The 68,663-nt window shown below is 37.6% G+C and overlaps 2 protein-coding genes across 2 annotated transcripts; both read right to left on the bottom strand.

Annotated features, from left to right (window-relative positions):
- Window positions 1–31,600: 31,600 nt before the first annotated feature.
- On the bottom strand, window positions 31,601–35,607 carry LOC109209617. Its single transcript, XM_019372925.1, has 4 exons — window positions 35,553–35,607; window positions 35,394–35,455; window positions 34,808–34,902; window positions 31,601–32,977 (listed from the first exon to the last, which is right to left on the bottom strand). The coding sequence occupies exon 4, from the start codon at window positions 32,975–32,977 to the stop codon at window positions 31,985–31,987; it is 993 nt and encodes a 330-aa protein (XP_019228470.1). The 5' UTR covers window positions 34,808–34,902; window positions 35,394–35,455; window positions 35,553–35,607; the 3' UTR covers window positions 31,601–31,984.
- Window positions 35,608–36,916: 1,309 nt separating this feature from the next.
- Window positions 36,917–45,960, bottom strand: LOC109209618. Its single transcript, XM_019372926.1, has 2 exons — window positions 45,636–45,960; window positions 36,917–37,410 (listed from the first exon to the last, which is right to left on the bottom strand). The coding sequence occupies exons 1-2, from the start codon at window positions 45,958–45,960 to the stop codon at window positions 36,917–36,919; spliced, it is 819 nt and encodes a 272-aa protein (XP_019228471.1).
- Between the last annotated feature and the right edge of the window lie 22,703 nt (window positions 45,961–68,663).

Raw genomic sequence — 68,663 nt, 5'->3', positions numbered from 1 at the left:
AGTGACGGGGGTCTCTTGTCTGCCCCTATGACACCCCCCCTGTGGCAGACCATCTCGATCCTCCGGGCCACATTGGCCGCCTCCTAAAAAGTAATGTCACTACCCGCCTCTCTGGCCATCTGAAGACCGAATAGGCTCGGATCAAACCATCAATAAATCTCCTCACCCTCTCCCTCTCAGTGGGAAGTATGACGAGGGCATGGCGAGCTAGATCGATAAACCGGGTCTCATACTGAGTGACCGTCATAGACCCCTACTGGAGACGCTCAAACTGCCTCCGATAAGCATCCCTCTGAGTAACGGGAAGAAACTTTTCTAGAAACAACTCTGAAAACTGATCCCAAGTCAAAGGCGGCGACCCTGCTGGTCTGGCTAAACAGTAATCCCTCCACCAAGTCTTGGCGGATCCAGATAGACGAAAAGCCGCAAAATCAACTCCATTGGACTCCACAATGCCCATGTTCCGAAGAACCTCGTGGCAGCTATATAAGAAATCTTGGGGGTCCTCAGAAGAAGCTCCGTTGAATGTAGCAGTGAAGAGCTTGGTGAACCTGTCCAGCCTCCACAAAGCATCTGCGGACATAGCCGCTCCATCACCGGCCCGTGCAACTACCCCCGACTGAACTGTCGCAGCTGGCTGACCCGGTGGAATCTGAGTCTGGGGAGCTACCTGCTCCGGAGTACGTGCAGCAGGAGTCTGGGCTCCTCCTCCAGCCTGGGAAGTGGCTGGTGCTACAGGAAGCAATCCTGCTCGGGTGACACTCTCCATGAGGTCAACCAACCGGACCAAGGCATCCTGAAGAACTGGGGTAGCAATAAACCCCTCTGGGACCTGAGCTGGGCTCGCCGGAACTGTCTGGGCTGGAGCCGGAACCTCCTCGCCAAGGTCAACCTGATGCTCCGCCACTGGTGTTGCTACTGGTAGCTGGGCTCTGCCCCTACCTCGGCCCCTAGCATGGCCACGTCCTCTGCCCCTAGCGGGAGCTGCCTGGGGCTCGGACTGCTGATCGGTGGATGAGGAAGCGCGTGTTCTCGCCATCTGCGAAAGAACAGAGTAGAAATTCAATCAGCATTGAGAAACCAAATCGCACGACAAGAAAGAACAAATGAGAGATTTTTCCTAACTCAGTAGCCCCTGGGGAGCGAGTACAGACGTCTCCGTACCGACCCCTCAGACTCTACTAAGTTTGTCCGTGAGTTGTGAGACCTATGTAACCTAGTGTTCTGATACCAACTTGTCACGACCCGGATTTCCCACCATCGGGATCGTGATGGCGCCTACTCGTGGTAGCTAGGCAAGCCAACTTATTTACCTTTTCATCACTAAACAATTATTTTAACAATTTATAGCATCAATATAGAACATGAAATTTAATAAGAATAATAGCTGAAGTCTGATTTATAAATCTGAATCAAAACGCAGAACAATCAATAATAGCCTCTAACCAAGATTTGGTGTCACATTACTCACGAACCACTAAGAATATACTAAATACAAAGTCTGAAAGAAACATAAAAGCTGTCTGTCTCGAGACAAGGAGGCAACAGTCTAAAAGAGAACATAAAGAAGAGACGCCGGGCCTGCGGACGCCTACAAGGCTACCTCGGTCTCGTGATAATGAAAGCCTGCTCCCGTACTAATGTTGCTGCTGCTCCTCAAAACCTGGACCTGTGCAAAAATGCACAGAAGCGTAGCATCAGCACAACCGACCCCATGTGCTGGTAAGTGTCTAGCCTAACCCCGGCGAAGTAGTGACGAGGCTAGACCGAACACTACATAAACCTGTACAGTTATAAATATACAACAGAAATAAAATACCAAACAACTAGCAATATGGGAGGGGGAAACATGCTGTGGGGAGATAACAATAGTAACAGTAATCCCGAGTAACAAACTAAAGCAGCTTAGATTCACAATGAACAAGGAAAACAATACTCAATATAAACACATGGTATCAATAACTGTTGCGGCGTGCAACCCGGTCCACAATTTACCATTGTTGCGGCGTGCAACCCGATCCAAAAATACCACTGTTGCGGCGTGCAACCCGATCCACAAATACTACTGTTGCGGCGTGCAACCCGACCCACATCATTTATCATGTATCATTGTTGCAGCGCGCAACCCGATCCTCACATATTATTGTTGCGGCGTGCAACCCGATCCTCAATATCTTTGTTGCGGCGCGCAACCCGATCCACATCATTTAACAGTCTGAATCCCCAAAAAATAGTCACGATTAAGAGGCATAAAAAAAGAAGCAAATATTTGACAAAAATCCCGGCAAGGGAAAGAAACCAACAAGTTCAACCAAACGTCCTGGCAAGGGAATAATCAACAACGCTTTCTCTTTCTTACTTTTCTTATCTTATAATCTACTCTACCATTTTGAGCCAACGCTCCACAGATTCAAGTCATTTCATATACTTTCAATATTCGTATCACAATTCGAGCCAATGCTCCTAGGATCAAATGATTATATCACCGTTCACATGTTATTCACAACATATAGAAATCCTCCAATAAACACGGAGTTCACAACCAAGTCATGATAATCACATTATAAGGACTCACGGTCATGCTAGACACCAATGTATAGATACTCGTCACCATGCCTATACATCGTACTCGATCACATAGCAATTAGCAACAGGACTCAACTCCTATTCCCTCAAGATAGGGTTAAACCAAACACTTACCTCAAAGCCTTGAAATCCACTTAATCCTCAACTATCGCTTTACCTCGCGGTTCCACCTCCAATTCGCTCGAATCTAATCACAAATTGTTCAATTACTTTAATAAACACTATATGAATCAATTTGAATGCATAAAAATGATTTTCCCAAGTTTTTCCCAAAAATTCCAAAAATGCCCCCGGGCCCACGTGGTCAAAACCCGAGGCTCGAACCAAAACCCGGTTACCCATTCCCCCACGAATTCAAATATGTAATTTGTTTTGAAATCGGACCTCAAATCGAGGTCTAACTCCCCAATTTATAGAAAACCTAGGTTCTACCCAAAAACCCCAATTTCACCCATGAAAATCCTTGATTTTAAGTGAAAAACATGTTTAATGATGTTAAAGATTGAAAGAATTGAGTAAAAATCAACTTACAATTGATTTGGGATGAAGTTTGCTCTTGAAAAATCGCCTATGGTGTTTAGGTTTTGAAAGAATGGTGAAAAGTGATGAAAATTCGACTAAGTATAAAATTTGCTGGGCCTCGGATACGGGAATTGCGAACCAAACAGGGCTGGGAATTGCGAGATTTCAGTTCGCATTTGCGAACACTGGGCCTCAATGCAGACATCGCATTTGTGAAGTATTGATCGCATTTGCGATCCGGGCCCTCTCGCATTTGCGAGCAAGGGCGTCGCATTTGCGACTATAGCCCATTTTCCCACTCTTCGCATTTGCTAAAGATTGATCGCATTTGCGATCTGGCCCAGATTTCCCCTTCTTCGCATTTGCGATGGGAATTCGCATTTGCGAGAATTCCTTCGCAAATGCGATGCCAATAGACCTGACCTGCAACTATTTTTTTCAAAGTTCAAAATGCAACTCGACACCTATTCAAAACTCACCCGAGCCCTCGGGGCTCCAAACCAAATATGTACACAACCTCAAAAACATCCTATGGACTTATCCATGCGATCAAATCGCCAAAATAACATCAAAATCATTGAATCAAGCCCCAAATTCATCATTTTTCATTATAACTTCATAAACTTCAAACTTTAGATATTTAGGTCCGAAACACGTCAAATGACGTCCGATTTCGACCAAACTTTACAGAAAGCGCTTAACACATATTTAAGACTCGTACCGGGCGTCGGAACCAAAATACGAGCCCGATACCACAGTCTTTTAATCAATTTTTATTTTCTTTTTCCTTAATAATTTTAGAGAAATAATTTCACAGAAAAATTCTTTCCTCGGGCTCTAGACCTCGGAATTCGACTCCGGGCACATGCCCGAGTCCCATATTTTTCTACGGACCTTCCGGGACGTCCAATCTCGGGTCTGGGTCCGTTTACCCAAAATATTGACCAAAGTCAACTTTAATCATATTAATATCAAAATTCATCATTTTTCACACATAATTCATATTTAAGCCTTCCGGCTACACGCCCGGACTGCACACGCAAATCGAGGCAAGTAAAAATGAGGTTTTCAAGACCTCGGAAGCACGGAGTGGATGAGGAAATAGGTGATGACCCTTTGGGTTGTCACAAAAAGAAGAGCATAAGTACAAGAATTAAGAGGGATTTAGCTAGAAATCACTGAAACTGAAACTTGTAGCATCATTTTTACAAAAATTGCACCAATTACAGTTAAAGCTCCAATTGGAGATATTTGGACAAATGCACCAAGTACACTAAAATTTTGAATGGTCATGAAAATTTTTGGACAGGTGGCCCAGACCCCACTTGTCCCAGATCATACTGGGTTTGTTGTTTTTCTCACGAACCTAGAAAAATAGAAAAAAATACCGGAATCAAAAGGGATTTAGCTAGAAACTACCAAAAGAGCAGCAAACATTTCTACATAAATGCACCAACTAAAGCTAAATGACTGTAATTCTCCACCGAATTCTGATATTAAGCCTGAATTACTATATGCAGATTAGTTTTGGCCAAGCGGCAAAGCACATATCAGACCATCTCTCGCGGCACATGCCAGTTGGCTTTGAGCAGCAACATATCATCTTCAAGTTCAGCGTGCAATTTCTGAATTAGCTTTCATAATCAGTGCCTCTAATAGATGCCCCGGTTAGGAGGTGCGAGCAGTTGGCTTTGGCAGGTACGAGAAGACGTAGAGCGCGGCCTAAGAAGTATTGGGGCGAGGTGATAAGGCAGGACGTGGCGCGACTCCAAATTTCTGAGGACATGGCTCTTGATAGGAACGTATGGAGGTCGAGCATTATGGTTGTAGGCTCAAGGCCGGCTCTAACCTTATGAGTGGTAAGACCGCCGCCTTAGGCCCCCAAATTTTGGGGGCCCCATTTTTTTAAAAAATAATAGGTTTATAGGTGTTTAAAAAATAATATTTAGTACTTTTAATACTAAAAAATAGAGTTTTTAGTATAAAAGGAAAGAAAACTCTTGATATATATATAAAAAATAAAGTAATAATTTAGCTTGTTTAAAAATGGATAGATGAATAGTTTTCCCGACGTTCCAATTTTTCACTTTTTACTCTTTCATTAGATAACATGTAAAAATTTTACTCTCCCTTTCTCAATTTGTCCAAGTCAATCTTTCTTTTTCCCAATCTTTTCGTAGTTTAAAAACCCTCTACATATTTTTTGTCTTTCTCTTTAATATTTTTATTCACCTTCTTTCTCCAAGATTTCATTAGTTTAAGTGTTCAACAATACTTTTAAGCTTCCAATAATTCTATAGTTCTATTGCTCTATAATATCTTATCTAAAATCAACAATATCTCAAGAAAGACTAAATGAGTTGGCTATAATATTAATTGAGAAGGAATTATTAGAAAAAATCGATTATAAAAAGAATATTAACTTTATATCTCAAAAAGTTAGAAGAATAGACTTCAAATAAAAATATATCTTATAACTTTCTTTTAAAAATTTAGGCCTCATATTAAACTTTGGCTTTAGGCCCCGCTTGTGCTTGAGCCGCCCCTGTGTAGGCTAGTGGGTAGTCGAGAGTTTTTCCCTCTTTGTACGGGTAGTTTGATAGATTTTTGTCTAGGTCTGTTAGCGGTCTATGCTTTGTCCACATTATTTTGTTGTTTTGCATAGTATTGTATTATTGCCCTTTTACTTATTTGTTGTCTCTTACGATGCTGTTATTACCTTTCTGGCTTCTTTTGCTGTGACAGACCTTTTCTTTTGTTTCTTTTCTGACATAATTGCTCTATTGTTGAGCCGAGGATCTCCAGAAAACAGTCTCTCTACCCTTCCGGGGTAGGGGTAAGGTTTGCGTACATTCTACCCTCCCCAGACTCCACTAGTGAGATTTTACTGGGTATGTTGTTGTTGTCGTCGTAATCAGTGCCTCTAATACTTGCAGACAATATTTCTGTTTAAGTATTTTCCTCTATCACGTTTATGACAAATAACTAATTGAAAAAGACAGAGGCATGCATGCAGTTTAGATATATACCTTGAGAGGAATTAGGTCCAGAAAAATATAAGAGCTTAAAAAGTTGTCAGACAAAAGGATAATAAAAGAAGCTAATAGAAGGCATTGGTCAGATATACACTTTAAAAGAGTACTGTTGATCTTCCTTATCTAGAAAAAGACTACTGCTGATTTTAGATATTGGCAATATGACCCAAAAGTAATGTTACAACTCAAAAGCAAATATTAATTTAATAAGTTAATCATGAGTTTTTGCAGAAATATAAGAGCAAGAAAAGGAACAAATTATTTATTTTATTTCTTTAAATATCTTACCTTAACATAGATCATGTTCAGGTATCTGTTAAATGCTGGAAAGTACGTATTTTTGAGTATATTTGCTTATTAATTCTTGTGTGAGTCGCGAGAGATTACGTGGTTTTTCAAGTGAAATATGCTCATTATGTGTGAACGAGTTTGAATGATAAATGATCAAAATATGACAATTTGACACAAAAGGAAGAGATGGAAAGAATTGAGAGCTCGTCCAATCTCGCGCATGGCACGAAAACAGATGCGAAAAAGGAGAAAACTGAAGGCACAAAACAACAAGGTGAAGCGAAGGCACGGAACTGGGAAATTGCAAAACTTGAGTCCGCGTCCATGGGTGCGCGACGCGCGAAGGCAGACGCGATTTCCAGCTCTCCTATCCGAGATTGGATTGTATTGGACGACCCTCCACCCTACCCGGGTCATATAAATACATCCTAAAACGTGAACTTGGGAGGAGGAGACACTACTTTAAGGTTACACAGCATCTTTGGAGGCAAGAATAAACTAGGAGCAAAATTCAACCACGAGTTTTTTCCTTTCTTCTTCATATTTTCTATTATTGGTTATGAATTTTAGTATTGTATTCTCACATACTACTATGAGTAGCTAATTTATTATTTAAGGTTTTGATAGAACTTTTGTAGGATGAATTCTTGTTAAGTTTGAATATAATTTAGCCTTTGAATCTCTTTACTTGTTCAACTACGTACGTAGTTATGTTGATTGAATGACCATCAATTGACCGTGTCTATTTATTATGTATTGCTTGAGAAATGGTACATATTTAGGTAGTTGTTGAACAACGTCACTCCTAACGTATATGAGAAATCAATACGGCAGGTTTAAAGGTGGGTTTAGGAATTACAAAGCCTTGACGTGGTCATAGTGAGCGATAAGATTGTGCCAGTCAGCGTAGTTCGGGAGAATATGTCTAGTAAATTGTTGTAGTTGCTCGGGAGAAAATTACGACACCTGAAGTGTTCATGGTCAGTAGAGATAATTAGTCGAAATTATAGGAAACGTAGCGGGAATGGTTCCGATAATTGGGAAAATCATAACTCTAGACCTCCTTAATCTTGTCTCCAACCCTTAGTATCTTTAGTTGTTAATTCACTCCTTTAATTTGTTAGTTAATTAGTTACATATAAGAATCTTTGTATTATAACTTAGGAATTGTTCGAACTTGTCTTCTCTGTGATAGTGAACACTTGTAGCTAAATTAATTCTCTGTGGGATTCGACTACGGACCTTTAGATCGAATTATATTTGCAGCGACCGCTTATCCTTTCTAGGACTAAAGTTGGGCGTGATCAGCAAGGCCGGCTTTTGGGTAAAGCCACTAAAGCCCAAGCTTTAGGCCCCCAACTCTAGGGGCCCCACTTTTTATCCTATAATATAATATTTTTTTTAAAAATTAAGTATTTTTACTCTTATTACCTATCTTCGTAAAAGCTGCAAAGGAAAAATATCTATGTTCCTTAAATTTGAGCCGCTAATATGTAAATTCAAAATTTATTGAAGAAATCAAGTGATTATATCTTTTTCTCATTAAATATTATATAAAATTTTCCACTTTCTTTCTTGATTTCCACAATATTCAATTTTTTTATTTTATGTTTCTTAGTTCTCACCAAAAGTTACTACTATCCCTCCGGTCCACAATAAGTGACCAATTTATTTTTTTATTTTGGTCCAAAATAAATGTCCATTTATATAATCAAGAAAAAATTCAATTTGTTTTTACAAAATTACCCTTATGTACATATCCATAAAAAGATTGCTTACTCCTCACATTAAATATTTAATTAAGGGTAGTTTAATACTAGGAATTTTTGTATAGAATTTAGTATTTTCTTAATGGGCGTGCCAAAACCAAATTGGTCACTTATTGTGGACCGAAGATAGTACTATTATATTTTTCCTTTGTGCCTCCAAGAGATCCTATTGTTGTGTATTTTTCGTCTATCAAGCTAAAGCCTATGAGAAGTATATTGTGAAAGCAACAAATATTTATTTTCACATCAAGTTAATGAATCAGGCTCTTCTATTCCAACTTTTTAGTATTAATTTTCATCTAACATTTGTTTTTCTTGATATTTCAATACGTATGCATATATTATCCTTTTAGTATTTATCAAAATTTAAATATGTCAAATAAAAAGTATGAATCCAGTTATTCAAAACTTAAGGGGAAAAAAGTTGAATCATTGATACAATCCCAAAAAAGAAGAGATGATAGTACTCTAGTTGATATACTTAATCAGATAAAAAGACTTGATTCTTTTTTAAATTCTTATATTTCTTATAAAATAATAATACCAGTTCCTTTAACAATGCCTCTGCTGCCCTTGATCTCAAACTAGAAACTTGAAAGAAGTTTTTTAAAACTAAAATTGATAAATTACTGATTGAAAGATTGAATGAATTAGCTATATTACTGATTGAAAGAGAATTATTAGAAGAAATTTATAATAAAAATAATTACTCACAATTTTGCATCTCAAAAAGCTAAAAAATTACATTTTAAATAAATTATGTGTAAGAAAGCTTTTTTTTTCTTTTCTGGAAAAAAGGTTAAATGCCTCTTATGCTAGTTTGACTTTAGGTCTGCAATAGTGTTGAGCCGCCCCTGGTGATCAGTATCTGCTGAATTAAAATTGAATTAAAGTTGAATACAGTAAGACATGCACAACCTACATATTCAAATTAAAGAGGCGGTGATCAAACCAAATTAAAGTTGAATACAGTTAGACATGCACATACAACCTGCATATTCAAATAGGTCGTGATCAGCTCCTATCTGTAGATTGCCTTTGGGAATTTGAACCCAGGAATATAGTGAAGAAAAATATCCGAAAGAGCAGCCAACATTATCCCCAAGCCTACTAAGAAAAGGGGCATGTGTTTAGTCTCAAAAATCTTAAGAGGCAGGTTTTTAAAGTGGACCTTGCATTCTTTCGAACTGATCTTATTAGTAGAATTGGGTGGTAATTTAAGATGATAATACCAAAAAATTTTTTTGCAGCAAAAGATCAATCTCTTTGCGTGTTTAATGCAGAAGCTCATAAGAAATAATATATCAACTTCTGACCTCACAAATAGAATTTGTAGGAGTTTGAGGACCCTTTTTCATTGGAATACTCTGCCCTCCAAGTGTAGCGGTAACGTCTGCGTGCACACTATCCTTTCCGTGCACACTATCCTTCCAGACCCCTTTCCTGACCCCACTTGTAATAAGAATTCACTGGGTTTCTTGTTGTTATTGTTGTTGTTGTTATTGTTTTTCACTGGAATACATCTTGATCACTTACATCTTGAACACAATAATTAAGAAAGAGTGTTTGTTGCACCTTGATCACTTACGCTAAATAATCAAAATAGCTTTGAAGGAAAAAGATGATGGTGCATCTTGAAAATACTATAGTGGTATGCTCTTTTTTGCTTTTAGTGTGAGGTCAATAACATATCAAAAGAATCTTAATGTGCAATGTACATCTATCCCGACGCCACATTAGCCAAGAGCATAATCGAAGCACATCTATAATCACATTAACACTTTTCCAACAATTAAATCAAACACTAAGTTCTAGGGCAATTGTAGCTCATAAAGACACGGGAGGCAAGTTTTATAAAGAATATAAATGCACTCGGACATTTTTTTCCCCTTAGGGGTGGAAAAATAGATCATTTGGGTTCAATTTTTGCAAGCTAAATGCTAAGGAAAAAATAGGGAGAAATTTAAAAATAGCCAGATTTACAAGTGGTCATTCAAAAATAGCCAGAGGTTCAAAAGTAATCGAAATTTAAACACTTTTTATGTAAAGATAAATCTGAACGAAAACACTGTTCAAAATCCGGAAAATACTCCAGCATAATATACTGGAGTTCCAGTATAATATACCGGTCCAGCATAATATGCTGGAAGTTCATACACAGGTGCTCCAATCACCAGTATATTATGCTGGAACTTTCCGTGTGTTGGAGTTCCAGCATAATATGCTAGAAGTTCATACACAGATGTACCGATCACCAGTATATTATGCTGGAACTCTCCGTATTGCAACAAAATAGTGACTATTTTTCAATGACTTTACAAATGCTGGCTATTTTTAAATGACCAGTCCGAAAACTAGCTAGCCCGTGCTATTCTTACCAAAGAATATAGGGGAACAGAAGAGCAGTACTTACCGAAACCTAAAGTATGAAAAAATAGATGCAGGAACAGAGAACTGCCGTATCAACAGACCATTACCACATCGCATAGCGAAACTGAAATGAAAAAGATGGAACAAAAGAAAGCTAAGTAAAGCATCATATTAGACATGTGCATCCAAAAGAGTTCGAGAAAAATCAAAATTTCAGCAGGAAAGAATTCAATTATAGACATGCAATTGAGAAACCAAAAAGAGAAGCAAGTAATTTGTGCTATATTGAATTCTAGTTTAAAGGAAATCAATTCATATTTGTTTGGCTCATGCTAGGCACCAAAAAAGCTCTTGCTCGTTAGAAGTATGGGGTGTGCAAAAGAGGTACAAATAGTTCCTGCATGTCAATCAGAATTCCAAGACCAAGAAATATGAAATGGATAAGATTTATTAGATATATAAAAGAATCAACTTTAAAAATGGATTATTCAAAAAATAACAAAAGAGATTTTTGATCAGAAGCAAATCCGAAGCTAATCAATCAATAAGCTGGATGTATTAGTCAAAATCTGACCACCCCGACCGGGGCGATCACGACCCCATCTTTGTCATCTTACGAAAGAAGTCAACGAGGTCAGTTTCACTCCATCATTACGACATTCGACATAAGCGACGAGGGTAAGCCCTCCCCACGACTGGTAAGCTTCTACAACTCGGCCATGCCAAGTTGTGGCAAAGACAAGAAGGTTTTTCGACTATAAATATGAAAGGAAGAGAACCGAAAAGAGGGGATTTTTCCATTACTTCCTCTCCACACTCCAACAAGCCGAAAAGGATGAATAGAACTCTACCCTTAAATAGAAAGGATTCTTCATTGATAGAGGGGGAGCTCCATCTGGGGAGAAAGAGAAAAAGGAACACAACGATTGTAATTCTTTTCCGTCTCAAAGGAACATAACGATTGTAATTCTTTTCCCCCTCTAAGGAGGGGTAAGGAAAAACTCTGTCATGAACGAAATATTTTGACCTTTTATCTATTCCATATACAATTGCTATTTCTTTATCTTGCGATCTGGTATTGATTATGTTTGACTACGATTTACCCCTTCATCTTTATTGATTGATTTGCTTAAAAAGAGTTTAATATCTTTTGAGTCAAACACTGGAATTCTGAGTTGTTGTAAAGAAAACATGAAGAACAGAAGAACCCAGGAATATAGTGAAGGGCGAAGATCAATTAGAACAAAATAGAGAAACTTTGTTAAAGGAAACACTAGTGTCACAGAGGAGAGAGCCAAAAGACACTGGACGGGAAGTGCAAAAAGGGGAAGATGAAGGGGGAGTCGGAAAGAAAAAAGTAACTCTAGTACAATTGAAGGCCTCGTAATGATAGTGGCTAGCGATGTTTAGACACGTACATGCAGCTGCAAAATTAAGCTTTAAAATGAAAGAAATGCCATTAGAATGAATTTTAATGACCAAAAACAGGCACATTGAAACCCAAGCTTTTCTATATAATAGAAATTCTGACAAAGATGATGAAGGGATCAAATGATGATGCCCGTGTCATATCTCCTTTTCCCTTAGGGGATATGGAGTTTTTCCAATTAAAGTGATATTAATCGAAATGGGATTATTCATTTATTTTAGAGTCGCCACTTGAAATATTTATTATGGTGTCCCAAGTCACCGAATTATTTTAAAATACCAAATTGAGGAAATTGACTCTGTTCTAAAATCTGCGAAACCAGAAGACTGGGTAAGGAATTCTGTTAACCCGGGAAAAACTGTTGGGCATTCCCAGAATTCGTGGATTTAGCACGGTCGCTTTAATCATACCTGGCTTAATTAAATTTTTTTAAATACGTATTTTTAGAACCTATGTGCATTTTACCCTCTTTACCGCTTTTAATTAAGGCGTTTATGGATTTATCTTTGAAACTGATCACATGTGTGTGAATCTATTTTATTTGGGGCATTAAAATTATGTCACGTGTACGTGTAAACAATTAATCACGCTTTATTAGTTATCAAGATTATTTTGGCCAAAGTCGCGCGAACGCGTACTTTGATTTTATTTTTGGGAAATTGTAATCATGTCACGCGAACGTGTACACAATCTGATAGTAAATTAAATGCGCACTTTGATTTTATTTTTGGAAATCGTAATCATGTCACGCGAACGTGTACACAATCACGATAGTAAATTAAATATGCGCCTAAAGCATTTCTACGATATTCATAAATTAATTATTTTCTAAAATAGTTTGAGATTCGTTGTGAAAGGCCATTGATTATGGAATCATTATTAGGGAAAATGATCTACACTTGCAATAACTGATTGTAACAATGATTAAGCTCACATTTTAGTCTAAACCTAAGATTCGGTAGTTGTTGTGGATTTGAAGAATGACTAGAACTAACTAAATGCAACATGAGCACTACTATAACGCTATAAAGGATTTCAGATTATTGGGCTCCACTTGAGCCCAGGTGAGGCAGAAAAGGCCAGAGTTATCATCAGGCCCAAATCAACATTCAGCAAGACTTCATGGACGTTAAATTACACATCAGAACAAATAACAGAATGTAATTATATTCATCCAGTCGTGAGCTTGCTATGTCTGAATACTCTTAAGGGATTAACCAACAACAAGTTCCAATAGATCAAAATTAACAATTATACATCCTGACATGAAATGAATTACATAGATATCTATAGATATCGTCTAAGATTAGCCATAGATTTTTCAATTAAAGAAGATCAATTGCAAGACAGTAATGAATCTCCAAAAAAAGGCAGAAGCCGAATTATCACAAATAGGCCGTTGTGTTTCGAATTACTTCGCCATTTTAGAAATTTTTCAGATCGATATGCGACAACACATTCATTGCACACATAGAATAGCAGAAGTTGAAATTTAGGCAGATTCACAAAATTAGACGAAGACTTGATAGAATTTTTGAATCATTCAGTGAAAACAATGCAGGGAGGTATAGAACTTACCTAATTGAGCTGAGACAACAACAGTTGAGAGCCTAATCCAGGCCGAAAACAGCTAATTCCTCTAGAATTAAGTTTGAGGAAGAGAAAATCAAACAGAGGCCAAATCAGCGAGTCAGAAATCAGCAGGGTTTTTTAATTAAAAGAGGGGTCAGGCAGGTCGGCACGGTACCGAATTTGGGCTGGGGCGATTTGAAGGGATTTGGGCCAATTTGGAAGTTGGCCCTATTTGGAGTCTAAGGGAATGACCTCTCTTCTTTATATGATCTTTAAAAAATAGCCACATTACTTCTAATTGAACTTATTTTGTAAAAAGACCTAATTAGCAATTTAACTAATTAATTAAACTAATTGATTAAAATTAATGTATATTTTTGTGATTTTTTTGTTTTAACATGCTTTTAACCTATGATTAATTAACCTATTCTCGTATGTGGCAAAAATTAGGTGTTGACAGCGCCCGACTTGAATTTCCTTCCTCTTCCTTCGGATTTTGTTCGATAGTTATAAACGACGAAGAACATAATAATAGATTCGTGACACATATAGTCAGGGAGATCAAGTGCAAGCAGCTTGGAATTCCTCTCGGATCGTTGAATTGTTCGAGAATTGTTCCTTATTTATTATCATTGATCTTTACATATGTTTATGGGGTAATATATAGTGGTTGTTTATGCTGTCTCTTTAGGTTTGCAGAAATTAGACTTGTCTTAATTTATTATCTCTTTATTTTTAGTGGTACTATAACAACAACAATATGTCATGACCCCAAAATCGACCCGGTCGTGATGGCGCCTATCGTGAAACTAGGCCAGCCGATACATTTTCAAAATAGTTTAACATTTTATTTAAAGCTTAAATAATACCATTTTCAACTGAAATTTCATGAAAGATATAAAGTCAAAACCAAAATAAAAGCGGAAAATAAAAGCCCGGCCTCGGGTGTCACTAAGTCATGAGCAATACTACATTTGTTCCGAAACACAACTAGACCAAAATAGTCTGAAATATCCAAAATATACTAGAAGGAAGATAAAGAAGTGGGAAGGCGGGACTACGAATGTCAGGCAGCTACCTCGCTATCTCCGATGAAATCTACGTCTGGAACCGTCAACAGCCACTACCGTGGCCTGAGATACCTGGATCTGCACACAAGGTGCAGGGGGTAACGTGAGTATACCAGCTCAGTAAGTAACAAGTCCAAACAATGGACTGATAGGTAGTGACGAACTAAACCTCAACAATTATAACACATTTAAATTGTATAGGAAGTAGGCATGCTGGCAATTCAATATTTTTTAACTTGACAATAAAGAAAAGTGCTAATTCGAACAATGTGAAGTATAAAGCTCAGTAAAACTGTATATGTCAATGCCAGAGATGTATGAAAATGCACTGTGTGCTCCCACTCTCAAGTGCTCAACCACTCGGTACCGCATATGGCCATCCGGCCCAGGGAAATTCATCCCGAAATATATACAACACTGACCTCAAGTCAACCGGTACCGAGGAACAAAGGTAATCCAACCCTGAGGAGAAATCCATCTCCAGGTATCAGTACTTCGGACAAATCCATATCCAGGGAAATCTATGCCTCAATAGTATCATCCGCGCTCACTGGGGGTGTATAAACTACGGAGGGGCTCCTTTTAGCCCAAGCGCTATAACAAGCCAATGAAGGCATAATCAATAATCTGCTGCGGCGTGCAGCCCGATCCCATAACTATCACTCAATTCAGGCTCTCGGCCTCACTCAGTCATAACTCTCCAGTCTCATACACACGGCTCACAATACCGAGAAACTAGCCCGAAATAATGATATGATGTGCCAAATAACAATAACCGAGACTGAGACATGATATAATATGCATGAACAAGACTGAGTACAGAATATCAATGAAGCTAATGATATGACAGCAAGAAATGACCTCTCGGGTCTCAACAGCATCGGCGTGAAGCCTTAACATGATAATTAGCATGATTTATAGCTCATTAACTTAATCACATAACCGCTACACAGGTATCAGCAAGAAAGAGTCACTAAGCGATATCCAGGCCGCAATTCTCACGGTGGACGCCCACAAGCCCATCACTTGGCATTTGCATCACCTCAATATTTAATCATAGAACACATAGTTTGGGTTTCGAACCCTCAGAACCAAGTTTGGAAGCGTTACTTACCTCAAACCAAGCTAAAGCTCTAACCCGCGATGCCCTTGCCTCTCGATCCGGCCTCCGAATGCTCCGAATCTAACCAAAATCAGTATATTATCATCAATATACGCTAAATGAATGAATTGCACACGAAAATAATCAAATTAGACCAAAAATCCCGAATTGGACTCAAACCCGGCTCCCGGACCCACGTCTCGGAATCCAACAAAAATCGCAAAACTAGAAACTCCTTTCACTCCCGAGTCTATACATACAAAACCCATCAAAATCGGACCTCAAATGGCCCCTCAAATCCCCAATCAAAGCTCTCCAAAACTCAAGCCCTAACCTTCAACTTCACCCCAAATTTCCCACTAATTTCATGATTAGGTAGTGAAAAAATTATCACAAACACAAAATACAAAGCCCAAGTAGCTTACCTCACTGAAACCCCTCGATTCCCTCTTGAAATCACTGCTTGGAGCTCCAAAATCATCCAAAAATGGTGGAAGATGGACTGAACTTCGCGAAGGAGATCTTATATACTTTCTGCCTAGAGCTTCCGCATCTCCGGTCCATAAGTCGCTTCTGCGACGCCGCACCTGCGAAAAATCCATCGCAGGTACGGTTTTCACTTAACCCTCGAAAACCGCTTCTGCGGTCAAGATCCCGCATCTGCGATCTCGCAGGTGTGGTCCCATGTGCGGACCTGCGGTTCTTGCTTCCTTGGCCTTGGCCGCTTCTGCCGCTGCTCCCTCGCTTCTGCGGACCTCGCACCTGCGGTCCCCACTCCGCAGGTGCGGTTATGACAGCTGAAGGAATTCTTCAGCACTTCCTCCAATCCCATCCTTGATCCGTCAACCTCCTGAAATCAACTCGAGGCCCTCGGGACCTCAACCAAACATACGAACAAGTCACATATCACCATTCAAACCTATTCCAACCTTCGGAACACTCAAAACAACATCAAGACACAAAATCACCCTCGGATTCAAGCCTAACTATTTCCAAACTTCCGAATTTCGCAAACGATGCCAATACCTATCAAACCTCATCGAAATGATCCAAAATTTTGCACACACGTCATAAATGACACAACAGACCTACTCCAATTTCCAGAATTCCATTCCGACCCCGATATCAAGATTTCTACTGCCGACCGGAAAACGCCAAATTTCCAATTTCGCCAATTCAAGCCTAAATTTACCATGGACCTCCAAATTACATTACGAACATGCTCCTAAGTCCAAAATAACCTAACGAAGCTATCCAAACCATCAGAATTCACACCCGAGACCTTCTACACATAAGTCAACATTCGGTTTACTTTTCCAACTTAAGCTTCCGAATAAGAGACTAAGTGTCTCATTCCACTCCAAGACCACTCCGAACACAAACAACCAACACAATACGATGAAAGACAGCTAAACAACACATAAAGAAGTAGAAATGGGGGGAAACGGGGCTGTAACTCATGAAACGACTGGCCGGGTCGTTACACAATATATCTGGTATAATTATAAGTGGGTTTTGTGTACACAGACCTTATACCTATGTAACACCCCGCACATTCGGATTAGGTATGAATGGGTTAAAGGAGTAGTAAGGTTATATTTTGGACATAAGAAGTCCCATCGGGATGATTATGGGTGAAAATAGTTGTTTTGTAATCAAGACGGAGAGTGAGGTGCACAAGATTTGAGAAAATCGACTAAGTTTGCAGAAGGTCGGTCTTCCAGCAGGTTTTAGTGAAAACGTGTAAGGAATTTTGGAAAACTCAAAGCATGAGAATTGTAGGCCTTTGAAATAACTTTTCAACGATAAATTGTGGAGCCCAAACGGAGCTCTGTGCAAAAAGTTATGACCAAATTACTAAAGACATACCACCCAGTTATTTTGGCGGACAGCGAAGCGAGCTCGCTTCGCCAAAGTAGACGCGGATTTTTGTCTTCCCTTGAATGCAATGGACAGCGAAGCGAGGACACTTCGCTAGAGTAGACGCGCCCCAGTCCCAGCTCTTTTAAGCCAATTTTAGGGTTCATTTTTCCCTATTTCTTTTGGACGAATTTTGGGGTCTTCTTCCACTCTCTCAAGACCTCCAACCCCTCCCATCTTCAAGGTAAGCAATCTCCATTAACTTGGTGTGAAATTTCATTATTCTTACACTAGTATTGATGAAATCTACTCATAAAACACATAGATCTTCAACAAATTCCTTCAAGAACTCAAAGGAAGGTTTTGCAAGATTTCTTCAAAAAAGGTAATCCTATACCCTTAGACTTACATGTATGGATTTATTAAGGGAATATGAGTATGAATAAGTATTGGAACTCTTGGTATGGTGATTGGAAACCATAAGTTCCCAATTTAATTACACAACTATTATAGAGATTGAAAGATGTTTATTTAATGAAACTTTATTGGTTAAGGGTGTTGTTTACTTTATGGGTGATGAAGAGTAATATTGATTATAACCATTTGAGACTTTAGAATTTATCCAAGAGCAAGAGAATCAGTTATTGGGTGTAAAAACACCATTAATAGGGATTATGAAGCTTTATACTCACCAAGTGTTTGATAAAATGCCTAAGTGACCAAAACATGAACATTGTTGCTAATTTGGAATCCCTTGAATTATATTGATATAGATTAAAGTTGAAAGGGTTGGCGAATGTTGTATTATGATCAAGAGAAGGAAGTTAAGGTATGTGAGGCTAACTCTCTATGTTTGGGAATGTTAATGATTCTCCCTACATTACGTTTCTTTTATGACGTATCAATTGCCTCAGAAATATAGTTAAGCCTAGTTCCTTGAATAGTTATAGAACTTCTATTCTCTAACTTCATAACCCGCTCATGACTTTCATTCTGAACGTTGTGAGCTTAGTGCGTATTCAATATAGACTTGGGTTTGATGCCCCCGAGTCTTAGTATAGATTACACAGTATGCCATATACAGTTGAAATTTCAATATTCATAATCAGTTCAAGAATACATGTCTCAGTCTAGTCCCATTCAGTATTCCAGTGTTATGTAACCCAGTATGATCCAGTTTTCCAGTATCATGTAACTCAATGTGATTCAGTATTTCACTATCATGTATTGCAGTATGATTCTCAGTTTCTGATTTTAAATTCCTGAATGTTGAACACCTGTATTTGGGCCTGAGGCCGTAGTTTATATGCTTTATGCATACTTGGGCCTGAGGTCGTAGTTTATGCTTTATGCATGTTTGGGCCTGAGGCTGTAGTTTATGCTTTATGCATGTTTGGGCCTGAGGCCGTAGTTATGTATACGTATACTTGGGCCTGAGGCCGTAGCATGTGCACATATATATTGGGTCCGAGGCCGTAGCTTATTCAGATAAACAGGTTGTTCATCATTCAAAAGAGGGAGTATTCATATCCTTACTTCCTTTGATCAGTTCAGTTATCAGTTATCTTTTCAGTTATCAATTTAGTTATCAGTTATCAGTTATCTTTTCAGTTATCATTTCAGTTACCAGTTCTCACTTCAGTTTCAGTTTCAATAGTTATCATTTCAGTTATCAGCTTAGTTTCAGTTTCAACATTTATAATTCATTCTTTAAGTTGCTTTACATACCAGTACAATTCAAATGTACTGACATCCCTTTTGCCCGGGGCCTGCATCAATGATTTACAGGTTGACGATTCAGAGCGCTAGGACTCTCATATCAGCTGATTGGTGATCCCCAGTTCTTTCAGGGCATTATCATTACTTTACAGTCCTTCATTTTCAGACAGTCAGTATTTTTCAGTATTTTATTAGAGGCTTCATAGACTAGAGTAACAGTTACACAGAGTCACACGCAATGGAAAACTGTCACCTATGCTAAGAACAAGATCAACGCCAAGATGAAAGACAACCAATTACCCCAAACCATGTTCAAAAGCCAAAACCACCCAAATTCCCCCAATACCACCATCAAAGACACAATGGACCCACATGAGACCCATGACACTAAAAAACCAACCAATAACCTCAACCTACAAAAACCAGTCCAACCTACCAAAGCAAAACCCCACACCGGACCCACTCCATACAAAAGCCAAATCCGTCCAAATCCACCCAATGCCGCCTATAACAAAATCATGCAACCCTAACCCCAACCCCTACAAACCATCATCATCTCACATATAATTCCCAATACCCACGCCCTTTAATAATCTAGAAGAAACTAATCATTACTTCAAGTCACCCCCCTACACCCCCTTATTCGTAGAGCTATGTCCAAACTCATACCTCCAAAACAAAACAACAACAAGAAACAACCAAAACTAGACAACAATTATGAGTTTACTATCCTAAGTCCGGCTACAAACATGCACATGCATGACAATATACACTAAATGGAAATGAAACAAGTGAAACAATGATGCCCTTGCAAACAAACACAAACTCTACCATTCCTCCCATGTCTCAAAACGCCAAAATTATATCCCACACTCCACCTCACCTGCCAGACTCCACTGCCTCACCATCATCACTACCTAAAGAATCCCCACCCAATACTACTTCCACTGAACTTACATCACCTAAATCACACGATAGTCCACTGCTTGAAACTCACACACGTCCATCAACCAACAACAATGGCCTACCCCCTCAAACAACCACTGAAACTACTTCCATTACTTCCCCAAAGAATTCTTCAAATACCACCCCAACTAACCTTAACACCACCTCAGCTCAAATCTCCAATTTGACTGCCAACCCCCAACCAAGCTCTCCCAATGTATCGAACACAAAGCCACATGAACCACCACCACCAACAAAGACACAGGAGACATATAAACATTGTCCACATCAAGCACTACCACCACCTTCCTCCACCTCACATAATCATCCAACACCAACCTTTCCATGCACAACTGTATACTCCATTCAGTCCAATCCGTCCACTCATGAACCAATCATCACCTCTCCCACCACAACAAACACCACCCTCACACCAGCAGCCACTAATAGACCTACAACTATTGTAACACCACGTCACACTGCTATTGGAAACCTTAGAGGAGATGGCCTTCTCAATACAGGAAGGAGTCCCAAACCAAATGCAACAAGATGTCTTGAACCTAATCCATCAACAAGACATCACTCTTTAGCAAATGCAGAAAATTATTAACCAATAGCAACAATGGCAAGCCCAAGCACCTCACCTCCTCCCTATTGGAATACATCCCCACATAACAGCTTCTGCCATGGTTTGCTCCCCTTCACCAACCAGTGATGCCCCACCAACCCCCAGTATCAGCACCAATGCAACCACTGCAACAACACACAATCATCAACCACAATTCCAACTCTCCTCCTCATTCACCACATCAAGAAAATCATCACCAAGCAGAAGAAGACAACAACCTACCGGAGACCTTCATGGAATCCATGATTCTGAACGACTTTCTGACAATCTCCATGTCAGGAAATATAGAAAAAAGTGCCTAATTTTTATCCCTCCAAACCTCCAGAAAACCTCATTGAGCATACGCTTAAACCCCTCCTCATTAGAAGAGAGATATGTTATGCTTATGATCCCAACCCTACAAGACATCTTACTACCAGCAGCCCTTTGCAATACTCCTCACTTGGTAATGCACTTGGAATTATCACTGGCTCCGGAAGAGAGCATCCCATAACATGAAGGTTTAATGAAGATAATGCTATGGAATTGCCGGGGAGCTCATAATCAAGAATTTCGTCGGAATCTCAGGTTTTTGCTCACATGGAACAACCCCTCTATCCTTTGCCTCACAGAAACAAGAATGGTTGATCACACTGACCTACTCATGGATTTCAACTACACAGACTTAATCTAAGTTGCAACTCAGGGCCAATCAGGAGGAATGTACTCTTTGGCACGCCCATGAATTGGTTGTCAATCCAGTAGCAGTCACAAGTCAAGAGATACACGCCTCTGTCCAGGTAAATAAATCACCTACATGGTTACTATCCTTAGTTTATGCTAGTAATAATTTTACTGATAGGAAAATACTATGGAACAACTTACAAACAGTGCATGAATACTATAACTATGCGTGGCTTCTATGTGGTGGCTTCAACGAGATCTCCACCTCTAAGGAAACATTTGGTGGAGCACCTATTAATTTTAAAAAAACCCTCCACATTCAATAAATGCCTTAGTAATATTAAAATGATTGATCTAGGATTCTCAGGGCCTAGATTCACCTGGACCAATAAACCTAATTTTAATCATTAAAAAAATCATCCAAATACTATTATCATGGAAAGACTGGATAAATTCTATGGTAACACTAAATGGCTAGAATTATTCCAAGACTATATTGTCAAGTACCTAACACGTACACACTCCGACCACTGCCCTCTAATCCTAAATTTAACCAAAACCTTACTCCAAACCTAATCCAACCTTCAAATTTGAAACAATGTGGCTACAACACCCCCAATTCCAACATGTTGTAGCAAACACTTGGCTAGACGAAAATGACTATTCTAAGGGCCTAAACAACTTCATTGACCTAGCAAAACAGTGGAACATACACACTTTTGGGAATATCTTTTACAAAAAAAAAACTACAAAATATGCAACCAGAAAACAAAAACTCTTTCCACTATAATCTTGAAAATCAACTAATTATTAGTTTCAATAACTTACTACGAATAGAGGAAGAATACTGGAAATTAAAATCCCGCGTCCAATGGCTAAATGACGGAGATGCTAATACATCCTACTTCCACCTCTCCACAATAATAAGACGTAGATAAAATAGAATCTTAAGTCTCCGTGATTCACTAGGAAATTGGACCTTTGACACCCAAACTATTCGTGATACAATCCTTAATTACTACCAAAATTTCTTTACTACTCAATTAACACATTGCCAAAATGAATTTATTCATACTTTCTCAAATTCACTCACAAATGATGACATCCAAGCACTACAAAGACCCCTATCCACTTTAGAAATCACAAATTCAGTCAATTCATTCAAACCTCTTAAAGCTCCTGGCCCGGATGGACTGCACCCCATTTTCTTCCAAAATTTTTGGTCGGACACAAAGCAAGCAGTAATACACACCTGCCAACAAGCCTTTCATACATCCACTATCCTCCCGAAATAAATAAAACTAATATCATTCTAATCTCTAAGACTAACTTTCCAGAATCCATATACCAATACATACCAATTGGCCTATGCAATACCATATACAAGATCATTACTAAAATTATTGTTAGTAGAAATAAACCTCTACTTCCCAAATTAATCAATCCAACTCAAAGCAGCTTCCTAAAAGGCCGTAAGGCAGCTGACAATATCATCCTTGTTCAGGAAACCATTCATTCCTTTAAAAAAATAACAAGGCAAAAAAGGGAATATGATGGTAAAAATTAACCTCGAAAAAGCTTTCGACCGATTAGAATGGTCCTTCATTCGTTTTTCCCTACAACATTTACGCTTTCCGCAACCCTTAATTAACCTCATAAAGTCTTATGTTATAACTTCCTCCATATTCATAATTATCAATGGCACACCTACTCCGTTTTTCCAATCCTCTAGAGGTATAAGACAAGGAGACCCGCTATCACCATACCTATTCATCATATGTATGGAATCATTATCCCGCATTATTGAGCATAACGTATACATTTGTTGGTGGAGCCCCATACACCTAAATAAAAATTCTCAATCACTCTCGCACCTCATGTTTGCAGATGACCTCATCCTACTAGCACAAGCAACCACTTCTAATACTGCTACAATAATTGAAATATTCCAACAATTAAGTGCAAATCTGGACAAAGAATCAACTTCCAGAAATCAAAGCTCCTTTTCTCAGCTAATGTAAACCCTACTCATAGCCAAGTAATATCAAATTCCTTAAATATCCCCATTACCACAAACATAGGCAAATACTTAGGGGTACCAATCACACACAACCAACCTAAAGCATCTGACTACCAATACATTATTGATCTGAGTCACCTCAAAACTATCTAGTTGGAGATCAAAATTTCTCACCCATTGGGTATATCTATGGAGTACATGTTGGTAACAAATGAGATTTGAGAGGATGTTGAAAGTGGGATGTAATGGATAGTAGTACAGATTAGAGCATAACCTAATCAGAAAGTACAAAAGCAGTTATCATATTTTATGGTTGCCAGTTTATCTTATTACCAGTTAGCGGCCTTTCAGTTAGCAGGTTTATGGTTATTTAGTATGCCAGTATTCAGTTATATGTTTACCAAATATCCAATTTTCAGTTTATCAAAATTTCTATAGACTTGTGAGTATACAGTGATGCATATGGATGCTCAAAGAGAATGTAAGTAACAGTGATTATAGCAAAATCTTTGCATGTTTTAGGGATTAAGACCCAAGACTCACTGGATGGTGCAAGAAGTGATTTATCAGATGATGGTATACTTTGAAGGATAAGCTTGTGCATGGTAATGTATTCGTATGCGTTTTACCTTAGAGAACAATTTCTTTTAATTCCTGGAAATGGAGCCACAAGTTGGATGATGATAGTTCAGATGTCAGACCTTAACATTGATCACTATAGTTTTGGATAGAAAATAGCCTAAGGGAAATACAGCTAAGAATAATACGATGTATGAAATGAGGACCAAGAGCAGGTGACATTGAATTTTAGGGAATGATTTTAAGTTGGTTAGATTTTTTCAAATCAGAACTAGAAAGTACCATGTTAGTGAATTTGTATACGAAGTGGCTATTATTGTGAGATAAAAGATATGACAGTTCCCCCTTCACATGATGTGACTATGTGTTTAGGCCGGAGGTTTATAGTCTGAAGTGATTTTGAAGTGTATAGAAAGTTTGGGGGTTAGATATTCCAATTTTGTTTAAGACAGATGAAATTTCTTTAAGTGTGATCCATGTGCATAGTTCAAAAAGAATAATAGTGTACGGCGAGAGAATATGGTCAGATGATGAGGGAAGTTAGGATAAACCTTATGCTTCACTTTAGTTATTCAAAGCAGAGCAAGAAAACATGATGCTAGCAGGTGGTTAGTAAAAGAATAAAAAAAAAAGGGTTTTGAGTAAATATAGTGAATTAGCAATTTCAGCAGAGCTAGTAGAGGTAAGATTTGATTCACTTAGTCAGGTTAACTCCAGTGAGTGGATGACAGTTTGAAATATCGAACATGTGTTAGAACCCATGAAGTTGAAGTTAAACCCGAAGTATAGATAGTGGGAAAAAAAATAAAAAATCAGCTAGCAGTAAGAGATCAACTACAAAAGAATAGCCTTTAAGAATTATCGAAAAGAGGTTTCCCCAAGATTGACAGTGTGAGCAGAGTTAGATTATTAAGATTGTGTATGATAGTTGTGAATACATTAGCTTTCCGTCATGTGAATAATTTAGTTTTTCCTAGCTCAGAAGTAAGTTGGAAGATGAGTCGTTATTGGGGTAGAATGGAAAGAATTGCAGAAAATAAGGAAAGTTATTTGGATCCGAACAAAAAGAGAAGGATCCACAAGTATAAGACCTTTGGTCTAAGGGGTGATGTGAAAATTTTCAGTAAGTCCAGTTGGAGATCTGAAACTCGAATAGTAGCATCGGATATGAAAAGGAAAATTAGTTCGGTAATGAGGGAAAATTGTATAATTACCACAAGGAATATGTCTAGCATGTGTAAGAAACACAAAGTGAGTAGAATGATCACTAAGCTTAGCTATTGATGATAAAGTGATCACAGAAAAGCTATAAAATCATGCTCATTTATGTGTTACGAGGGTAGTGCCATTGCACGAGGCGCTAATATTCCGAGTAGTGGTCAGAGACTTAGCTTATAACAATACCATAAGTGTTTTCAGGAAGTGCTTAAGAAGATAATCAAGTGTGGGAAGTATAGCTCATGAATGAGGTAGACAGGAGAACTATGTTGAAAGAAGTTAACTGCTTAGCCAAGGTAGGAGTTCGACTTTCGGACACCAAAGATGGTGGAGTTGATGTCTAGAATAGGACCTATTCCTCCTTAGTAGCCGAAGTGAAGGAGAAACGGTTTGATTATCCCTCCTTGTTGTAGCTGAAAGAGGGGATTCACATGCATAACATGATGGCTTTTGAACAAGGGGGAGATGATGGTACTTTGACGTACAAGGATAGATTGTGTGTTCTAACCATAGATGGACTTAGCAAGGGAGGAAGATGATAGAAGTCCATATGTCCAGGTATTCTATCCACCCAGGTTCCCCAAACATGTATCATAATCTCCAGGAGACTTATTGGTGGGACGACATGAAAAAGAAGGTTGCAGAACTTGTGGCCAAGTGTCTGAATTATGAGCAAGTGAAAGTCGAGCAGCAGAAAACCAAGTGTTTATCTCAGAACACACACATCTTTTAGTGGAGATGGTAAATATGGACCTTATAATAGGATTATCTCCTCTTTTTGAATTGAAAGCATGATTTTTATGGGCGAAGTTGTAGATTGCCAATTAGTTGGTTCGAGGTTGGAGAAGTGGAAATTGTTGGGACCAGATTTGGTCAATCAGTCTATGGAGAAAGTCAAGTTGATGATTAGGTGTTTCTAAAAGTTTCGCCTATGAAAGGTGTTATAAGATTTGGAAAGAAAGGAAAGCTCAATCCCAGATACATCAGCCCATATAGGATCCTATGAAGGATCGGGTAAGTAGCTTATGAGTTAGAATTTCCACCATAATTAGCGGTTGTATACCAATATTTCACGTGTCATGTTATAAAATTCAAGTTTCCAGTATTCAGATCTCATGTCACGACATTTATGTTTCTAGTATTCAGATCTCATGTTAGAACATTCAAGCCAGTTCAGTACTCAGATACTCATGCCAGTTCAGTACTCAGATACTCATGTCAGTTCAGTACTCAGATACTCATGCCAGTTCAATACTCAGATATTCAAGTCAGTTCAATACTTAGCTACTCATGTCAGTCCAATACTTAGATATTTCATGCCAGCTTAGTACTCTGATATTGATGTTAGTTCAATTCTCAAATATTCGTGCGAGTTCAATATTCAGATATCCATGTTAGTTCAGTATTCACGTATTCATGGCAGATCAATATTCAGTCAATGCAGTTCAGTTCAGTATCTCAACAGTTCAGTAATAATGTATTCATTATGTTTAGTATGCAAGTCTTAATGCAAGTTCATGGTTGCACCAGACCCGTTTAAGGTCCGGAGTTAGCAGAAGTTACAGTCAGGACAATCATTCGAGGACGAATGATCCCAAGGGGGAGATAATATAACACCCCGCACATTCGGATTAGGTATGAATTAGTTAAAGGAGTAGTAAGGTTATAATTTGGACATATGAAGTCCCATCGGGATGATTATGGGTGAAAATAGTTGTTTTGGAATCAAGACGGAGAGTGAGGTGCACAAGATTTGACAAAATCGACTAAGTTTGCAGAAGGTCTGTCTTCCATCAGGTTTTAGTGAAAACGTGTAAGCAATTTTGGAAAACTCAAAGCATGAAAGTTGTAGGCCTTTGAAATAGCTTTCCAACGATAAATTGTGGAGCCCAAACGGAGCTCTGTGCAAAAAGTTATGACCAAATTACTAAAGACATACCACCCAGTTATTTTGGCGGACAGCGAAGCGAGCTCGCTTCGCCAAAGTAGACGCGGATTTTTGTCTTCCCTTGAATGCAATGGACAGACGCGCCCCAGTCCCAGCTCTTTTAAGCCAATTTTAGGGTTTATTTTTCCCTATTTCTTTTGGACGAATTTTGGGATCTTCTTCCACCCTCTCAAGACCTCCAACCCCTCCCATCTTCAAGGTAAGCAATCTCCATTAACTTGGTGTGAAATTTCATCATTCTTACACTAGTATTGATGAAATCTACTCATAAAACACATAGATCTTCAAGAAATTCCTTCAAGAACTCAAAGAAGGGTTTTGCAAGATTTCTTTCAAAAAGGTAATCCTACACCCTTAGACTTACATGTATGAATTTATTAAGGGAATATACGTATGAATAAGCATTGGAGCTCTTGGTATGGTGATTGGAAACCATAAGTTCCCAATTTAATTACACAACTATTATAAAGATTGAAAGATGTTTATTTAATGGAACTTTATTGGTTAAGGGTGTTGTTTACCTTATGGGTGATGAAGAATAATATTGATTATAACCATTTGAGACTTTAGAATTTATCCAAGAGCAAGAGAATCGGTTATTGGGTGTAGAAACACCATTAATAGGGATTATGAAGCTTTATACTCACCAAGTGTTTGATAAAATGCCCAAGTGACCAAAACATGAACATTGTTGCTAATTTGGAATCCCTTTGAATTGTATTGATATAGATTAAAGTTGAAAGGGTTGGCGAATGTTGTATTATGCTCAAGAGAAGGAAGTTAAGGTATGTGAGGCTAACTCTCTATGTTTGGGAATGTTAATGATTCTCCCTACATTACGTTTCTTTTATGACGTATTAATTGCCTCAGAAATATAGTTAAGCCTAGTTCCTTGAATATTTGTAGAACTTCTATTCTCTAACTTCATAACTCGCTCATGACTTTCATTCTGAACGTTGTGAGCTCAGTGCGTATTCAATATAGACTTGGGTTTGATGCCCCCGAGTCTTAGTATAGATTACACAGTATGCCATATACAGTTGAAATTTCAGTATTCATAATCAGTTCAAGAATAGATGACTCAGTCTAGTCCCATTCAGTATTCCAGTGTTATGTAACCAGTATGATCTAGTTTTCCAGCATCATGTAACTCAATGTGATTCAGTGTTTCACTATCATGTATTGCAGTATGATTCTCAGTTTCTGATTTTAAATTCCTGAATGTTGAACACCTGTATTTGGGCCTGAGGCCGTAGTTTATATGCTTTATGCATGTTTGGGCCTGAGGCCGTAGTTTATGCTTTATGCATGTTTGGGCCTGAGGCCGTAGTTATGTATACGTATACTTGGGCCTGAGGCCGTAGCATGTGCACATATATATTGGGCCCGAGGCCGTAGCTTATTCAGATAAACAGGTTGTTCATCATTCAGAAGAGGGAGTATTCATATCCTTACTTCCTTTGATCAGTTCAGTTATCAGTTATCAGTTATCTTTTCAGTTATCAGTTCAGTTATCAGTTATCAGTTATCTTTTCAGTTATCAGTTCAGTTACCAGTTCTCACTTCAGTTTCAGTTTCAATAGTTATCATTTCAGTTATCAGCTTAGTTTCAGTTTCAGCATTTATAATTCATTCTTTCAGTTGCTTTACATACCAGTACAATTCAAATGTACTGACGTCCCTTTTGCCCGGGGCTTGCATCTCACAATGCAGGTAATGATTTACAGGTTGACGATTCAGAGCGCTAGGACTCTCGTATTAGCTGTTTGGTGATCCCCAGTTCTTTCGGGGCATTATCATTACTTTACAGTCCTTCATTTTCAGACAGTCAGTGTTTTTCAGTATTTCATTAGAGGCTTCATAGACTAGAGTAACAGTTACACAGAGTCACAGGCTTTTCATATTAAGCTATGTTGGCTACAAATATGTTTCAGAATTGTATTAGTATTTCCGCACTTTGATTTATATCATCCAGACATTCAGTATATCAGCATGTGTTAGTTTATGTTCCGCATTCAGTATGTTATGATACCACATGTTGATTCAGCCAGCCAGTTGGTTCGCTCGGTCACATGTAATCAGGCACCGAGTGCCGTGTTACGTCCAGGCCCAGGTTCGGGGCGTGACAACCTAACTCGTGCAGGTAGATAGGATGTTTCTTAATTTATTATATCTTTATTTTTAGTGTTATTCAGTTCATAATAATAGAATAATCATTATATTGATATATGTATATATGCTCGTTTCTTATTTACTTTCTTTGTTGTATCAGTATGCTGAGTATTGTGGTGTAGACAATCTGCTTCTTGTCCATCTTACGGTGAAATCCTTGGTGTTTAGAAGCACAGAAGAAATTTAACAACAGATCAGCTATAGGTATTTGGCAATTGAACTCTATTATTCTTATTGAACTTCTCGTCTGATACATGGGTGTAGTTATTAGAATACACCTACACACACGTCTAAGAGTCATATTATTTAACGAAGCCCTACTTTTAGACACAGAATATGAACCGTAGTTGATTCACCAAACACCTCAGAATAAATTAAAAAACATCAAAAACTGTGAGTGTTTGGTAAGAAGAAAATCTCCTTAGGAAATTATTTTCAGTGGAAGATGTTTAACCTTGGGAAATCTTTTTATCTGTAGCCATTTTTCATAAGATTAACCGATATATAGCAATTGCTCAAGAAGTAGATTGAGCCCTATTTGGAAGCCTCATTAACAGCTTGTTTGGATGGTTGTTATCCATTGTATCGTATTGTATTGTTATCTCAAAATAATGTTTATTTGATTGTTTAGCTATAATTGGTTGTATTGTATTGTTAAATCTATTGTTCCGGAACAATTTGGTGAAGAAAATTCTTTATTGATTCAACACCACAGCCTGCTACATGATTCCTTTTCTCTCCTTTCTATCTATTTCTCCCCTTTCTATTTTCTATCTACTCTTTCCTCCTATCAAGAAATAACAAAACAATAAAACAATGTATCAAAAGCCAACCACACAAAAAAACATAATCCTATACCTCTCTTATCTAATTACTCTATCTATCCATTCTTTTTCTCTAATACTCAGCTTTTTAGTTACAAAATTTATCTTCCCCATTCTGCATTCATGCTTGATCTGCTGTATCACATACCCTGTAGTTGGTAGTTTGTACTCCCATACTGTATTGTTGCGTGCCTTCCATATCCAGTAGACCAGTGCTGCTACTATAGCCAGCACCACTTCTCTGTATCTCTCCCCTTGGTGATTCTGGCCATTCGTCTCCAAATTCCAGCTATATCAATTTGTTGTATATGTATCCCTAGCCACAGTAGTACCTCCTGTAAGCGTATTTTAGAAAAGGGACATTCAAAGAACAGATGCTGTGTAGTTTCCTCATGCATTTCACATATTGGGCATCTATCATCTTGGCTTATGCCTAGATGTCATAGTCTAGATTTGGTCATCAGCCTTTGGCGAATAGTGAGCCAGCATACAAAGTTGTGCATGGGTATATTCAGTTTGCTCCACACCCATCTTCCCCATGGCCATGCTTCTTTAGCTCCCATTCTCTATTTGTACCCACTTCTCACAGTGTACTGTCCATTTATATTCTGCCATCCATCCTGTATGAAACCTGATTCATATCACTACTAGAAAATGGCTATTTTGCGACTGCAAAAACGGTCAGAAAGTGGTCAGAAAATGCTAATTTCCGACTATATTCAGACCGAAAAGTCGTAGTCGCAAAATAGCTGGTCTGAAATAGTTTGCAACCGAATCCGTCCATAATTTGCGACTACAGCGGTCGCTAAAGCAAAATAGAAAAAACGACTAATAAATGTGCTAAAGTTTCTGACCGACGCGATCGCAAACAGGTTAAATTAAATTTTAATTTTATATTAACTTTCCCACTACTTCGGTCGCAAACGGTATATATAATTATAATAATACTTAATTTTATTTATTTTTCCCACTACTGTGGTCGCAAATCTAATTTTAAATTATTTATTTATTTATTGTTCCGACTACCGTGGTCGCAAATCTAATTTAAAATTATTTATTTATTCGTATTTCCGACTACAGTAGTCGCAGATGTTCCTGAATCTGAAATATTTTGATGCATTTTGCGACTACTATGGTCGGAAATAAGTCGGAAAACTGGAAATTTTTTGCCAAATTCCAGCTCTTTTAAAGCAATACTACCTACCAATTCAAATATACAACAACCAATTAATCTACCATGCTAACCAATCAATCCACCGTTGAAACTAATCAAATCCATAAAATGCAAAACATAAATATTTGTAACTAAAACATCCAAAAAGAGTTAAACATTGTGGCACCATTCAATCTAGTCTAAAATATTACAATTATAGTCAAGTGTAAATATTACCAATTCTAAACATCCAACTACAACAAATAATAATGTCTCAAACATCAATAACCATAACAAACTAAAACTCATTATCCCCGCCATCCTCGCCATTCGAAGGACCAAATGGACGCCCGCTCATAAATTTCTCCACTAGACTCTGCAATTTGTTAAAATTTGCGCGATCTTCTTTCCGTTCCTCCTTCAACTCTTCAACTTCTTTCGTAATGCTTCCACCTCTTCGTGATCTTGCGAATAACTCGCATCACCAGACAACAATGTCGTAGAACGACCTACAGAATATTGTGATCCAAGACCGTAGGTTCACTAGCAAAATCCGGAAACAACCTATCAAAATGCTTCCATGCTTCTCCATCTGACGGATGACACAAAATACCAGGTGGCCTTCTATTTTTATAGTGCCATCTCATATGAGGAGCAGAGCTCATTGATGCATACAACCTCTTTAACCTAGGTATAAGGGGTAAGTAATGCATCGCCTTAACTGGAACCTTCTTCTTTTTTGAATTTATGGCTTTCTTGTAACGAGGTTGGTTACAAAATTTGCAATTCTCTAAGGCTGCATCATCCTTATAGAATAACATGCAACCTTTCTCACAACAGTCAATCCTCTCTGATGAAAGTCCTAACTTAGAAACCAATTTCTTTGCTGTGTAGAAATCTTTGGGTAGGTCAATTTTATTCGGATTAAGTTCATTCATAAGGCCAATGATAGAGTCCATGCCCGCTTGAGAAATACTTGAATCTGATTTAATACTTAATAATCTAACTGCGACAGACAACTTAGAATGCATTGAGCCTTTATACAATGGACGACTTGCTTCCTCTAACTGTTCATAGAAGCGCCTAGCATCATCATTTGGTTCAGACTGAGCCCCCGGGTGCATCACAAAAGCATCCCTAACCATTTCACTGAATCGAGAATTTTCAGCATTATTCTCTGCTAATGGACTACCCTCACTATCAAAAAACTTTTGAAAATCGACGTTACCAACACTAGCAACATCCTCTCCATGAATAGTCCACACGTAATAATTTTCCATAAACCCTTTTTTATAAAGATGAACTTTAACAACATCTGGTTGTAATAACTTTCCGCATTTGCATTTCATACAAGGACACCTAATCACCCCTTCACTGAGAAATTCATGAAGTGTTTTTGTTTTAGCCATGAATTCGGCAACCCCTTCTATAAATTCCTCCCTCAACCCACTACGATTAGGATAAGTTCGATTATACATCCATCTTCGATGTGCAAGCTCCATCTACACAAAATAAATCCAAGATATGTAAAACAATACATATTAATTAGTATTATGATCGTTTAACACGAGCCATCTATACAAATACATTATAATTACAAATACATTCTAATTAAGCAGATTCTAATCACAAATACATTCTAATTAAGCAGATTCAAACAGTAGAAACAACATTCTGTTCACCACAATCAGTTTTCATGATGCAAATCACATTTTCTAAGAGATTCCATTTCGTAACTAGCTACTTACAATACTTTCCATGGAACTTATCTGAAAATCACAACTCCATAGTGCATTTTAGATTTCTTTTGCAAGTATAGTTCATTTTGCTGTCCCGAATGGAAATTTTGTCCTCAGAAAAAATTTAGACAAATCAAGACATGTAAAAGTTGCACATTTAAATCAAGAAAAGGAAAAGACATACTGGCAAAATTGATCTGAAGTCAACTAAGATGAGGATAAAATGCAGTACTGGTGCCTACAAGAACAAGAATAACACCAAAAGAGGAGGCACAACAGAATTTAAATATGCTACGACTACCACTTGAAGTTCTAGAAGTTGACTTCGGATCCTCAATTACATTCTTGGGGCCGCAATGAAGCCATTAAGAACGAGAATACGGCCAAACAAGTGGTAAACATAGTTATATAATATTAAAAAAGTTCAGTCATTTTGATTTAGATGCTCAACAACATTCTGGTCTCTCAATCACTACCCCACTCTCACAGAATCATCACCTGTCCACCCACATACATTTATGTTTGAAAAGAGACAACTTTCATTTGCTCTATGTTCAATAGAAAGGGACATGTTCCTAAGACACTTCTCTCAATTGTTCATTTGTCAAAGGAAAGCTTAAAACTGGTCCTCCTGACAAGGCAGATTTGGTCCATGTTTCTTTACATTTATGGAGTTCAATGAGTCATGCCTGAAGTATCAAGCTTGCTCTATGCTGCTGGTGTAAACAGATCTTTTCTAATGGCAGCAGACAATTGTGGAATGTTGTTCCTAATTGCAACTGGACTACTTGTTCAGTTTGTTGGAGAGAGATAACAGGTTCTTTGACGATACCCCCATATCATCTCTATCCTCAGTACCCCCATATCATCTCACAACACTCATTTTAAACCAAATAAGACCTATAAACGTTTTGCGAGTATCTTCACCTCTAAAACTTAGGAAAACACCGTATTTCCATCGAGGATAGTACTGTGAATTACTCACGAAAGAAGAAGAAGATGCCATGGATTCAACTAATTGGTTGATATGAAAAAAAAAACTGTGGATAAATTGTAGTCGTGGTAGATCAGCTGATGATATTTCAGAAAAAATTATATACAGGAGAGAAGAATAAGCAAATACACTTCAAATATGAAAGATTCTAAGACGATGGGCTCTACTCCAGTTGAATAAAATTATTGCTATTGGATCTAGTCAACTGATATATATATCTATATAATATAGCATTATATGTGGTACATTTTATTGAATATTAGAAGTAAGTAGTAGGAAATTTCGGTAAAGCTTCTTAATCTCTACTCCAGTTGATTAGAACTATTGTTTATTGGGTTTTCTTTGAACTGTATGTAATAGAATGTATTAGGATATCCCCCCCCCCACCCCCCCCCCCCCAAACCCCCCCCAAATTCCCCCTGCACCAAAAGTCCACTGTAAGATGTACACAATGGGCAGCTAAAAGTACAAGCCGATGAAGAAACAAAGAAAATAATATGGCCAGTTGAATAGAATTATTGCTCCAAAGTCCAAATACTATGTCTACTTAATTCTATGGAAAATGGCAATAGAAGAATCAACTAATTAAGCAAAATTACCTTGTAATTCTCTTCCGAAAGAAAATTGTATATCCCTACCACTGTTGGAGCAAATGGATTCTGCTTTCCACTGCTGAAAATCCAAGAAAACTGACCTATATAAGCAACAAACAGTCAGAAAATAAAGGGACTTTCTAATCTGTAACTAGTAACTATCACATTCCTTTTTACAGCCGTACTTTCACATACTCAATCAGGTTTAAGTTCAAATTTGATTTAGAAAGACTTATAGTTGCAGGAGATGAGATGTCTGAAAGTAGAATGGTTCATCTCAGGTTAGAAATTAACGAGAAAAGTAATATGCAAGGGTTATTTTGCCAGACAATAAAACTGAAATTACCTCTGATTATGAACAAGTAAATGCTTATGATTCAACATAGCAAGGCGAGATTTGTACATATTGAATATTATAAAAAGCTCCTCTTATTTGGAAGATAGAAAATCAAAGCAAATAGAAGATACTGAAATATAAGTGAAACAGAAATATAGTACGGAGAAATACACAGCAACTTAACAATTCAAAAACACGGAACAAATCAAGAAAAACCACAAATAAATGAAGCATGAGGGATTTGATCAAACATACCTCGAATTTCAGCAAAGAAATTGGGTTCTGCGATCTCAAAAGAGAAACCCCCAAATTTGCAACTGATGGAAAAATGGATTTGAGAAACCCCCGAATCCAACTGACGGATTTGAGATATAAAAATGGAAATAAAAACTTAGTGAGTGATTAGTGATTTACCTGGGACGAGAGATTGAAGAACGGTCGAGCAGAGAGAGAGGCGGTCGAGCAGAGGGAGAGATAAATGAAATTGGGGAAATAGGGTTTTGTTGTGAAATATTAAATTAATATTACTGACCATCTTAGTAGCAAACTCACTTAATATTCTTTTATCATTTTTATTTTAGTTTTGCGACCGAAACGGTCGCTTAGTGGGTAACCTGATAATTTTAACTTTTTAATGTCCGACTGAATCGGTCGCAAAAGTGAAGGCGGGAAATTGGCGCGCTGTTTTCCCACTACCTTTGTCGGAATAATAGGCAATTGTCCTTTTTCAAAATAAGTAATAAAAATTAAATTTTTTTCCGACCACTGCGGTCGCAAAAGCAGTCCCATTAGCGACTACTTCATTTTCGGTCAGAAAAATCGGTCACAAATTGATATTTTTCTAGTAGTGTATTCATCTCTAATTTTACATATCTTCTTCCAGTACCAACAACAATCGATTCGACATATGTATTGCCACCATGCCTTATCTTTTAAGTATATGTTGCTTATCCATTTTACCCATAAGTTGTCAGCTTTTTGTGCCACATTCCATATATATTTTGCAATTGCTACTTCTTTCCATTTAATGCAATCTGTGATCCTCAATCCACCCTCTTTCTTGTCCCTACAAACAATGTCTCATGCCACTAGGGGAGGTCTATTTGTGACTACTTTTCTATTCCAGAGGAAATTCCTACATATTGTAGTGATGCCTTTATGTACCTGCTTTGGAAGTATGAATATGGAGGACCAATAATTGTGAATGTGTAGCAGTACAGAGTTGACAAGCAGCACTCTCCCAGCATAGGGAAGATTCTTGGTACCTTTTTTAATTCTTGCTGTCATCTTGTCAGGCAGAACTTTACAATCTATTTTGAGATTCTCTTAGCTGAAATGGGCACACCAAGGTATCTAAAGGGTAGGTTCCCTTTTTTGTATCCAGTCATTTCAATCAGGTCATTAGACTTTGAGGGTTCATATTTACACTGAAGAAATTTGATTTGTTGGCATTTGTGCAGAGCCCCTGTTGTGTAGGAGAATGTCTTTTATCCCCTAAGCAACAGATGTACTGATTGGAAATCCCCTTTGCTGAAGAGCAGTACATCATCAACAAAACATAAGTGGTTAAGCTTCAGACTCCTGCATTTGGTATGATATCCAAAGCCCTCCTGTTTAGCTACTACCCCCATTATCCTGGTGAAGTACTCCATGCATATAACAAATAGTAATAGGAATATTAGGTCCTCTTGCCTTAGCCCTCTTTCCCCTTTAATGCTACCATACATTCCTCCATTTATAGCTATAGAGTAGTGCACAGTTGTAATATAGTTCATGACCTATTTGATGTATTTCTGAGGAAACTCCATGGCATGTAGCATCTCCTCTACAAACTCCCATTCCACTGTATCATATGCCTTCTTCAAGTCTATTTTAATCAGGCAACTACTAGTTGTTTGCTTCCTGTTGTAGAGCCTCACCAAGTCTTGGCATATGAGAATGTTTTGTACTATGTTTCTTCCAGCTACATATGCACTTTGGTTGGGTGAGATAATATCTGGTAAGACTAGCTTCAACCGGTTAGAGAGCATTTTGGACACTTTTTTATATATAGTATTGCAGCATGCAATTGACCTGTAGTCACCTACTGTATTTGCATGGTCTGACTTTGGGACCAATGTAAGAACCGTAGTGTTCCAAACTTTCAGTGGTTTCCCTGCTCTGAAGAACTCCATCACCCCTGCTGTTAAGTTTTCTTTGATAGTGTCCCAACAGTCTTTGAAGAACTGACTTCCATATCTATCGGGTCCTGTGTCACACCCCGAACCTGGGCCTGGACGTAACACGACACTAGGTGCCTGACTACATGTGACCAAGTGAACCAACTGGCTGGCTGAATCAACATGTGATATCTTAACATACAAAATGCGGAAGATAAACTAACACATGTTGATATGCTGAAAGTCTGAATGATAAAAATTAAAGTGTGGAAACACTAATACAAGTCTGAAACATGTCTGTAGCCAACATTGCTTAACACAAAAAGCTTGTGACTCTGTCTAACTGTTACTCTAATCTATGAAGCCTCTAATGAAGTACTGAAAATACTAACTGTCTAAAAATACTGAAGACTGTAAGGTAATGATAATGCCCCGAAAGAACTAGGGATCACCAAATAGCTAGTACGAGAATCCCAGCGCTCTGAATCATCAACCTATAATCATTACCTGCATCGTGAGATACAGGCCCCGGGCAAAAAAAGACGTCAATACATTTGAATTGCACTGGTATGTAAAGCAACTGAAAGAAAGAATTATAAATGTTGAAACTGAAACTAAGCTGATAATTGAGAATTGATTATTGATAACTGAAATGATAACTATTGAAACTGAAACTGAAATGATAACTGATAACTGATAACTGATAATTGAACTGAACAAGAAAGTAAGGATATGAATACTCCCTCTTCTGAATGATAAACAACCTGTTTATCTATATATTAAACTGCGGCCTCAGGCCCAATATATCTGTGCACAAACTGCGGCCTCAGGCCCAAGTATACGTATACATAACTGCGGCCTCAGGCCCAAAGACGCATAAAGCATAAATTGCAGCCTCAGGCCTAAAGATGCATAAAGCATTAATTGTGGCCTCAGGCCCAAATACAGGGGTTCAACATTCAAGAATTTAAAATCAGGAACTGAGAATCATATTGCAATACATGATACTGAAATACTAAATCATATTGAGTTACACGATACTTGAATGCTAAATAGAACTAGACTGAGACATGTATTCATGAACTGATGAAAACTGAAACTTCAACTGTTTATGACATGCTGAGTAATCTAGACTAAGACTTAAGCCATTTAGGCATATTATCAAACACCTTGTAGGCATAAATCTCTATATCTCATCACCATATAATTAGTTCATCCAACTACTACCACTCATCAACAATTTATCCCACCATCATGATTAACCAATTTATAACTTTCAACATCACATATATGACCATCCATCCACACCTAACCAACAAAGTTCTATTAAATAATTATCCTTCAATCTCTACAATAGTTATGTAATTAAATTGGGAACTTATGGCTTCCAATCACCATATCAAGAGTTCCAATACTTATTCATACTCATATTCCCTTAATAAATCCATACATGTACGTCTAAGGTATAGGATTACCTTTTTGGAAGAAATCTTGCAAAACCTTCCTTTGAGTTTTTGAAGAAATCTCTTAAAGATCTAAGTATTTTATGTGTAAATTTCATCAATACTAGTGTATAAATGATGAAATTCATACCAAGATAATGGGGATTGCTTACCTTGAAGATGGGAGGAGTTGGAGGTCTTGAGAGAGTTGAGGAAAACCCTAAAATTCGTCCAAAAGAAATGGGGGAAGTGGACCCCCGAATTTGCTTAAAAGGCCTTAGCTGGGGTGCACCCGGTCTGGCAAAGTGAGCCTCACCTCGCTGTCCAGACCTTCTAGGGAAGGCAGGATCCGCGCCCGGTCTGGCGAAGCGAGCCTCACTTTGCTGTCCCCCCAAAATAACTGGGTGGTCTGATTTTGGTAATATGATCATAGCTTCTTGTAGGAATGTCCAAATGACGAAAAGTTTGAAGCGTTAGAAACTAGACTCGAAGATCTTTCATTTGATAGTTTGTGCATCACATAAAACCTTATATAAAGCTAGATATGCTCGTCCAAAGTTTGGTCTTGTGCGTACTCATTTGAATTTTAGTCTATCATGTAATTTTCCAACTTGGCTTAGACTTAGGTCTCTCCTTGGACCCCAAATCACTTATAATATGCCTCGTACACTTATTATCATATCCAATTGATAACCATCACATTAATACTCATTTAATGCATCCATAATTGATTCAAATTTACGGGGTGTTACATTATATCCCCCTTGGGATCATTCGTCTTCGAATGATTGTCCTGGTTGTATCTTCGGCTAACTCTGGACCTTAAATGGGTCTGGTGGGAACATGAACTTTCATTAACACTTGCATACTAAACTGAATGAATACACGATTACTGAACTGATGAGATACTGAACTGAATAGGTACTAGACTGAATGGCTACTAAACTGACTAAACACTAAAAGACATGGAGATTGTAATATAAGGTTTGAATGGGAAGGTTAGACACCTTCGACATTTCTCCAAAATACCTACCAGCTAACAGAGCATAACACTAGCTCCATAGGTCATAATAATACGCATAACATGACACATGTACATGAATACTTATCTGTTATGGATCGTGAATTCTGAACTAACCTGGATATATGAATACTGATCTAGCACGAATAATCGAGTGCTGAACTGACGTGAATATCTGATCACTGAACTAACATCAATATCTGAGTATTAAGCTGGCATGAATATCTGAGTACTGGACTGACATGAGTATCTGATTACTGAACTGACTTGAATGTTCTAACATGAGATCTGAATACTGGAAACGCAAATGTTGTGACATGAGATTTGAATACTGGAAACTTGAATGTTATAACATGACACGTGAAATACTAGTGTACAACTGCTAATTATGGTGGAAATTCTAACTTATAAGCTACTTACCCGATCCTTCATACGATCCTATATGGGCCGATGTATCTGGGATTGTGCTTTCCTTTCTTCCCAAATCTTATAACACCTTTCATAGGCAAAACTTTTAGAAACACCCAATCATCAACTTGAAACTCTAGGTCTCTATATTTCATGTTCGAATACGACTTTGTGCAACTCTGAGTTGTCTTCAAATGCTCTTGAATCAACTTGACTTTCTCCATAGACTGATTGACCAAATCTGGTCCCAACAACTCCGCATCGTCAACTTCAAACCAACTAATTGGCAATCTACGCCTTCGCCCATAAAAATCATGCTTTCAAAATGAGCGAGATAATCCTATTATAAGGTCCATATTTACCATCTCCACTAAATGATGTGTGTGTTCTGAGATAAGTACTTGGTTTTCTGCTGCTCGACTTTCACTTGCTAACAACTCAGACACTTGGCCACAAAATCTGCAACCTTCTTTATCATGTCGTTCCACCAATAAATCTCCTTAAGATTATGATACGTCTTTGGGAAACCTAGGTGGATAGAATACCTGGAATTATGCGCTTCTAACATCTTCCTCCCTCACTAAGTCCATCTATGTTTGGAACATAAAATCTATCCTGGTACCTCAAAGTACCATCATCTCCCCCTTGTTCAAAAGCCATCGTCTTATGCATGTGAATCCCCTCTTTCAGCTACAACAAGTAGGGATCATCAAACCGTTTCTCCTTCACTTCGGCTACTAAGGAGGAACAGGTCCTGTTCTAGATAACAACTCCACTATCGTTAGAGTATGCAAATTGAACTCCTAGCTGGGTTAAGCGGTGAACTTCTTTCACCAGAGTTCTCTTATCTACCTCAATTATGAATTATACTTCCCACACTTGATTATCTTCTTAAGCACTTCCTGAAAACACTTATAGTATTATTATGAACTAAGTATTTGATCTGTACTCCAAATTTTAGAGCCCCGTGCAATGGCACTACCCCCACAACACATAAATGGGCATGATTTTATAGCTTTTCTGTGACCACTTTATCATCAATAACTAAGCTCGGTGATCAGTCTACTCACTTTGTGTTTCTTACACATGCTAGACATATTCCTTGTGTTAATTATATAATTTTCCCTCATTACCGAACTGATTTTCTTTTTCATATCCTATGCTAATTATTCGGGTTTCAAATATCTAACTGAACTTACTGAAAATTTTCACATCACCCCTTAGACCAAGGATCTTATACTTGCGGATCCTTCTCTTTTTGTTGGATCCAAATAACTTTCCTTATTTTTTGAAATTTTTTGTACTCTTTGTCAATGACGACTTATCTCCAACTTACTTCTGAGCTAGGAAAAACTAAATTATTCACATAACAGAAAGCTAATGTATTCACAACTATCATATACAATCTTAATAATTTAACTCTGCTCACACTGTCAGTCTCGGAGAAACCACATTTCTATAATTCCTAAAGGCTATTCTTCTATAGCTTGCTCTCTCACTGCTAGCTGATTTGTTTTTCCCACTGCCACTGTACTTCGGGTTTAACTTAAACTCTTTGGGTTCTAACACATGTTCGATATTTCAAACTGTCATCCACTCACTAGAGTTAACGTGGCTAAGTGAATCAAATCTTACCTCTAGTAACTCTGCTGAAATTGCTAATTCACTGTATTTACTCAAAACTTATTTACTATTCTTTTACTAACCACCTGCTAGCATCATGTTTTCTTGCTCTTCTTTGAATAACTAAAGTGAAGCATAAGGTTTATCCTAACTTCCCTCATCATCTGACCATATTCTTTTGCCGTACACTATCATTCTTTTTGAACTATGCACATGGATCACACTTAGGAAAATTTCATCTGTCTTAAACAAAATTGGAATATCTAACCCCCTAACTTTCTATATACTTCAAAATCATATAAGATTATAACATTCGAGGTAAAAGCTTAGTCACATCACTTAAGGGGAATTGTCATATCCTTTATCTCACAATAATACCTACTTCTTATAGTAACTTGCTAAGGTGGTACTTTCTAGTTCTAGTATGAATAAACATGAACAACTTAAAATCATTCCCTGAAATTCAATATCGGCTGCTGTTGATTCTCATTTCATACATCATGTCTTCTTAGTCATATGCATGAGTCGTATGAAAAATACATGTCTGGTAATATCAAACATTTCTGACTGCTTCTCTTTTTTTTTTGTCCAAAACTATAATGACTAATTCTAGGCCATTTGCGTTTCAATTCTTAACCTGCTACACTGTAGGGTCTGACATCTAAATTATCATCATCCAACTTGTGGCTCAATTGCTAAGAATTAAAAATAAAATTGTTCTGTGAGGTAAAATGCATACGGATACACTACCATACACAAACATGTCCTTTAGAGATACCATCATCTTATAAATCACTTCTTACACAATCCGGCGAGTCTTGGGTCATTAATCCGGACCTAAAACATGTGACGATTTCTCTATAATAACTGTTCTTACATTTTCTTTTAGCACCCGTAGGCATCACCGTATACTCCCAAGTCAGCAGAAGTTAGATACACTGAAAATTGGAGATCTGGTAACTGAATAACAAATAACTGGCATACTGAATAACCATAAACCTGCTAACTGAAAGACTGTGTAACTGGTAACTGAGTTAAACTGATAACCATAAAACATAATGACTGCTTTTGTACTTTCTAATAAGGTTATGCTCTAATCTGTACTACTATCCATTGCATCCCACTTTCAACATCCTCTCAAAACCAAAATAGGCAAATCATCCTTTCTAGAACCTTAGACTTTTCTTGCCTGTCGCTTGGGCATTCGGTACGTATGGAATTCGATAGTAAGAGAAGATTACCTATTGCTCTAAGTTTCATGGCACGATCTGGGGTACAAAGAAATGAGACAATCCTAGATGTCTTGGTAGTTAACCATTTATATGAGTGGCCGGCACACAGATATAAAGGAAACTCCACTGGACACGGTTTCATAGACTCCCTAGGACTCTTGAACCTAGTTCTCTGATACCAAGCTTTGTCACGCACCGAACCTGGGCCTAGACGTAACACGACACTCGGTGCCTGACTACATGTGACCGAGCGAACCAACTAGCTGGCTGAATTAACATGTAATATCATAACATACTAAATGCGGAAGATAAACTAACACATGTTGATATGCTGAAAGTTTGAATGATAAAAATTAAAGTGTGGAAACACTAATACAAGTCTGAAACATGTCTGTAGCCAACATTGCTTAACATAAAAAGCTTATGACTCATTCTAACTGTTACTCTAGTCTATGAAGCCTCTAATGAAGTACTGAAAACACTAACTGTCTGAAAATACTGAAGACTATAAGGTAATGATAATTTCCAAAAAAACTATGGATCACCAAATAGCTGGTACGAGAATCCTAGCGCTCTGAATCATCAACCTGTAATCATTACCTACATCGTGAGATGCAGGCCCCGGGTAAAAAGAGACGTCAATACAATTGAATTGCACTGGTATGTAAAGCAACTGAAAGAAAGAATTATAAATGTTAAAACTGAAACTAAGTTGATAATTGAGAATTGATAATTGATAACTGAAATGATAACTATTGAAACTGAAACTGAAATGAAAACTGATAACGGATAACTGAACTGAACAAAGGAAGCAAGGATATGAATACTCCCTCTTCTGAATGATGAACAACCTGTTTATCTGTATATTAAACTGCGGCCTCAGACCCAATATATCTGTGCACAAACTGCAGCCTCGGGCGCAAGTATACGTATACATAACTGCGGTCACAGGCCCAAAGATGCGTAAAGCATAAACTCCGACCTCAGGACTAAAGATGTATAAAGCATTAACTGCGGCCTCAGGCCCAAATACTGGGGTTCAACATTCAGGGATTTCAAATTAGGAACTGAGAATCATACTGCAATACATGATACTGAAATACTGAATCATATTGAGTTACACGATACTCGAATGCTAAATAGAACTAGACTGAGTCATGTATTCATGAACTGATTATGAAAACTGAAACTTCAACTGTTTATGACATGCTGAGTAATCTAGACTAAGACTCGTGGGCATCAAAACCATGTCTATATTGATTATGCACTGATTTCACAATGTTTAGAATGAAAGTCATGAATGGGTTACGAAGCTAGAGAATAGAAGTCCTACGACTATTCATGGAACTAAGGCATAATTACTTTCTAAGGAAACTAGTAATAGTCATAATGAATGGGACGTAGGGAGAATCATAGACATTCCCAGACGTAAAGAGAGTTAGCCTAACATACCTCAATTTCGCCCCTTAGTGATACTACAACGATCCACAATACTAAGAACCTTCAATCTATAATAAAACATCCAATGGAACCAATATTAGTAAGAAATTCCATAACTTAAGCCATTTAGGCATATTATCAAACACCTTGTAGGCATAAATCTCTACATTTAATCACCATATAATTAGTTCATCCAACTACCACCACTCATCAATAATTGATCTCACAATCATGATTAACCAATTTATAACTTTCAACATCACATATATGACCATCCATCCACACCCGACCAACAAAGTTCTATTAAATAATCATCTTTCAATCTCTACAATAGTTATGTAATTAAATTGGGAACTTATGGCTTCCAATTACCATACCAAGAGTTATAATACTTATTCATACTCATATTCCCTTAATAAATTCATACATGTAAGTCTAAGGGTATAGTATTACCTTTTTGGAAGAAATCTTGCAAAAGCCTCCTTTGAGTTCTTGAAGAAATCTCTTGAATATCTAAGTATTTTATGTGTAAATTTCATCAATACTAGTGTATAAATGATGGAATTCACACCAAGATAATGGGGATTGCTTACCTTGAAGATGGGAGGAGCTGGAGGTCTTGAGAGAGTGGAGAAAAACCCTAAAATTCGTCCAAAAGAAATGGGGGAAGTGGACCCCCAAATTTGCATAAAAGGCCTTAGCTAGGGCGTGCCCGGTCTGGCGAAGTGAGCCTCACCTCGCTGTCCAGCCCTTCAAGGGATGGCAGGATCCGCGCCCGGTCTGGCGAAGCGAGCCTCGCTTCGCTGTCCGCCAAAATAACTGTGTGGTCTAATTTTTATAATTTTATCATAACTTCTTGTAGGAATGTCCAAATGATGAACGGTTTGAAGTGTTAGAAACTAGACTCGAAGATCTTTCATTTGATAGGTTTTTCATCACATAACACCTTATATAATTGTAGATATACTCGTCCAAAGGTTGGTCTTGTGCGTACTCATTTGGAATTTTAGTCTATCATGTAATTTTCCAACTTGGCTTACACATAGGTCTCTCCTTGGATCCCAAATCACTTATGATATGCCTGGTACACTTATTATCATATCCAATTGATAACCATCACATTAATACTCATTTAATGCATCCACAATTGATTCAAGTTTACGGGGTGTTACATCCTGGTGCTTTGTCCCCTGCAATATCCCATAATGCTTCCTTCATTTCCTGAATACTAAATTCTGCTGTCAGCATTCTCCTTTGTTCAGCTGTAACCATAGGACCTTCTTTTACAGTTGCACTACATACTCTTATTCTGCTTGTGCATTTTCTGCCTAGCAGGTTCTTGTAATACTCCACAAATGCCTCCGCTATGTCAGGTGCAATAGTTCTTGTGTTCTCTCTACCATCTCTTATAGTAAAGATTCTGTTGGAATTCCTTCTGGCTTTTATCATGTTGTGAAAGAATTTAGTGTTCTTGTCCCCTGCATTCAACCAGTGCATTTTGCATTTCTGCTGCAGGTACTTATTTCTTGCTCTCTAGCATTGCTTGGAAAGCTAGCCTTCCTTCAAAATCTCTTTATTACCTTTTGACATTCCTCTAATTCCCTTTGTGCCTGTATAGCTTTGCCTTCTACATCACTAAATTGGCATCTGTTTATTGCTTTGAGAACAGACTTGAGCTTGTTGAGTTTCCCCACCAGTCTATACATTTGAGCCTGTTGAGTTTCCCCACCAGCCTATAAATACATGTACTCTCTATGCTCTTTTCCCAGCTTTCCTTCACCTATTGTTGAAAATTTATGGCTTGACTCCATATGTTGTAGTATCTAAATATGTGTTGGTTCTGCTGAGGTCCATTGTCCCAGTTTATCAAGGCAGGACAATGGTCCATGAGGCCCTCATTCCCAAAGTGCACCTTTGATCCTGGCAATGCACTCAGCCACTCCCCATTTACTAATACTTTGTCAATTTTACTATAGACTCTACTAATGTCCTCGTGTTTATTGTTCCATGTATAGAATGATCCAGAAGACCCGAGTTCTTTGAGTGAACATTTCCCCACACATTCTTTGAAGTCTTTTGTTTTTGATACTGATACTGGTCTCCCCACTCTCTCATCTCTATGTAGGACACAGTTAAAGTACCTGATTGATGCCCATGGACCTTGCATAGTTCTGTATATTTGTTAAAGTTCTTGCCATAATTCTTTTCTTAGTCCTTGATCATTAAAGCCATACCATTGTTATTTGAAACTTGTACTGAGTTCCTCTATGTTCTACCATACAATGCATTATCTGAGCAGACACCTTTGTGATATTCACATTGAAGATTTGTGGCTTCCATAGTACCCAAATTCTACCACCCGGATGGTGGTTTAGTTTGTACTGAATGACCATCCATTACAAAGGTTAAGAGCAGCTGATGATGCTTTTTGCCTCTTAACCTTTGTCTCCAAGAACTCAAATAGGACAACTTTAGAGTTGTGCAGAAATAGATTCATCTCTTTCTGCTTGTCTTGCCTATTTAGGCCCCTGGCATTCCAGAATCCTATTTTATCCATTAGGTGGAGGGGATCCTCCTCCCCTCATAGTACTTGGCCCTGTTCCACATTTCATCTGTGCACTTCTGTTGCTAGTAGCCTCCACTGTTGTACAACTTGTGTATTATGTTCCTTGTCCCTTGTTGTACTCCTACTGTTTTTCTTTTGTTCTTCTAGTGGTACAGTCTGATTTCTCTTATTTACCACCCCTACATGAGCTTCAGTCTTCTCATGTTGCTCCTCCAAAGTAGCAAATGAGTTTCTCGAAGGGGTGGTAGTTGGTTGGACTACTGCTTGCCTTGGCTGTCTCATCTCTTCCTGCACTTCCTTCGTGCCTTCCCCTTTTTGCATTTCAATTTGGATTTGCCATTTATAGGTTTCCATGCTTGTGTTGCCTGTTTCATTTGTATGTTTGTCTGTAGTTTCCTACAGTGTTCCTTTATGTGTCCATAGTTTCTGCAATGGTCACACAGTTTTGGCTTTCATTCATGCTCCACTGTCTATTCTATTATTTGCCCTAGCTCATTCTCAAACATTATTATATCTGGATATGTTTTATTCATTGGTACTTCAACCATCACCCTAGCACATATTAGTTTCTCCTTCCTTGTAGTTGCAGTATCAGCTTTTGCAAGCTTACTTACTAATCTTGCAGTTTTGGCCAATGCAGCTTGACCCCAGTATTGAGATCCGATCCCACAAGCCGAATCCAAATTGGAACCTGCTCCACTATTATTTTACTCATTTCCATTCCTGGCTTCCATGGCTTCACCACCACTGGTTTTCTATCAAATGTTCGGGTTCCCCCATCAATTGTTTTTGTTCTTCCTTCTACACTGTGAAATCTTACCATAAAGACCCCTTTATTAGTTTGAGCCACCTTATCTAGCCCTAGATGACCCATATTTTCTTGAAATACCCCTCTATTACAGTTAAAGGGGGATTCGATCCCAAAACATAGCAAACTACCGCAGACTGCTAGTACTCTATTTCCTCTTGCACATCTGCCAAAGTAATTTTGACATTTGCACAGGTTTCCCCTTCCCATTCCAAGTCAAAGCCCCCGCTTATAATCGCTTTTACCACTACATTGCTCCACGATTTAGGTTTTAGGGTTTGAGCAGTACCTGATTCACTTTGGGATTTTCCTTCGTTTTCTACCTGATCTGCCCAGGAATTCTTCCCAGAGCTCTGTGCATATTTTTGGTTGCTTGTTCCCACTGAGGTTGTCAATTGATTGTTCGCCATCAAAGTCACCATTATTGGCGGTCCAACCATTGGTGTTTGCTTCAGTTCCAGTGGTACTATGCCTCGTATAACATTCAAACTTCTAGTTTTCTTTGCAATCCGATTGGGGAACACTTTTTTTTAGCAATATTCCCCTGTTGATTTGCAATTTCCTCCTTGTCCTCGCCCTCCAGTCCGTGACTTCCTCGCCATAGCTGAGAGAAGCTCCCATTCTAAAGAGAGAGAATACTCATTCTTCCGGAACAACGAAAAGTCCCATTTTTTAAAATAACCGATTTGGTGTGGTGGGATTGTTTCCTATTTTTCTTTTCAAATATGCCCTAACGTATTACTTTAAAATTATATTTTACCGTTTACCTTTTTTTAAACTCCAAATCTCCAACCTTTAACCTGCTTTGTCTTCGTCCTTTTTTTCCTTCTGCCGCTTACTATTCCCAACTCCAACATCAAAGGTAGTAAGAACAGGTTTTGCCTTCTTTTTGTTTCTGTTTTCTCCTACTTTGGTTTTAACTCCAATTCTAATTACTTTAATCTCCAATTAGTTGTATACTATTAGTTATTTTCAAGTGTGCATCTTCTTACTTATTTATCTTCGTTCCTTTATTCTGCCAACTGCACGGTCTTCGTTTGTTTCTCTATCATTGTTCTTTATTATTTTTTTTTCTAATGATAGTTGATCTTTTATTTTAGTAAAAAGGGATTTTCTTAAATTATTTTATTCGTAATTCTTGAAAATTTTAATATTTAAAACAATTGAGGGTATTTTAGTAAACCTATCAGTTATAGTACAATACGATGCAGTCAAACCAAACAATAAAATCTTCTTTAACAACATTAAATAATACAATCTATCCAAATGTTATATTCATAAAATGATACTATACAATATGATATGGTACAATACCATACATTATGAAATGATGGATAACAATGATCCAAACAGAGTGTAAGGTGGAAAATAAACTATGTCAATTATTGATAATTGCATTGTCTTAGCTAGCACGGGATAATTATGCAAGAATCGGTATTCAAACCTCCATAGAGAAACCTTTAATCAATCAATATCACATTGGTAGACATAAACAAATTATTATATTTAAGTGTAAAATCATGACACTTAGCCTCGCGATCGCAGAGAGTCAAAGGTGGACCTTCCGCGTCCGCGGTCCAACCTTTGCGATAGCGTAGAACAAAATACCCCTAAGCTAGCCACCCCAATTAGACTTTAATTTCCCCTGCTGCCTCACCACGATAATGGCTTGGTACGTGAGACAATAGATAGCAACAAATGTCTACAACATTCCATTGAGTTCTAATATGCTGAAACACCCCCAAGCCTTCAGGTTTCAACCCCGAGCATTCCCACAAGTCACAAACAATTACATGAACTTACTAGAGGTCTCAAAACACATCTCTAACAAATATGCAAATCTAAGGGTCGGTTGTTACAAAATTCACTCGAAATTAGGTCAGCAATTCCGAACAAATTAAATGCATAGTCAGCTAAGTAATGTGTTTGCTATGTGACTTCGACCGATGAAAAAAAAAAAGGTATAAACAAAATCAAAAAAGGATTTAGTAGAAGACCATGCTTACCTCATGCACGAGGAATTGCATAAAATTATAATTGTCGGTTAACAGAATAATGTAAACAGCTGAAAGGAAAGGAAAGGAACATTGACCTGCAAACTCCTACTTCTCCAAGGGAAATATATACTCCAATTCTTAACAGAAAAATTAAACCTTTTTGCGAAAATCATTTCTATTTGTAAGGAAGAAAGAGCTGGAGAGCAAGTAAAATTTCTGGAATGTGGTAAGTCCAGCCCTTTTATGTTTGCTTTATTAAGTATAATATAACTCGTAATTTTGGAGCACCAATAGCGCGTACGAGAATTCCAATTTGATTCTCTCTCTTCGTATACCCCTTTTTTTAAAATTTTTATCTTAATATATCGGGCTTTCTTCAGAAAAGTGATGGGATAGTTAGGGATAAGAACATCTCAGATGCAGACTTTGATATATATTGTACTTCTGAGAAATGTGTTCGAACTGAAAGCCCGAAAACCTAGTATTAGGGTTAAACATGTAATCTTCTTTACCCTTACCAATTTAATACATTTATAGTTGTCAATATCTTTTATTTCTGAAAAGAAATTGTCCACTTTAAACCTAATTTTGCCAATGTTGGGGTGCTAAAAACAAAGTAAAACTACACTAATTCATACCAAGAAAATGTTGGAAAGTTGATTGCATGCCAAATTAATAATCACTATTTTTGGCAATTGATTTACTAACTTTTTTGTTTAATATATTGCATTAGATTAATTTTCATAAAACTTTATGCAAAAACAAGTTTTGATACGATATGTTTTATGAACCAAACAAATATTTGGAGGACACATGAAAAAGTTGAATTTGATTAATCCTAATTTGTTTAAAATTGAAAACAAGCAAATGGAGTCCAAATTCAAACTGCTTACAACATTGAATCTTGCTAAATACCGCAACTAACTTGTTTGCTTCCCAATTCAGCAAAATTTATTATCTTATATTTCTCTAACTAAATCAAATTTGATGGTCATTACTTGTTTTGAGCATTAACTAGCTCGTTTGCAAACTCATGGGATATAGTAGATTATAGAAAATTCAGGTTATTTAGGCCATGCGAATGTGATGGGGACAAACTGATCTTTGGAACACTTCTCCTTCTTTGCGTAAAGATTAGTCTTCAAGTAAAAATTAGTTAGAAAAGAGATGGATGTAAAAATCATGGTATCAGACATAGAAGAAGAAAAAGGAATCAGTACATGAAGGAAGCATCTGAAAACGAGTAAATTGACAAATCCATGAAGGAAGCATCTGAAAACGAGTTATCAGATCAAGAAAAGGACCAACTAAATCGCAGCATTGACAAACCTAAAGAAGCTATGAACAAAGGTGTGGAAACCAACGCTCAATCATCCAACACAAACAAGGTAAGCTTTCGTGACACTCTCTCTCCTCCTCCTCCCCCTCCCCCAATCAACCCCACCCTAGAAACAGAATTCTTGAAGAAACTAACCCTAGATGATGAAAACTCCAACCCATCCAAACATCCCGTTTCATACCTATATCAACAAATGACAAACTAAGGCTATTCCGTCCTGGGCAACAAGCCATTATTATCAAACTCCTGGGAAAAAAATATCATACACAAATCTTAAGACTAAACTAAACTCACTCTGGCAACTTGACGAAACCCTACAATTAATAGATCTAGGATATGATTTCTACCTTATTAAATTTCAAAAGATAGAAAACTGCAACAAAATATACCAAAATGGACCTTGGTTCATAGGGTCTCAATACCTCTCCATACGCCAATGGGAACCAAATTCAACCCAGCACCAACACACACAAATTATACAAATGTGTGGATCCGGTTACAGAAATTACCCACTGAATACTATGACTTACAAATCCTCAAAAAAATAGCGGATTTTATTGGCACACTCATAAAAATTGACACATGCATAGTGCATACATCCAGAGGCCGTTACGCCAGACTTTGTATTTTAGCACCCTGGGTAAATCCTTCCATCTGAAATTCTATTAGGAACACACACCTAATTAATCTACTATGAAGATTCTTCTATAATATGTACAAAATATGGATGCCTAGGGCACAACCTTTATTACTGCCCAACCTTTACAACCCCTTCCACTTCGAATCAAACACAAGGAAATTCAAATACTACCACCAGTGAAGATAATCAACAAACGCAATGGAAAACTGCCACCTATGCTAAGAACAAGATCAACGCCAAGATGAAAGACAACCAATTACCCCAAACCATGTTCAAAAGCCAAAACCACCCAAATTCCCCCAATACCACCATCAAAGACACAATGGACCCACATGAGACCCATGACACTAAAAAACCAACCAATAACCTCAACCTACAAAAACCAGTCCAACCTACCAAAGCAAAACCCCACACCGGACCCACTCCATACAAAAGCCAAATCCGTCCAAATCCACCCAATGCCGCCTATAACAAAATCATGCAACCCTAACCCCAACCCCTACAAACCATCATCATCTCACATATAATTCCCAATACCCACGCCCTTTAATAATCTAGAAGAAACTAATCATTACTTCAAGTCACCCCCCTACACCCCCTTATTCGTAGAGCTATGTCCAAACTCATACCTCCAAAACAAAACAACAACAAGAAACAACCAAAACTAGACAACAATTATGAGTTTACTACCCTAAGTCCGGCTACAAACATGCACATGCATGACAATATACACTAAATGGAAATGAAACAAGTGAAACAATGATGCCCTTGCAAACAAACACAAACTCTACCATTCCTCCCATGTCTCAAAACGCCAAAATTATATCCCACACTCCACCTCACCTGCCAGACTCCACTGCCTCACCATCATCACTACCTAAAGAATCCCCACCCAATACTACTTCCACTGAACTTACATCACCTAAATCACACGATAGTCCACTGCTTGAAACTCACACACGTCCATCAACCAACAACAATGGCCTACCCCCTCAAACAACCACTGAAACTACTTCCATTACTTCCCCAAAGAATTCTTCAAATACCACCCCAACTAACCTTAACACCACCTCAGCTCAAATCTCCAATTTGACTGCCAACCCCCAACCAAGCTCTCCCAATGTATCGAACACAAAGCCACATGAACCACCACCACCAACAAAGACACAGGAGACATATAAACATTGTCCACATCAAGCACTACCACCACCTTCCTCCACCTCACATAATCATCCAACACCAACCTTTCCATGCACAACTGTATACTCCATTCAGTCCAATCCGTCCACTCATGAACCAATCATCACCTCTCCCACCACAACAAACACCACCCTCACACCAGCAGCCACTAATAGACCTACAACTATTGTAACACCACGTCACACTGCTATTGGAAACCTTAGAGGAGATGGCCTTCTCAATACAGGAAGGAGTCCCAAACCAAATGCAACAAGATGTCTTGAACCTAATCCATCAACAAGACATCACTCTTTAGCAAATGCAGAAAATTATTAACCAATAGCAACAATGGCAAGCCCAAGCACCTCACCTCCTCCCTATTGGAATACATCCCCACATAACAGCTTCTTGCCATGGTTTGCTCCCCTTCACCAACCAGTGATGCCCCACCAACCCCCAGTATCAGCACCAATGCAACCACTGCAACAACACACAATCATCAACCACAATTCCAACTCTCCTCCTCATTCACCACATCAAGAAAATCATCACCAAGCAGAAGAAGACAACAACCTACCGGAGACCTTCATGGAATCCATGATTCTGAACGACTTTCTGACGATCTCCATGTCAGGAAATATAGAAAAAAAGTGCCTAATTTTTATCCCTCCAAACCTCCAGAAAACCTCATTGAGCATACGCTTAAACCCCTCCTCATTAGAAGAGAGATATGTTATGCTTATGATCCCAACCCTACAAGACATCTTACTACTAGCAGCCCTTTGCAATACTCCTCACTTGCTAATGCACTTGGAATTATCACTGGCTCCGGAAGAGAGCATCCCATAACATGAAGGTTTAATGAAGATAATGCTATGGAATTGCCGGGGAGCTCATAATCAAGAATTTCGTCGGAATCTCAGGTTTTTGCTCACATGGAACAACCCCTCTATCCTTTGCCTCACAGAAACAAGAATGGTTGATCACACTGACCTACTCATGGATTTCAACTACACAGACTTAATCTAAGTTGCAACTCAGGGCCAATCAGGAGGAATAGTACTTCTTTGGCACGCCCATGAATTGGTTGTCAATCCAGTAGCAGTCACAAGTCAAGAGATACACGCCTCTGTCCAGGTAAATAAATCACCTACATGGTTACTATCCTTAGTTTATGCTAGTAATAATTTTACTGATAGGAAAATACTATGGAACAACTTACAAACAGTGCATGAATACTATAACTATGCGTGGCTTCTATGTGGTGGCTTCAACGAGATCTCCACCTCTAAGGAAACATTTGGTGGAGCACCTATTAATTTTAAAAAAACCCTCCACATTCAATAAATGCCTTAGTAATATTAAAATGATTGATCTAGGATTCTCAGGGCCTAGATTCACCTGGACCAATAAACCTAATTTTAATCATTAAAAAAAATCATCCAAATACTATTATCATGGAAAGACTGGATAAATTCTATGGTAACACTAAATGGCTAGAATTATTCCAAGACTATATTGTCAAGTACCTAACACGTACACACTCCGACCACTGCCCTCTAATCCTAAATTTAACCAAAACCTTACTCCAAACCTAATCCAATCCTTCAAATTTGAAACAATGTGGCTACAACACCCCCAATTCCAACATGTTGTAGCAAACACTTGGCTAGACGAAAATGACTATTCTAAGGGCCTAAACAACTTCATTGACCTAGCAAAACAGTGGAACATACACACTTTTGGGAATATCTTTTACAAAAAAAAAACTACAAAATATGCAACCAGAAAACAAAAACTCTTTCCACTATAATCTTGAAAATCAACTAATTATTAGTTTCAATAACTTACTACGAATAGAGGAAGAATACTGGAAATTAAAATCCCGCGTCCAATGGCTAAATGACGGAGATGCTAATACATCCTACTTCCACCTCTCCACAATAATAAGACGTAGATAAAATAGAATCTTAAGTCTCCGTGATTCACTAGGAAATTGGACCTTTGACACCCAAACTATTCGTGATACAATCCTTAATTACTACCAAAATTTCTTTACTACTCAATTAACACATTGCCAAAATGAATTTATTCATACTTTCTCAAATTCACTCACAAATGATGACATCCAAGCACTACAAAGACCCCTATCCACTTTAGAAATCACAAATTCAGTCAATTCATTCAAACCTCTTAAAGCTCCTGGCCCGGATGGACTGCACCCCATTTTCTTCCAAAATTTTTGGTCGGACACAAAGCAAGCAGTAATACACACCTGCCAACAAGCCTTTCATACATCCACTATCCTCCCGAAATAAATAAAACTAATATCATTCTAATCTCTAAGACTAACTTTCCAGAATCCATATACCAATACATACCAATTGGCCTATGCAATACCATATACAAGATCATTACTAAAATTATTGTTAGTAGAAATCAACCTCTACTTCCCAAATTAATCAATCCAACTCAAAGCAGCTTCCTAAAAGGCCGTAAGGCAGCTGACAATATCATCCTTGTTCAGGAAACCATTCATTCCTTTAAAAAAATAACAAGGCAAAAAAGGGAATATGATGGTAAAAATTAACCTCGAAAAAGCTTTCGACCGATTAGAATGGTCCTTCATTCGTTTTTCCCTACAACATTTACGCTTTCCGCAACCCTTAATTAACCTCATAAAGTCTTATGTTATAACTTCCTCCATATTCATAATTATCAATGGCACACCTACTCCGTTTTTCCAATCCTCTAGAGGTATAAGACAAGGAGACCCACTATCACCATACCTATTCATCATATGTATGGAATCATTATCCCGCATTATTGAGCATAACGTATACATTTGTTGGTTCTAATACTGCTACAATAATTGAAATATTCCAACAATTAAGTGCAAATCTGGACAAAGAATCAACTTCCAGAAATCAAAGCTCCTTTTCTCAGCTAATGTAAACCCTACTCATAGCCAAGTAATATCAAATTCCTTAAATATCCCCATTACCACAAACATAGGCAAATACTTAGGGGTACCAATCACACACAACCAACCTAAAGCATCTGACTACCAATACATTATTGATCCGAGTCACCTCAAAACTATCTAGTTGGAGATCAAAATTTCTCACCCTAGCGGGAAGGACAACTCTAATCAAATCGGTCCTAAACACAATTGCCACATATGCAATGCAAATTAATCTACTACCACCCGAACTAATACACAAACTAGAGCGAATTCAACGCAACTTCCTATGGGGCTCAACTGATCAACAACGTATATTACATTTAATAAATTGGGACAAGATCACCACACCAAAATCTGAAGGGGGCTTGGGAATACAAAAACTATCCCAAAAAAATAAAGCCTTGCTAACAAATCTTCTTTGGTGTTACACACATTCCGATAACTCTCCTTGGACAAACATCTTATCAGCAAAATATGACCATCCACAAGAACATTCCAAAAACTTTCTATATAATCAAAAAACTCGCCCTAACGACTCCTATATTTGGAAAAGCATGATCAAAAACGTTAATTATTGTCGCTCAGGAACCAGTTGGAACATAACCAATTGTAAAAACATAAACCTTTGGTCTGACTACTGGATTGTAAATAGCTTATCTCTTAGATACGTACCTAATTCAGGGACCTATCCCTAAACACGAACTACATAAATCGGTGGCTCATCTCATCTCACACTCAACCTGGGACACCTCTAACCTCTCCTTTCTATTACCCCTACAGATCATATCCCCCATACAGAACACCCCCATCCTTACGACCCAACAAGGAGAAGATACATCCTACTGGCACCACTCAAATGATAGATCATTTACCATTTCCTCAGCCTACTTATATATACCACACCAAGACACTCACTGCAAAACAAATTTCCCCAACAGTTGGATCTGAAAACTAACCACACTATCAAAAATGAAATATTTTTTATGGCTTCTTTCACATGAGAAACTCCCAACCAAATCACTTCTATACCACAGGAAAATCACTAACAACCCATACTGCTCGAATTGTGTTAATATTCGGGAAGACATCCCACATATTTTTCTACACTGCAAACCAGCAAGCGCCTTGTGGCGCCACCTCCGTATAAAAACACCTACAACCAATCTCATGCACTGGTTACACAAGCTATGCACCTCACATACACAAATACAATTAAACTCCAGCACTTCTATACCATCCTTCATTCTAGCACCCATCCTCCTGTGGCAACTTTAGCTAAACCGCAATAATAACCACTTCAAAAAATAAAATCACCTAATAGACACCACCACAATTATCTCTCTAGCATCTCAAGTTTATTATTTAACTAATATCCCTAACAATAAAACTAAGGCTAAGAGAGAAATTACCCTTGGGCTAAACCACAAACACCACACTATAAACTCAACATCGACGGGGTTTATGACCCAACAAATCATCATGGAGGAGCAGGAGAGTTTTCGTGACTCCACAGGGCAATGGATCTACGACTTTGCAACACACTTACCAAGTACAAATGCCCTACAGGCTGAATTACCGGCACTTTACTATGGACTGACTATTGCTATCAGTGGAAGCCTTCGTCCATTAATTGTTAAAACAGACTCACAGGTATTACTTCAAATACTTCAAGTTGGCACATCTTGCAGGTCAATGATCCAGGAACTCAACATCCAACAACTTAACCACGCAATGAGAGAAAGCAATAGAGTAGCGGATGCACTGACAAAATTTGGAAAATCAAACGCAGGATCACCCTCACACCCAATATTGTATTTTGAAGAACACCCCCCCCCCCCCCCCTCATTTACCCTCATGCAACTGCGTTATGATGTATCTGGCATGACCAATCTTCTTTAAATCATCTCCTGTATTTTCGCACTTAATTATCAATAAAATCCTCCTTTCAGCCAAAAAAATAAAAAAGAATGTGATGGCGTGCGGATGACTTGCATAAATGGGGTACGGAGATTGAGACATTTTAGTATCACTATTGATTTTTGGAAAAATGACGCTGTATAGCCGCTGTAAAAATAATAGTTGAAAAAATGTATAAAATTTATATATTTTTTGCATATAGATACATTATGTATGTTATATACAAAAATTAGTTTTTGGAACCCGATAACAGAAGACACAATAATTCGTTAATACGAACAAGTAAAATAATTAGACCTTTAAAATTGAAAAAAGAAAAGAAAAAGGGAGTCTGTCTAGAATCTAGGTAAAAATGCCAGATTAATAGATATGTAAGCCTCAACAGTGAGCTAATTGAACACGGATTCTTTACATATAAGCATTGGTACAATCTGAAGCAAAGTCGACACCCTCCCATGTAATTGAACCTTACATATAATAAGTTTTTTGTTACCTATTATAAAAGTGATTGAAATGAAATTTAGTTATCATCTGGTAAGATATCAGACTATCGGTATTTAATAGTCAGAATTCAAGTTTATATACTGATAGTGTAAAAAATATTCACAATATGAACTCATTTATAAGATAATATATTACCTGTATATTTTTGTAATAACATTAATTGATAACTTGATAAAAATAGCAAGCAATCTGCAATTATAGGTAAAAAAATAATACTTTTAGCGTAAAAATATTTTAGTACATATTAGTGTATATAGTTTAAATCCTCATTATAATAAAACTTGTACTTTAAAAGTTGTTGGCAACTTTTCATGTATTGTATCCATTAAATCAAGTTTATTTAGTTCCAAAAAGAAGGAATTTTTTGAAACTTGTAATCTTATACATGCCATTAGATTAATGGGGCTATAAATATATGCTATTAAAAAATAAAAAAATAAAAGTTAAATTATTTTCAAATATAAAATAAGTCACTTTTTTTGTTAAAATAAAATATTAAAGAAATAGTATCAACTGAAATTAAACGGAGAGAATATCTATTAACGATTTGATTACCACTTAAGAGAAGAAAAAAAAACTAATAGCAACTGTATAAAAAGATGGTCCTACTCCACATCTGAATTGGTGGATTTTTCAAAGGCCAAGTTGTTATAAATAGGGACAATAACACAAGGCAAAAATACCTAATTGAAACAAACAAGAATAGATCTTAGGTATAGAATTGTTTGATACCAATTATATACTGTATCAATTACCACAGTCATTAGTAGCAATATTGCATCCAGGATTTTACCTCAGTTGATAATGAGTACTACTGTACCCATTATTATTTATGGTAGTAGATGCAGACTAACAGGGGCGGATGCACGTTTGATGAAGCGGTGTCACACGACACCGTTTCTTCGGAAAACTTTACTAAATATACGTATTAATACTTTGATAAAACGGTTAAATAAAAAAAATAACATCATTTGACATAAATGTCTCTTGGCGTGTTGGTTGCTAGAAGGTCAAAGGTTCAAACCTCAACTATCAATTTCTTTTTGCAAATATTTGAAAGAGTCTTGGTGGTTAAAAAGTGATTAAGTAGAATTGAACTTAGGACTTTTTCTAACTTAAGACTCAATAAAATTAATAGACTAAGGCTATTTTTTGTCCAAAAGTATGATAATTAAAGTTATTATTTATGTTCTTCTATAAATTTCGACACCGCTTTCAAAACTTCCTGTGTACGCCCCCGTAGACTAATATGACTATATTTTTTTAAAGAAATCAACTCTATATATGTATGTAACACAAGTCGAATTTCGTAGTATGGATAATACAAAACCCCCAGTATCTCGCACAACTAGTTTCAGAAGGAATGCATCTTGCAATGAACTATTATGTGAACCAAACATGGCTCAATCAGATCCTTCATCCTCTAGCTCCCAATCTGAACCCCACTCTAATTCAGGAAATGCAGAACCAATAGAATCTGCCTCCTCACAGCCAACCACCAACAATACCTCTCCAACTTCCCAACCTCCCCTTCTTTCCACCAGAGGAACAGACCACACTAAACCCAATATTCATGCAATGGGAAATTCAACCTCACCACAACCAACCACCACCTCAGGAGGAGCCCCCAGCCCCCATGCAAGAAAATATCCCTCCCAACGATCCTCTGCCAGTGCCAAACCAGGCAGTCGAGGAGGAGGAGTTAGACCTCCACCACTACGAGCCACCAACAGAATTTGCAAGTCTAGGAGAAGTAAAAGTGCTACTATTCAGGGAAATGCAGGACAAGAAGTACATCTTCAGCTGTCCAATGGCACTGTACAAGTGCTCCATGCACCTCTCTCACCGGAGGAGGGGATGAATGCCCACAACCAGTTTGTCCCTCAAATGAATAGACCTGCTCGTACAATCTTGTGGAATGTAAGAGGTTCTAATAATGACACCTTTCATAGGCATTTTAAGGATCTAATGGATACCCATAAACCTAGTGTAGTAACCCTACTAGAGACCCGGATGGTTTCCCATGCTACACTCTTGAATGATCATGACTTCACCAATATGATCGAGGTTCCTGCGGAAGGACAAGTAGGAGTGTTAGTAATCTTATGGAACAATAACTCTGTCAACGTCCATAGCTTCACTAGGCGGGACCAAGCCATTCATGCAATGATTGAGGTAATCGTCACAAAAAAAACTTGGCTCTTTAGTTCAATTTATGCCAGTACTTCTGTTGCTAATAGAGATAATCTTTGGAATAATCTTATTAACATCTCTAACAACTATAAAGGTCCTTGGTTGGTTGGTGGTGATTTTAGTGATGTGCTTATGGACAGTGATAAGTTAGGGGGTCGTCCTATTAACACTCGTAGATCTTTCCTTCTTTGGAAATATATTAGCCATTGTAATCTAATTGACTTAGGTTATAAAGGCTGCAAATTCACCAGGTCGAACCATAGGAAAAGGTCCAAGGGTTTGATTATAGAACGACTTGATCGTATATTTATTAATGATTCTTGGTTGGAATTTTTTCCCACTGCCTTTGTTACCCACCTCCCTAAGACTTATTCGGACCATAACCCTCTTCTTATAACTCTCTCAAATACCAGTAGAAATAGTGGTCCTAGACCTTTTCGTCTAGAATCTTACTGGTGCAATCATCCTGATTTTATTACTGTTATCAACAATAGTTGGTCTAACAATGTAATTACGGCCTCCAGTAATTTTCAAAGAAATGTCTTAGCCTGGAAAAATACTACTTTTGGGAATTTTCAAAAAATAAAAAATTATCCTAGCCAGGCTAAGCGGCATCCAAACCTCTAGTCACTATCACACTAGTTCCTTCCTACACAACTTAGAAGAGCAGCTCCAAAGAGAGTACAACGACATTCTTAAAATAGAGGAAGATTATTGGAGAATTAGATCTAGAATTGCTTGGCTAAACGATGGTGATGCCAACACTAAATTTTTTTATTTAAGTGCCTCCATTCGCAAACGAAAAAATCAGATTGTCTTTTTCAAAGATGATCATGGTAATTATTTTGATAACCAAGAAACCATCATGAGCCATACTACCAGCTTCTTCCATAAGTTGTTCACTACTTCAATGATCTCTACAAATAGGAATCTTGTTCATAACAATCCTACTAGCTTCTCTAACCTTAACCTATCCTCCTTAGACAATCTGTTACTCAATATAGAAATTGCTAATGCACTTTACTCCTTTAAACCTTTCAAAGCCCCGAGTCCGGATGGCCTTCATCCTTTTTTCTTTCAGAAATATTGGCACATTGTTGGACCATCTGTCATATCTTGTTGCCATAAGGTCTTTAATACCTCCACTATCCCTACCCCCTTAAATAATACTTACGTTTGTCTCATTCCAAAATTCTCCAATGCTAACAACCTTAAGAACTTTCGCCCCATAGGCCTTTGTAATACTATATACAAAATTATAACCAAAATAATTGCCAATCGAATAAGACCTTTCCTCTCCACTATCATCAGCCCTTTCCAAGCTAGCTTTATAAAAAATCGTCGGGCCAGTGATAATGCTACTATTATTCAAGAAGTTATTCACTCTATTAATAAAAAAAAGAGCAAAATTGGTAACATGCTCATCAAACTAGATTTAGAAAAAGCGTTTGATAGAATCGAATGGGCTTTTGTTTATCAAACACTCCATTACTTTAAATTTTCTCCGAAAATTACTAAACTCATTATGTCCTGTTTCACCACAATCCAAATCTCCATTCTAGTAAATGGCCAAAATACTAATTATTTCTGCCCAAGCAGGGGTATTCGTCAAGGAGATCCCATGTCTCCCTATATCTTCATTCTCTGTATGGAAATGCTCTCACGTCATATTAATAACCTTGTTGATATCCACCTTTGGGATCCCATTAAGGTTACACCAAAAGGACCCTCCCTCTCTCACCTATTTTTTGCCGATGACTTAACCCTCATAGGGAAAGTTACCAAGAAAAATTGCTCCACTATTTTAACTTGTCTCAACAATTTTTGTAATATCTCAGGGCAAAAAATTAACTACTCAAAATCTATTTACTTCTCCACCAATTGCTCAAAAAATGACATTATTTTTGCCTCAAACTACTTAGGCATCAAAAGCACCACTGTCTTTGGGAAATACTTAGGGTTCCCCATTCATAATCACCACCCAAAAAATAAGGACTTCTATTACATTCTTGACTGCTTAAGAGCAAGATTGGCTAGCTGGCAAACCAATTTCCTAAACATAGCCGACTGGACCACCCTTGCTAAATCACTCTAGCTAGCATTCCTAATTATGTCATGCAAATCACTATGTTACCTAGCAAGATCATTGCTCAAATTGATAAAATCATTAGGAATTTCATTTGGGGTACAACTGACACTAGGAAAAAACTTCACCTCCTTAATTGGAACACTGTCACTAGTAATAAATCTTTAGGGGGGCTAGGCATAAGGAAAGCACGTGATAAAAACAAAACCCTCCTCACAAGCCTTTCATGGCGATTCTTAAACTACCCCACAACCCCTTGGGCCAATTTGCTCATCTCTAAATACATCCATACCAAGACCAAACATCCCTCCTTTATTTGGAAAGGTCTAAAAATTGGATGAGAAATTTGCTCCAAAGTATTACCTGGTCAATTGGCCAGAATTTTAAAATTAACATTTGGTCTTGTAACTGGATTCCTGATTGTGAGCCTCTTCGCCAACTCCACATAGGGCCTTTAGCAAAAAATGATCTCCTCCTAACTCCTAGTGACCTATACCAACATAACTCTTGGGCCCTTGACAAAATCTCTTTTGAATTCCCATATCCATAAATACCAAGATTCTCTCTATTACATTTCCCCACAGTGACCTCTCTGATAGGATCTACTGGAGTCATTCTCCAAATGGTACCTTTTCCACCAAGTCTTGTTATAACCTTCTTGAGGAATCCCCTAATGCTTTAATAGGAAAAATTTTTGACTGGATTTGGACCCTTAATTGCCCCAACAAAATTAAATTTTTCCTATGGCTATGTTACCATGGAAGAATTCCTACCAGGACTTATTTATATTCCCTTGGCATAAATATCGATCCAATCTGTACAATCTGTCGCAAAGATGAGGAGAGCATTGACCACATCTTCCTTCATTGTGACAATGCCCAAGTTTTCTGGCAATCTCTCTTTAACATGAAATATTTTAGAATCCCTACCCCTCCCCCTGATGAGCACTGGCTCCTATCTCTTAAGAATTTGAACCCTCCGGCTATTAATTGTTCTGGCTTGTCTCCCAACTTTATGAACTGGGAAAATCTATTTCCCTTCATCATTTGGAACCTGTGGCTTACTAGGAATAAGAACAACATTAATAATACAAACCTCTTTCTAACACCCTCCATAATAAAGAATCATGTCATTGAATATAGGTTCCTTACAGAAAAAACTTCAAACATCACTAAAACTCTTCCGGTAAGAATTTCTTCGCATGCACCCCCAATAGGTTGGTATAAACTGAATATTGATGGCTCCTTTCATAGTACTGCTACATCTTCAGGTATTGGAGGACTGTTCAGGAATGCTGATTCAATTTGGATCCTTGGATTCATGAAGTCAGTTCATGCAAATTGCCCTATTCATGCTGAACTCCTAGCCCTCCACCAAGGACTGATCTATGCAGCTTCAAATAACTTAACTCCACTGGAAGTGGAAATTGATTCCACTAATGTTTTACACTCTCTTGATAAGGGGTCACTAATCTACAATAACATTATCTATGACTGCAGATGGTTGATGGACAAGCTGGGACGAGTAACTCTCCGACATAGTTGCAGAGAAGGCAATGGAGCAGCTCATCTGCTAGCAAAAGAAGGATCAAAGCAACTCATCAGGAATAATCTAGTGTGTTATCATAATCCTCCCAACTTTGTCGAGTCCAGGATGCTGGGGGACAAAAGTGGTGATGGAACAGTTCGTAATATGTCTTTTGACGTTTGCAGCAAACTAGCAGCTCTAGGCAATATCGATGCAATGTTAAGCATCTCTGGTTCTGCCAATATGGCTTGTAATGACTCTATCAGTACTTAGTTTTATAATAAATATTATCCTTTTTGCCTCAAAAAAAAAAGAATTTCGTAGTATGGATGCACCTGCATCATCGATGATAAAGTCATGAATTTTTTTAATGGTGTTGAACTGACCATGTCCTTCCCTGACTGTAACTCTATAGATACATGAGTGCACTCATTGCTGAAACTCTAAATTCACCACTGGCTTTATGCTCAAACAACAACGAGCTGCACAAAAAGAAAATTACAAAAAAATGAAAAAAAAAAAACATTTATTATGATCCAAATCTATAGACTATGCTCCAAAAACTCCAAGAATTGGCATCAAAAGCATTTTTTTTCTATTTATGGGGATTTTAACATACCTATACACTATTGGAAACTTTATTACTCTCCCTACTCAAGTTTCATTTTAATTACCTCCTATATACGAATTTACCAATTATATACACTTTAGGAATTAAATGAGTATTCCTTTATATTAGAAATTAATTATTTCCCATCCTTATTCTCTCCCTCATGCGCTCTCTCTCTCTCTCTCTCTCTCTCTCTACGTCTCTCTCTCCTGCGCTCTTTCTCTCTCTACGTCTCTCTATCTCTCAATCCCGTCCAATAAAGTAGAGCAAAGGAAAGAGCAGCAATTCTACCATTGACAACCATTAAAAAGCTTTGAAGCTTTGAATTCGAATTTGGGTTTTCAAAAAATATTATTTGTTTGAATTGGGTGTTGTTGCAAAGAATTGGAAATTCTCTCTACTTCTCTCTCATCTCTCAATCCCTAATTCCAGTAATGTAAAGCAAAGGAAAAGGGAGCAGCAATTCCACCATTGACAACCATTAAAAAGCTTTGAATTCGAATTTGAATTTTCAAACAAGACCATTATTTGTTTGGATTGGTTGTTGTTGCAAACAATTGAGAATATGGTTTGGAGTTTATATCTCAATTTTGAGGGTGTTTTGGTGAATATTAGATTTGATTTTGGCTGAATTTCAGACTGAAACTCGAAGAAGAAGAAGAAGAAGAAGAAGAAGAAGAAGAATAAGACATGACATACATATACTGCAGAAATTGTAGTAAAGTTGTAGTAAAATTGTAGAAAAATTATATTCTGTTATTTATATATATATTTTTTACTTAAATATTATATGAAAGTTGAACAATATTGTATAAAAATTGTATTTAAGTTGTATGATATTGTAGTTTTCTATAACTGGGTAGAAACAATGTATGAAAGTTGTAGTTAAGTTGTAGATAAGTTGTATAATATATGATTAGTTGTATGAATTTTTTTTTTACTATGTATAAATCAGATACAAAATATACAAAAGGCATGTTTTATAAAATTTGTATAAAAATTGTATTCAAATGTATGATATTGTAGTTGTATATAACTGGGTTGAAATAATGTATGAAAGTTGTAGATAAGTTGTAGATAAGTTGTATAATATATAATTAGTTGTATGAAATTTGTTTTTACTATGTATAAATCAGATACAAAATATACAAAAGACACATTGTATAAATTTTGTACAAAATTTATATTTAAGTTGTATGATATTGTAGTTGTATTTCGCTGTGTAAAAAAATATACAGTAGTAAAGTTTGATGAAAATACTTTTAAGTCTATTATAACCACTGTTATTTCCACGTTTATATAGGACTTCTGAAACTTGTAGGTTTAATATATTTGTGGCTATAAACTTATCATCAGGGGTACAATAAGAAAATTAATTTAAAAAACTAAAAAGAAATAAAACTATATATATTGAAACTTAGAGAGGAATAAGTTATATATAACCCCTCGTATGCTAATCACATAGCAGTATTTTAGTGGCAAATGAAACTTTTTGTACTCAACATGTTTTTCTTTTGAATTTCAGCACTTTTTCTTTTTCTGTTTTCGAAAAGGATATTGTCCCTTCGAAACTCATCAAAATTCACGACCAAAAATTCAATAGGAGACAATGTAAACATAAAAGGTTACTAACTTATACGTTGCCTTGCACTTGTTTTTCCCATCTATTTTGGAGAGAAGAATAGAATGGTGGCTTTAAAAAATGATATGTCGAGGGTAAAACCTCTATCTGACGGTCAGGTAAGAGGCAACTCTTCTTTTCCCGTGCTAGGGGTTATAATGCTTGTCACTAGATGCAGCAAAGATACCTGCCTAATGGGTTGCAGTATGATTTTGTTTTTTTAACTCGAACAACTAAGCAAAAGCGTTTTCTATGGAATCTGATCAAATACCCCTATTATTTATCCAATAACAAAATAGAAGTAGATAGAAATGCAACTGAATTCCGAGAGAGGTCTTTTGCCAGCAAAAATGTCGTCATTGGATTTGCTCCCTGCCCCCCCCTCCCCTCCCCCCCCACGGGGCCTTGTGTGATCCTGTACTTTATGGACATGAAAGCTTAACTATCTGCTTTTCTCCATTGGTGTTTCGGACAAACAGAGTTACATTTATCTTGGCACCAGAGGTTATTCACCAGGTAATCTTATGTGTACTATGAAATGGTTAAAATTAACGGAACATTACAAAGAAAAAAAACTCAGTTTAAAACCAGGTAATGATCATTTGTGTTGTCTTGTTCATAGAATAGATGATCCCTTTACCCCTTCATCAGTTCCTATACTAAGTTATGTTTTAATATTCTGGAGAGAAGAAAGAGAAGAGGAGGAAAAAAAGTAAAAGGGTATAACTAAATCCTTGATTGAAGGCATTAATAATGGATTGGGAGTCTTTTAAGGTGGAATGTATATATTTTATAGACTAAACATGGGTAGGTCGGATAATTATGTAAACATGAACATTTTTGGTAATAAAGTTTCTAATTTTGTATAGGTATGAAAAAATTCCTGGCCCAAAGAATTCATCTTACGTATAGGACTGTTTGGTACCAAGAATATTTATATACTATCGATTACCATAGACAAAAACTTAACACGTTCCTAGAAATATATTAGATCTAGGTCTTACCTCAGTCGATAAAGAGTATACTGCACCCATTACATCTTTGTGTGTAACGACCCGGCCGGTCGTTTTAAAAATTAACGTCCCGATCCCCTATTAATTGCTTTCCCAGTATTTTTTTCTGCTATTGTGAGTTGTCGGGAGGATTTATTTGGAGTTTCGGAGAGTTTTGGGACACTTAGTCCCTAAATGAGAGTTTAAGCTTTAGAATTTGGACCGTAGTCGGAGCAGTGTGAAGACGGCCTCAGAATGGAATTTCGCCGGTTCCGTTAGCTCCGTTGGGTGATTTCGGGCTTAGAAGCGTGTTCGCATTGTGTTTTGGGGGTCCGTAGCTTAATTAGGCTTGAAATGCCGAAAGTTGAATTTTTGGAGTTTCCGGTTCGATAGTGAGATTTTGATATCGGGGTCGGAATGGAATTCCGAAAGTTGGAGTAGATCCGTAGTGTCATTTTGTGACGTGTGTGCAAAATTTCTGGTCATTCGGGCGAAGTTTGATAGACTTTTTGATCAAAAGCGGAATTCGAAAGATTCTTGGAGCCTTAGGCTTGAATCCGATGTTATTTGGTTGATTCGATGTTGTTTGAGGTGTTTTGAAGATTTGTCTAAGTTAGGATAGTGGTACATGACTTGTTCGTGCTTTTGGTTGAGGTCCCGGGGGCCTCGGGGTGATTTCGGATGGTTAACGGGGAGTTTGGAGTTGGGAATTTGCAGCTGAAGCTGCTGAGTTTTTCTGTCATAACCGCACCTGCGGTTAGGGGGCCGCAGGTGCGATGACCGCAGAAGCGAGATCAATGCAGCAGATGCGGCCACAGGTGAAGGCAGCAGAAACCGCAGAATCGGGAGGTGTGCCGCACCTGCGGGACCGCAGATGCGGAATCTAGGTCGCAGGTGCGGAGAAAGGGGACTTAAGTGAAAACCGCAGAAGCGGTAGCACAGAAGCGGAAATGGACCGCAGGTGCGAAAAACCTGGGCTAGAAAGTATAAAAAGATTTCCTTCGCGAATTTGGGTTATTTTTCATAATATTTCAACGAGAAGAAGCTTTGGAGAGCGAATGTCACGACCCATTTTCCATAATAGGTCATGATGGCGCCCGACACCATTTGTCAGGCCAGCCAACGCGGAAGTATAATTAAATTCTCATTTCACCCTTACCAAAAGAAAACCATTATAATAGATTTTTCCCCCAATTAAAGTCATAAACCAGTAAAGATCAATAAAATATAAAGACAGTTATACAACCCAAAATGAC

This window comes from Nicotiana attenuata, unplaced genomic scaffold, assembly GCF_001879085.1.
Source record: "Nicotiana attenuata strain UT unplaced genomic scaffold, NIATTr2, whole genome shotgun sequence".
Lineage (NCBI taxonomy): Eukaryota > Viridiplantae > Streptophyta > Magnoliopsida > Solanales > Solanaceae > Nicotiana > Nicotiana attenuata.
Note: the sequence above shows the minus strand (reverse complement) of the source record. Positions and strands in the feature narration are given on the sequence as shown.

Coding starts and splice junctions, on each gene's coding strand:
- LOC109209617 (XM_019372925.1), bottom strand. CDS start 32,977: ATGGAGCTTGCACATCGAAGATGGATGTATAATCGAACTTATCCTAAT.
- LOC109209618 (XM_019372926.1), bottom strand. CDS start 45,960: ATGCACTGGTTGAATGCAGGGGACAAGAACACTAAATTCTTTCACAAC. Junction 37,411..45,635: donor AGGGGACAAAGCACCAGGAT/GTAACACCCCGT, acceptor TGTTACGTCCAG/GCCCAGGTTCGGGGTGTGAC.